The sequence below is a fragment of the Ambystoma mexicanum genome, chromosome 12 (genome assembly GCF_040938575.1).
Source record: "Ambystoma mexicanum isolate Mex_15411 chromosome 12, UKY_AmexF1_1, whole genome shotgun sequence".
In the NCBI taxonomy this organism is placed as follows: domain Eukaryota; kingdom Metazoa; phylum Chordata; class Amphibia; order Caudata; family Ambystomatidae; genus Ambystoma; species Ambystoma mexicanum.
Genome location: NC_090936.1, coordinates 388758970 through 388831058, shown reverse-complemented (window position 1 = coordinate 388831058; position 72089 = coordinate 388758970).

The window sequence follows — 72089 nt, the reverse complement described above, 5'->3', positions numbered from 1 at the left end:
CTCTATGATCACTTTCCCGGCCTGCAACGCACCATAAATATGTAGGGTATTTTGTGGAGATTTGGGGCCTGACGGTATTTTATTACCGCCGAAAATAACTTAGCAATAATCACTCTTTGTATTCAGATTTGGCCATGTGCAACAATAATACAATGGACATGCATTATTTCAGCACCCAGACCTGCATATTTGGTATACGTGGTTGGTGGTATTTTTGGTGAGCATAATTCCCTTGTTTTATTTGTGGCCCCAATGTCCAGAATCCCTTATCTTTGCTTAGATTTTTCGTGTGATCACTAGAGAGACCTCAGACCTGCATTCTAGGAATACCACATTTCCAGTGATAGTGTTGGTGTGCCACCATGGGCGAACTCACTGACTTATTTACGACAGAGAGCTATATGTGGTAGTCTTGTGGTAATTTCCACTACCTTATATACGGTAGGGAGCTATGTTCAGAGAGTCTCTCTTCCCGTTGGCTCATGTACCTCCAACAAGCTATGCTACAGTCACTCACAATTATTCATACTGATTCTGACATGCACACATCTGTCTTAAAATGACCATTGCACTGTTTAAAAATCTCCCCACATCATCGGCATTGTAATGGTAAATAGAAAATAAACCACCCGTCTGTTTTCAAATATTTTCTGTATTATAAAAGTTGCATTTAGACACGATCTCATTCTTTACAGAAATAAATAAAATGGTACAGTAAAAGCATTGTCTATGACACACTGCAAAGAGCGTGGCGGAGAACAGAACTCAAATTGCAACATTGGTATTTGATTAAGACACGCACAGGAATCCTACACTGACTGCATATTTTCGTGCACACACACGGCTCCCACGCTTATGTAATTACCTTATCTGAGTTTTCTTCAGCTGTTCTCTTTCTGAATGTAGCTCCCTTGAAGATTAACCCCAGTAAAAGGATCGCCTTTCCTTCTCAAACCGGGGTCATTGCCTGGAATTCTCAGCTTTTTCAGATAGGAATGCCTCAGCCAGTGGAAAGGTTTTTCTTTCAGCTCTCCCCAATCTCGACTGCAGCAGGACACAGGAATCTGCATTCAGTCAGGAGCCCCACAGCCAGGTCTTCTCCCCAGAAGTGCAGAAAAATGTCTGCCCTCAATTTTCCCCGTTACTGCCCACTAAAACTTTCCTCTCAGCCCTCTGTATGACGTGTCCCAATGAAATCCATCATCTCTCATCCTCCTACTCTTCAACAATAGCTTCGCTTATACATTTGCAATTGTTGCAAATCTGACTTCCTTCTTCCTGCAGTTACTGTGCACAAAAACACGGAGAATCAGGCAGAGAAGAGAAGAAAAAAAAAATCTGCACACACATTTAAATGGTTTTCAGAGTATGCCTAATTCTGCAGTGGAGAACACATTTTATTAGTGGGTTATATTAAATAAGGTTTTATTAGTCAGGTTAATGGTTAATAGGTTAGCTGTTAATTTTCAAATGTGTCTCTCGCACCATAGGCATTTCAGGTGAAAAATAGTGTGCATTTTTAAATGAGCACGTGTGCTTTTAACTGTAAAAATAGATTTGCATCTTATATGTTAAAATTGTTTTTGACTGAATAGCCTGTCTTTCCTTGTTAATCTGCTAACCCATATAGCAATGCACCGCACCCTTGTGGTGGTAATGCAAAAAAAATGTGCTACTTGTGCAGTAGTGCTGTACTCTGTGCTGTTTGCTACGCCAAATATCCTTACAGTCCCCAACGCTCTATAATGTATTTACGAAGCCCCTTTTCGATATCCTTGACTATCTGGGTGTCACGTATACTAATTATGCAGATCACACCCAGATACTCATTCCTATCTCTAGCGACTATGAAACTGATAGCAAAATCCTCAATGAAATATACGCAGTAATACAAGCGTGGATGGCACACCATGGACTTTGTCTCAATGACGAAAAAACTGAGTTGATTATCCTTGGTACTCACGCTAAACTAAACAAACGAAATACTGCTTTCAAATCGTTCACTATTGATGGTAACCCCATCCCTGTCTCTAATAATATTAAAAACCCTTGGTATCTACCTCGATGCCACATTATCCTTCACCAAACAAACCAATGCAGTAGCGTCTTCAGCCGCCTACACATGTAAACTTATTACCGCATGTAGGCCATTTATCTCCACTCCCAACTGCATTACTCTTGCTAGAACGTTAGTCTTGTCCAAAATAGATTATTGTAATGCCCTCTACTTAGGCACTAGCCGCAAAAATATTCACAAACTACAAGTAACTCAAAATAACGCCATTAGGGCAGCCCTCAACATCCTTAAGAAGTCGCATATGTCTGAGACTAGACGTAATCTGCATTGGCTCCCAATAGAGCACAGAATATCCCTCAAAGTTCTTGCCCTTACCCACAAAGCCAGGGCTAACCTCGCACAATATTACATCTCTAACCAACTTACCCAACACACATCTACAAGACCACTCAGAACAGCTCAGCTATGTCTATACTGAGATTCAAACTCCATAACTCGGGAGGAGTTAGTTTCCCTGTACAAGCCTCAAAGCTATGGAACACACTACCTGTTCCAATCAGGTCTGTAACCTCCTTCAACTTATTTAAACGCAACACCAAACGTTGGCTTCATGACCTGGACACTTTGACAGTTTAACATCATAGAGCTTAGATTTACTGCCTACCCACTGTACATATTGTAAATAATATTACTATCTGTCTCACCTTCGGCCCACCGCCTTAATTGCAACATGTATGCTTGTACCTGTAATACCAATGTATGTATTTATTTGTAACCGCAACTATTGTAACTGTTGCCTACTGCTTGCTAATGTAACTGTACTCTTATGTAACATGATCAAAAAACGTACGCGCTCGTACGCCCCCGGGCCTGGTTGCGCTTTATAAATAAACCAAATACAAATACAAATACCACCTATGAATCATCACGTTTTTCCGCTAAAGGGCCTCACATGAACAAAAAATAATTATAGTATTAAACAGAACCTATGTGCCGAAAATAATTGTGTGCCTATAGTACCGCCTATTAACCACTACTAATTGTGGTATAAAACTGCCATCTTTAGGTCAGAGCAAAGTGTGTCACTATTCGTGCTAGAAACTCAAATCAACGCACATTTTGGGAAAATCGACCAGGTTGAAATGGTTCAACTTAGTTTCACTGCTTAGTCTATACAGTGACACACGTGGTTGGAGAAAGTTTTCAATCTTATTCAGGAAGTCGCTATTGAAGGCAGGATTGTGCTATGGACAGCGGGAGCTGTCAAGTGAGGAAGGAGGCACAGCGGGAACTGGAGAGGTGACAAGACGTTCTCCCAGCCGATGAGCAAACTGCAGGGAGTATGGGGAGAGGCGAGGGACGCCAAAGCCATAGACGGAGACAGATTTGCCCAGAGAGAGAGATTGGGACAACAGGGTGCTTCATGGCAGATTATGTGTACTGTTGATGAACCTGGTAAACCCAAACAATGGAACTGGAATACCGGGGCAAGTGAGTGAATAGACCAAGACTATTGAAAAGGGGTTGGTCAGCCAATAAATTAACAGTATAATTAAAGAATCGTGGAACATTGTTAAAGAGAATGCGATTGCTGATTAGAATTGTGAGTCCAGCACTTGCACCCACATACTGAGCCAAATAAGGAAGTCCTGGCAGGAGAGTTAACCAGGCATCCAGCAAGTCTGGGACCTGCAGCCAAGTAATGAAATAAGAAAGCCCTGGCAGGAGAGTAAACCAAGCATGCAGTGAGTCTGCGACCAGCACCCAAGTAACAAAATGGGATAGCCCTGGCAGGAGAGTAAACCAGGCATTTTGAGAGTCTTGAACCCACACCCAATCAAGATTCTTGAGAAAAGGGGAGGCTGAAATCAAGGATGTTAGCACGGCTTCAGATGTAACTAATTTAGTTGTGAAATTATCAAATAGGTCATTAACAGAGCATGACGTGAGAACCCTGCAGAAAGGACTAATTTGTACCCAACCACGGTACAAACATATTTAGTACCAAGGTTGAATTACACAAACTAATTCGTAAATTAGAACTGAAATTGTTCTTTGCAGAATTGCCACCAGAGGATGAACCAGCTGAGAGTGGCAAGTACATAGAGTTTAAACTGACAAGCAAATTCACTCCTCCAATTAATGTTCCAGCGATTACCATTTTTTCAAAAATGGTACTGTCAGATTTAAAAAATAATTACATTTGGTACACCCAAAAAAAGCATCCTCAATAGAGAAGAACTGTCAAGAATAAAACATTGTATACAGATGAAACAATCAACATATGCCCGGCTGACAAGGGTCGAACTTTGGTAATCCTCAATAAGAGACATTTCATGACTGAATGCAATAGACAACTGAACGACCAAATGCAATCCTAGACCATGAATCTACAACAGAAATCAGCACTGATCTAGACAAAGTATTAGCAACTGCTGTAGAAATGGAATGGATGTCACATAAAACAAAGGCATTTAATTCCGCTCAGTATCCACAGACAACCACACTTTTATCTACTTCCAAAAATCATAAAAAGTATGCAAAATCCACCAGGACGACCCATCGTTGCAGCTACGGGAGGCATCCTGCAAACCCTAGGCGCCTACATTGACTTCGTCCTTCAACACATTATACAGAAAACACCTACCTACATTGAAGACAGTGCTCACTTCTTACTAACACAGGATAAGATCAACCTGACCGAAGAAGATATTTTTTTCACCATCGATGTAAGTAGCTTATACACAAGTATTCCACATGATCAAAGACATGAGGCTGTCAAATGGCTCTTACTACAAGAAGAGACTATCAGAAGAGACTATCAGAGCATCAAAATAATTAATTATGATATTACGGAACTTTATTTCAATCAATTCTTATTTCCAACACAATGAGCCTCATTACGAGGTGGGTGGTAAGGGATTACCGGCACCGGTAAGGACACTGGTGCCAGTAATCCCTTACCACCGTATTCCGAGGTCCCTTAGAGGGTCCCTTCCTCAAAGCCTGGTTTTACCAGGCGTTATGGAAGGGACCCGTTAAGGGACTTTAGAGCTAATAACGGACCTGCTAATAGCGGGCCCGTTATTAGCTCCATCCCCATTCCCATTGAGCTCTATGGGGGCTCGAATGGAATGGGGAATGGGCCCCGGAATGGCGACTTACCCAGTCCTCCAAAGTCGGAATGACCCGGTAAGTCCTATTCCGGGTACACTGACCCAGAATGCGGTAAGGGGGTAGCCATGGCGCTAATAGCGCCATGGCTACCTCCTACCTCGTAATGAGGCCCAATAACTAGTTTTATCTCCCAACATCATAGACAGTCATGCGAGCCATGATGGCACTAGCATATGCTAATTGCTTTATGTAAGCGTTTGAGAGCACACACATACTGAAGCAGCCAGTCTGGCAGAAATACATTAAAACGTGGGTGCGCTACACTGATGATATTTTTGGTGTCTGTCATGGAAGCAGGGAAACGTTGGATAACGTTCTCCTATACATCAATGCAATAGACCAAAGGATCCAGTTCACAGTGGAAATAGGCCCCCCGTAAGTACATTTCTTAGATGTGCAAATAAGAGTACACAAATGCAAGATCTCTACCACAGTGTATACAAATACAACCGGCAGGAACAATTTGATGCATAGACTGAGTTTCCATCCTCAGAATACTCTCAAAAATGTATCATACGGGCAAATGCTGAGAATTAAGAGGAATGTGACTGACCCTACAGAATGTGAAGCAGAGCTATCCAAACTTTATGAGAGCCAAGAGAAAGAAGATATCCCGAACGAGACTTAACAACAGCAGCCACAATGACAACGTTACACACACATGAAAAAACAGTTGCAAAAGAAGCGGGAATCACCATCAATGGTGTTTGTGTCTAAATACTGAACTCAAAGTCAACAGATTAAGCGTTGCATCTCAAAGCATTTGAATATCTTGACAAATGATAAACGCACTAAAGATCTTTTTCCCAACCTTCCTGCGATTGCCTATAAGAGGAGCAACAATTTAAGGAATCTACTAGTGAACACCAGAAGCGAATCCCGACAATCCACAAAGTATAAGAAATCAGGAAAATTCTCATGTCTCAACTGCGGAAATGGCAACAATGTGATCAAAGGAGCTTTGTTTTCCATCATAGAACAGGTGCAAAGATAAAATTGAACCACTTTGCAACCTGTTTAACTTAAAATGCAATATACTGCATACAATGCTCCAGTGGGATATATTACGTGGGTGAGACCACACAGAAAATTAGAATAAGAATGAACAAATATAAATCCTGCATTAGGAATCACATAATGAGCTTGGTAGTGGCAAGGCATTTTCGTAAAAAAAGCCACAGCATTGCCCAAATAAAGTTTCACATTCTTGAGATCATCAATACAAAAGGTCAAAAAGATGACACAAAATGGAGAAGATCACAACGTGAAGCCTATTGGATTGACCGGTTGGGTGTGCTTACGCCAAACGGGATGAATGAGAAATGGGATCTAAATTGTTTTCTATAACCCATAAGTCATGAATCAGGATGCAAGTTTGTCTATGTTCCTTGTGTTTGAAATGATGAGTGGTTATACATACCAAACCCACTGGTTGAGCATGACAAGGTACTAACTAGTGCCATGCTTAAAGATAAATAGATGTTTCACACCTTGTATTGTCTCCAGACATCGACCCTAATGGCGGTTTCATCCCCCACATATTGCAATTCAGGCTGTGTTGTACACAACACACATTCCCTTCATTTATGTAGAGGCACTGATCCATTCACACTGACGGTACATGAGGGTGTATGAGAGTGACACTTCACAGTGTTTATGATGGATTTATTTAGACTTACAATTTTTTACATTTATTATTTGCACTTTATTTTATTTTCTGATTTCACACACTGATCGATCAAAATTTCTCTTGTTCAATACGCATAACTCTCTTAGTAATGATTGCAGGTAGGAAAGACATGGGAAGTCTCTGTTTCAGTACTAATGACCTAAGCCTACATATACAGATAGATTACACCACTCGCTCCTTTCCAAGATGTCAGACATGGTTAGAACAATAGAGGCCTTGATCGCTATTCAGACTTGCTCGCTAGTCATATGACGTAAAGTTGCACGTTGACGTAGGTTTCCACGTAGGATAAACAGTTGGTGGCATCACTCGCGAATTGTACACTTATTGACCTTAGACCGCAGGAGAGACACGCCTGTTTGTAACCTTCCACAGAGATTACAACGTTACAGATAAGACTTGTGGACACAGTAGAGTCTTGATTGTTGCAATACTTCACTCATCATTGTGCATTTAACCATATGTGTTTTTCCATAGGACATGCGGTTTACATAAGAAAAATAGCATACTTGGGTTGGAAGTTCCACTTTTGCATTTGAGCATGGAAAACATATCACAAGTCACATTGCAGGTGCTGCCCGCTCAGAGGTTAACATGATTATCATGTTGGCAACACATCTTTTGCCCTACTCATTTGTGGAAAACCCTAGATTCCAGAATTTTACAGTAACAGCTGTTCACCACTGCACAGTTCCAAGCACCCATTGTTTTCTCTCACAAGGATCTACTGGAATTGAACAACAAGCTTATTGATTTGGTGGGGTGGGTCTACAGCAAAATCCACTTCACCATGGGCATGTGGGCCATTGCTGAATCTGTCTCCTGATCTGCACAGAGCAGGTTCAAAGGTCGTAGGTGTTCTGTTTTGACAACAATTACGATAGCAAATTCACTGCAGACCAGAGGTTGCCTTTAAATCTGCACCTCTGTTTCAAAACCATCATAATTATGATAAACTACCACTGATGGTAGGGTCACCTTGAAAAATAAGACATAGATTAGATTTGGTATGATGGGCTGGTAGTTCACATAATTATTGAAGCAACAACAGAACTGTATTATGCACATCTCAGCACTGCAAGTCCAGGCCAGCTGTGGAAGTGATGTGTGTATTTTAGTCAGACTGCCAGTCTCCGCTCAGTCAGCGGGACAAAGGACAGGAAGGCTGTGCCTCTCTTTAATCCTTTGTGAGGTCAGGTCACCCCTCTCTCGAGAACAGGAAACTCTCTGCAGGAGATTCCTGGTAAATAAACTTCAAAAGCACACCCTAACAAAAGGGCCAGCCTCACACCAGGGTGTTGAATACAAAGGGCTGTTGAAGTGTAGATTTAGGAAGAGAGGGTGATTACACAATCAGACAGAGCAGAACAGAAGAAGGAAGGATTCCTCCACTTTGGTTTTCTGTCGGCAAAACCTTCCTTCCTGTCTCCTACACTCCCTGTAAAGCAAAACACTTTCAGAACGGTGCAAGAAGGCAAAGGTCATGTGTTACCTTAACAGGAATTGCACCCCTCAACGCAGGCTTGCTTTTATCAATCCTGCGTGGAGATTTACCTTTATGAGGAAGGGGTCTCCCACTCTTTCATTGACCACTTTTCGGACCCTAAAGGATATTTGGAATAATTAGTCTGGACGCTGTTGGGAGAGCAGTCCTCTCAATAGCTCTCTGCCCAAGGTGATGGCAGGTATTCCAAGGTAGAGTCGAGCTCTGTTGTTTCCTACGCATTGCCCGGCCACATTGGGCTCTGCTGCTGGTGGAGCAAGTTCTGCCTCTCTGCTAGCTGTACCTGTACACATTCTCCTCTTTTTAGATGAAGGACTCCTGCATGTGCTGGTCTGACTCCCCAGCTGGGAGTGAAGGGAACAAGGGCCTATCTTTCCCCTGAACTTGTGGATTGAGTCTCACATCATCGAACCATGATTCGATCATGTTGAAATGCCTTTGAATTACCAGGACCTACGGTGCAGCTTTTGCCTATGTTTCCTTTGAACTTCTGCACACCGCTATTGCTTCATTCTTCGAACCAGCTCAATGCCACATTTTAGAAATCACAGTACATCACATATTCCACTTGAACAACCAGATTACTGCTGCAGATGACTTTGAAACACATTGGACCATCAAAGTCATTGCGTAAAAACACTGGTCCTCGACTCCATCCACTAGAAGTATTGCATCACTCGTTGACCAGACGCGGTTACCAATATCTCAACCCACTCGACCTTTGAACCAACCCTATGAGCAATCCCAAGTGCCAAGTACTGAGGAAAGTGCTGTTCCAAGTCCCCATCCCCCTTGATCCACTTGTGGGACCCTAGAGACTGCTAAACCAAGCATTCAAACCCTTTAAAACAAAGGTATAACCCTTTTGTTAACATTGTTGGTAATTTATTCCCTTCCACTCCTACAACTGCTCCTACCACTGCTCTCAAAATGCACCTAACACATTTCAAGTGTGATTCTGCCCTGAGTATACCTTCAGAGAGGACCTCGCAATCCCTACAAAGGAACAGAATCGTGGTAGGCTTTTTATAGAGCCTCAACATATCTTGAGGAGATTCTAGGCTTTGGATAGCCTGACCAAATTTGAGGGGTCAGCTTGACAGCAAACCAGAGAACCAAGACTCCCAGCTGGAGCAGGAATCAGTGAAAGAGACCTACAACCCTGCAACATATTAAACCTAGGATGATATGTCAACTATCCATTACTCCATTGCAAGATAGGATGAATTGTGCCAAAACGATTTGTGAGGTCCATGGTTCATATTGAATGAAATACTGCACATGACCACAACTATTTGTAAAGCTAACGAATTTCCTATGAGCCAAAACGAATTGCAGCACTAATGCCCATCTATGAGTCAAAAATAGGTATGGTGCCAGTATACCATCTATGGGCCAAAACTCCAGCATGAATTGTGTTGGCAAAGTCTTACCTATGAACTGAAACCTATTTGTGGGAATAAAGTAACACCTGTGGACCAAATCCAATGTAACCATCAAACTGACACCTATGAGGCAAAACTAATTGCGGAGTTAAATTGACAACCATAAATCAAAGCTAATTGTGGTGCGAAAGCAGCAAACATGTGCCAAACATAATTGTGTTACAATGTTTGAGGCAATAACTAATTGTGTCACTAAAGTTCCACCTATGAGTATAAACTATTTGTGTCACTAAATAAGTGAACCAAAATAGAAGGATTGCCCGATCAGGGTCTCAACCCCCTCATGTTCCCATTATTACTTTATCTATATCTTATAGTACTAAAAAATGCCCCTGGAATCCCAGTATGTTATGAACACAGCACATACCCTTCTGTATTGTCTCTATGAAGAGGGTAGTACATACATGATGAGCAAACATGCACCCATACTAATACAAGCATTTAGGCCTGCCTTACTCACTCCCTACGTCTGCAAACTCCTTTCCCACTTACCTTCCTTCCTTCTAACATCACTGATTTTCATGCTAATTTTACCAAAACACTAACGATTGTTGACCCTGGGGTATAATACTCTTTTGATAAGCTTTTAGCACTTTGAAACTACTATGGTGGTTATCTAGCATGGTTCAAAAGCAGAGTAATATAACATAACAAAAAGGATATACTCCGCGGTTTTGCCAGACTCCACAGCTCTAGCTGTTAACCACATCTTCCCTTTTCTCCCATTAATCATGCCATGCATCCTATTTCAAATTTGTCAGAGTACCAGGAGGCCATGCACATCTCATCAATGTGTGTAACAAATCCTAATAACACAACATAACAAAGCATAATATTTGCACCTTGCTAAAACACTTACACCAAAGAGTAATGACATAATGTTTGCACATTGCTAAAGCACTTAAACAGGGGAGTAATGTCTTGCATGCGCTGATCTCTATGCATCACAGAGATGACTTAAACACTACACATCTCAGATCCTTTTGGCATATTTTTTGCTCTGCACTCTCTCCACTCTGCCAGAAAGTGTGCTTTTTTGCGATATTTGCTGTTTATATCTCTTTGCCTATAAATATGACTTGCACTAATCCTTCTAGGATTTCCTATCTAGCCCACCACCTCAAGAATAACTATCATATGAAGTTCCTGTTCCAGGTGTTGAAGTTGCACGTGTAAGCGAGAAGCACGTCCTTAGAGTAACCTTTTCAGGCCATGCAGCACTTCACTTGTTGGTCCAAGGTGGTATGGTCATACAGCATTTACTGAATTAACATGTGGTTTCAAAGATAGGCTAATGCACATGGTTACATTACATTCTTTATCGATATAGACTGGCTACCTAAGTAGTTATGATGGATTCTACTTAGCTCACAGCTTAGGAACTCAATAATATTGGAATTAGGTTGTTTGTTTCTGCTCTTCCCCTCCCTTTCTGCTTACCTCATGTTTCCTTCCAACCCAAAGCATACGTCTATACATATCCAACTCTTGGCCTAGACACATCTGTCAGCTGGCTTGGCAAAATAAGTTCTCTTCCCGGACACAGGAAGTGCTTCTTACAAAGTATTCTTGTACTGGTGGCCTTGGCAAGTCCCAAGGCTACCGGAACACACAGGCCGCGCAGTCCCACACCCAGTAACAGAAATAGTCAAGGCAAATGGCAAAGGTTGTTTTTTATCAAGTATTCATATATAAAGCAGGGACAGCAGAAAGCACACAGATCTCTGAGTTCTACAATGCAACACAGTTTTTCAGACAAAAATATGTCCATGGATATATTATATAGGTGTATATTTCTTCATTGGCTTGTAAGAGGATTCAATCCAGCACTACAGCTAAGTCAATGCCTACTCTGGGATACTGAATGGAAACCCTTATTGATATATCTTTATGTCCAGTTCATGAGTTCTGGATGACTACCCCTATATAACACCCCTCTCTTAGAATCCCCCTGACCCCACTGAGCCAAGAAGTAGTTCTGTTTTGCAAGTTTAAAAGGTTTATTTGAGAATGTAAACAATATATATATATATATATATATATATATATTACACTTTATAATAAATAAATAATTGACTATCACACTTAATCTGAGCAGTAATCAATAATGGATAGTCTGGCACTAGCACACTTGTGAATAGGAACAGAAGAATAAGGTGGTAGAGAATGCTTTATAGAAGTTCAGATGGATGCAATGTTGAATGAAAATGCAATACAGAAAATACTCAATATGATTTCAACAAAACAATGTAATCACTTTTCTCTGGCAATTCACCCCCCCCCCTTTATGCAATGTAAGGAGATGAAGATGAAAGCACACAGTTCTTAGGAATGTAATCAAACAGAATTCAGTTCAATTCCCCCCCAGCAGCTTATACAACAGATAGGAGTTTTGAAACACAGGCAAAATGTTTTGAATATGGTGGCAATGCAGTGAGAAATATGCTGAAAATGCTTTTAATTCCCTTCAGGAGGTTCAGGGTGAGTGGTATCTAGTTAATATGAGTTCAGGCTCACTCTAGCAATGATTCAGGGATGGTTCTTAAGAGGCAAACGAAATTTGAGCAGTTCAGGCAAAAGCTACTGTCTTTTTCCAAGTAAAGAAATCGGGCCAAATCGCAAACCGCGGCAAAATTCGCGAATGCGTGAATCGTGATTGCGGAGAATAGTATAAGGAAGTCGGTTCTAGGCTTGTTGGAAAGGTAAGATTCTAAGCTTTCAGAGGAAAGTTAAACCAAGTTCCTAGCCCAAACGGTTACGGAGTCATGAACAATTTTGTGAAGGTTGTTTTTTGGATTTGAAATTTTAAAAGTTCAAAGCGACAGGTTACAGCTTGCAGCTAGAAAATGACAGGTGACAGCTTTACTTTACAAAATGACAAGTGACAACTTCTAGAAGGCAGTTCTGGTTAGATTAAAATAGTTTGGATTAGATTATTTTAACTAAGAGATTGGTTCTGCACAGTTCTGCTAGGTACTCACAATATATTTTTGCGATAGGCCTCGCCACGGATCTGGTCAGGTTTTGGACTGGACTCCGGTTCTGGTCTCGGCACTTCACAGTGATCTGGGTCAGCTCTCTGGTTCTGCGAACAACGGTCTGGGTCAGCTCTGCTCTGCTGGTCTAGCCTCTCTGGATTCTGGATACTGCTCTGCTTTCTGGGTACTGCTACAGGTTCTGGAGATTGATGGATTTGAAGTCTGGATCTCTGGATGTGAAGTCGTCGGTAGGCATGCTCCGCAGCAAGTGGAATTGAATGTCTCTACCTGTCCCAGCAGTCTCTTTTTATGTGTTTTGAAAGTGGATGGAGAGGCTAGCTTTCTAGGCCCATACCCCTTCAGAGTTCTGATAGGTTGGAGAATTCTTTGCGTTCTCACTGGAGAGCAGGATTGTGTGTCAGAATGATGTAATTTAATGGCTTGCAGAAAGGACACTCCCCTGTCAAATTACCCACAAATCTATATTTGACCTAAAGACATATTTCATAGATACACAGTGGTTTGAAATTACATGTACCCATCACGTATCACATGAGGTATACTCTGTTCAAACTCTGATGTTTCTAAGAGCTTGCATTCAGAAAGGCAACATTTTGCGTTTTTTAGCTGGTTTTGCAATATTGGTTTTTCATTAAAAATTATACACATATACACGGCCTGTCCATACATACTCCAGTAAATTCCCATGTCTCTAGCTTAAACACAGAGTCTGTAGTATCAATAAATGGCAGGGTTTTGCCCCAGAACATCACACAAATTGGAGTTTGGGCTTGAATCGAAGGTACATTTTTTAAATTAAGGCTCTCAAAGTTATACATTCCTGTCATTTGATTACAAAGAGTTATCAGTGTTTCTGTAAAATATATATTTTGCTTTCAATTCAGTTCTCAGAGTGTTGGAGTCCGCCTCCAAGACTTGAGAGGGTCAGTGACCATGCCTCTGCTGGCAGGCAGGCCTTTGTTGACAGGAAACAGTCAAAATCAACATATTCTATTCAAGTGCAAGAACCTGTGTGTGGTCTCCAGGAGTCTGAGGTCAGCAGACCAGGGGGTCACTTTGCATTTGGTTATTATGACCATGTGATATCCTGGGCTGTGTTGTGAATCTCTTGAGGTGAGAGGGTTTCCCAGGCTTCTGGCCTCTGGGAACCGCAGGTGGCTAATTTTTGATTACAATGCAGCCTTTGAAGTCAGCTGAGTCAAATTCCTTTGTCAGCAACTGCACTCAGTTCTCCTGTCAGAGTTTAGACCGCTAGCGCCGCCTTGAGGATTTTGTTGGTACTGCATCCATTTTTGGGATCTTTCTTGGATTAATGCATTCCAAACAGGAATGGTTCTTACATGGTAGTAAATAATCCTTGCTTAACATTGTTTTGATGGGGCTCCTTACAGTAAAATCAGTACTTATTCGTCTGCAGGCAACTCCCCTTACTTATCTCTATTAAACCCCCAACTCTCCTCTTTGCTTCATACCCTGGTGAGGTCACAATTAGCTACATCTTGGACAAGGTTCAGGCAATGTAAGAACACTAAGGTGGTGATGCACGCTATATTGAAAGTCAATAACATAGCATAAATGAAGCTCTGCCAATGTGTCGGCACTACCTGCTAAAACTAAAACTAAACTTGCTGATAATGCCCTATCTATGAGACAAAACGAATTAATTATGCATGAAAGTGCCATGATTGTTTCAAAACTAATGTTGGCATTAAAATGCCTATTTTGTGTGAAGATAATTATGGCTTAAATTGCCAACTATAAACACAAACTAATTGTGGAGCTAAAGCTCCACATATGAGTCAAAAGTAATAGTGGGACTAACTTCCTATACATAAGCTAAAGCCAAGTGTGGTTCTAAATTTCCAAATATGAGACACAATGGATTGTAGTGCTGAAGGACCAGCTACGAGTCAATACTTTTTACCCAACCGATCACTCACTGCATGGGATTCACCAGCTTGCCATAAATGTTACCTTTTTAGCAGTGGAGTTTCCTTAAGTAGGTTTAACGATTTCAATTAACCCATTGTCTCTTTGAGGGTGTTTCATTGTGTCTGAGCGCGTCTTTCTGATTCTTCTATCAAAATACATGGATCATGTAGAATTCATCTTTATTTTGTAGGCCTCACTTATCCCAAACGTCTCCTCCACTTGTTTTTTGTTGGCCCTCCACCCTCTAGAAATGTTCATAGAGATTGTATATTAAAGCATGGCAGCACCAACTCTGCTTTTCCCTTGGAAAGCGATGCAGCATTTCCTTCTATATTGATACCATACATACCTGCTTGAAGGTCTGTGGACTGATCAAGATCAAGCCTGGGATATTCCTGACCTGGTGGTGCCTCAACCAATATCACTGTATACCCTAGCAGCCCAAACCTCTACCATCCTGTACAACCTCAAACTAAGAGCTTGCAATGGCAGGTTTGACACTGATTAACCTGCCCAAAAAAACCTTTATTGGGCTAAAGGGTTGTACTTTAATTGATTATATATTAATCTCTGCATTGGCTTGGGCACTGGTAGGTTAGTTTAGAGTCATCGATAGGTCCGAAAGTGACCATCGCCTGCTCGCCATCCACATAATGTGGGCTATCCCAGGGATTGGATGGAAGAACCCAATGCAAGGTCCCGTTCGCTAGGGACTACGGGCCCTGTTCGAAGATCGCTGAAAGGGGCCAAGATTTCAACTCCTGAGATGAGGCAGAGAATGTATGCCTCGATTCTAGCTAACATCGAGGCAATCTGTAACCCAGACAATGGGCCTGCCTCGGTCTTGGCCGAATTAAAAAAATGTAAAGTTAACGTTCAGACGTATGTTTCAGTGCCTGGGGTCAAATTGAAACACAAATCCACCAAGAGGGTGGTATGGTTTGATGGTTTTTGTACAGCTGCAACAAGAACTCTTGAAAGGTGCATCTGAGACCCAATGAGGGTTGACAGATCAAAGCTTTGTTTCTTGAGATCTCAATTTAAAAGCTTAATTGTGCTAAAAAGACCAAACACCTAAAAGGGAACTGGGAGGACCTTTATAGAGCCTATCATCTAAGGCACAATGGGCCTCATTACGAGTCCTGCGGTAACGAAGCCGGAATAAATGGCAGGTTACCGCCGGACCTGTATTGCCATTCCGCCTCTGTGATTCCCGGAATCACTGGGGCATTACAATCCCGGTGTCCCGGGAATTCCAGAGGTGGAATTGTGTAAATCCCCATTCCCATGGAGCCCCTTAGGACTCCATGGGGATGGGGACAATGGAAACACAGGTTCCGTCTATGACAGAGCCGGTGTTTCCATGTCTGCCTGCAGGCGGGGGTGTTAAACCCGGCAGTTCGGACCTGGCAGGAGTGACACCTCCCACCTGCAGGACCCTTAATCAGCCAGTCTGGAAAGAATAGTGGCAGCGGTTTTACCACCACTGTTCTTTCCGGACCGTCAGGGTCGTAATGAAGCCCAATGTCTTGTTTTGGAAATTGGTTTCTCACAGTGTTCATAAGGAGTACCCCCAAGTGGCGTGCAGCACTGGTGAGGACAGATGTAGGGCACATGTTTGCCATCTGTATGCCGCAGACTCTTCTTTAACTTGTCCCTCCAGTATATATCTATATATCTATATATATATATCTATATATCTATATATATATATATATATATATATATATATATATATATATATATATATATATATATATATATTTATATACAGTAGAACAAGCTCTAACAATCTGTGCATTAGCCTTCAGGAATCAGAGGATGTGATAGCTTCTACACAAAATGGCAAGGTAGCAGGCCCAGACCTAATTCTGTCAGGACGAGGCTCTCATTTGGGCCCCTATATTGTACTGGGTTTTTAATGCAGTATTGCTTTTGAGCAGGATCCCAGACTCATGGCGTAAGGCGGTTATCATCACGGTATACAAGAAGGGTGGTAGGGAGAGTTCTGCAAACTTTAGACCAATCTCCCTGCTAGATTTGGCTTTGAAGTTGTTTGGAAAAACAATTCTGAATCACCTCCAAATATGGGTCGGTCAAAATAGGGGGATTAGTGTCCATCAGGCAGGGTTCCAAAAGGGTCATGGGACAGTGGATCAGTGTCTCATGCTATCTCTCATCTTCCTAAAATACTCAGTCCTACAGAAAACACGTCTGTATGTATTATGTTTGGATCTCAGGATAGAATTCAATTCTGTGCTCCGTGAGCAACTATGGCAGGTGCTGGTGAAGCGTAAAGTACCAGAGTATTTGTTTAGTATTATATCATCACTCTATTTGAATACCATGTCCTGCGTATGCTATAATATGGGGTGTGATCAAACATCATTCTTTGAGGTGGCTCGCAGTGTTCGTCAAGGCTGTGCACTGGCTCCCCTCTTATTTAACCTCTACATATAGGAGCTCATTGATGAGCTACTAAGTGGGGGGGCAGGACTGCCCTAAGCTGTCTGCAACCAAATATCTGGCATTATTCGATGCAGATTATGCTGTCCTAATAGCAACAACACTGCATGGTCTCAAGGAATCCCTTTTAATTTTTCTAAGGAAATCTAGGGAGCTGGATTTTCGAATCAATGCTGCAAAAACCAAGTCGATGGTAATTAAGCCGAAATTTGGAAAGAATGTCTTGCTCCAATTAAAGATCAATGATATTAATTGAACAAGTTGATCGCTTTGACTATTTAGGCGCGAGATTTCAGGCAAGTCCAGGATGGGCCCATCCAATAAATAGGGCTGCTATTGCGCTGAATACATTTTGCAGGTCTATTTTGACATGTTTTACCTGTCATTGGAGTCGTGCAATTTCACCCACATTAGAACTTTACCAAAGGAAGGCGCTCTCAGAAGCCCTTTATGGTTCAGAGTTATGGGGGTTTGAGGATGTAGAGTCGATTCTTAGAAGGGGAAACAACTTCTTGTAAAAATTGTTATTATTACCAACTAGAGCTCCAACCGCATTAGTTCAATTGGAAGACCCAGGCTGCAAATATTTCTCTCCTAGTGTCCTAACTGCTTTTGGGTATGGTAATGCCTACTTGTTATGATAATTGAGGCCCTGTGTTGTTATAACAACCCTTTTTAGTGCTATATTTTAATCTTTTATCTAAAGTTTTTTAGCTGTGTTATTTTAACTGTATGATTTGTTACGTATTTTACCCATTTTGCAATGTATTGCAACCGCATGATTGTATGTCGAATAAAGGTTTTGGAATTTGTAATTGACACCATACACCCAACTTCAGCATTTATGCTTTCCTCCCTATCAGTGGAAGAGTAAAACAATGAGACAATTTGTAGCTCATCTAAGTTGTGCCTGACATTCAGAGGGGCCACAACTGAGCACATCCTAATTTAAATTTGATTTCTTCCTATGCTCTTGAAGCCTGTGTTCTTTGCACTGCTAAATAGTTTGCTTCTCAAACGATTCACCTTACACATGGAAATCAGATTGGCATCTTTAAGGAACACCTAGATACAGGACCTCATTACGAGTCTGGAGGTAACCCTGCCAGTGCTTCCTGCGGGTTCCCACCAGACTTGTAACATTTTACTGGCACCTAGCTTTCTGGTGCCACCGGAACATTACAAGTTCTGTTGGACCGGAAGTTACGTTCCAGAAAATGTTAGTCGCCCTTCCTGGGGAGTCCTCACAGGAATGAGTTCACAGAAGCACCTGCACTGTTACTAACGTTGCCAATGGTTCTGTGATCAGTCTGCCTACCGGGGCCACTGTGCCCGGCAGGGTCAGACCTGTTGGGCACAGTGGCCTCGGCAGGCAGACTCGGAGTGTGGTGGCCCGGAAACCAGGGTGCCGGTAGTCTTAGTGTCACCCTTGTTTCCGGACCGCCACACTTGGAATGAGGCCCAGTAAGCTCACTATGAAGTGAATTTACAATTTTGGAAAATTAGGCCAAGCAGAATATTGTACTTAAGTCTAATGCTCCATCCGTTAAGTTCCACTGTGACAGACTTTAATGTACATCTTTCCAGAAGACCACTTTGAGCAATAATAATATATTGTGCTTCACTGATCATACAGATGTGTGAGATCTTTTTCCTTGTCTTCCTAAGTCTTCTCTCCTTGACACACGTCTCTCTTAAGTCCCTAGTTCCGTTCCCAATACCTCATATGGGTCAGCCAAATTGGTAAACTCTGGCAATTCTGACCTCACAGTCTGCGGTTCACACAGTACCTCATTTAGCAGGTTTTACAAAAAAGATATTGAGCCTCATTATGGGTATGGCAGTAAAGATGGTCCTAATTGTGCCAGTGAAAGTGAGAAGTCCCCAAAAAATGCACTTAATCCTCCCAATAAGAGTCAGACAGGACATATCCCTGGAGGGAATGAGACCAAGACCAAGTGCTGGTGATATCAAAATCGTTTATCTAAAATAGGGCAAGCAGAATCTACTCTGCTCACGCCAAGAGAGGTCTGCAGAAAACATGTTACAAGTCATTTTTATACTGCTTTTGCATCATTCAAAAGAGTGGAGGCCTAGGGGGCACATGAAGAGTTGGGATTGGTCACTAGGGATGAGCACCCATAGGTGCCAGAGGGTCAGTGTGCTGTGGTTGGACCAGGATCACGTGGCGCTGCGATGACGCTCCTTGGGTTAATCGGTCAGATGGGTTCATTGGATTGGCATGCAGTGTCAGTGACTTTTGCACTGTTACATATTCAATAAAACACTTGACATTTGCCCTTGTGGCCACACATTCCCATTCATCCAATATTACACTCTATCGTGTCCTTCATGTTTTAAAGCCTGTGAATCTTGACATCAAAGGAAAGACATTTCTCTAGTGCAGCTTAACTATCATTGGGAACAGGTCATAGTGCAGTTCTTAAGTTCAGTGTTAGATCTGTTACTGGGCGGTCCATAGTGTTAGTATAACACAAAATATATTGTTCAAGGGGTAAAACTTTGAGATCACAGTGTGGTCTGGAATGTCCATCTGGTAGAATAAAGAAGTCACTGGATTTAAGGCCTAACTTACACATTTAAAAAAATGGGTCAGAAGGGCACATACCACAGTAGTCATAATTCTTATTATTGTGGGGGTTAAAGGCAGGTTGTTTAAACATCATTAAATATTTGCTGATCTGTTTTGGTATTATGAAGGGTGGCAAAGAATCGAAACACCTTTACGGTGCAGTTCTGCTTTGCAAGGTGAGACGGGACCTCCTGAATGGCGTTTTATATAAAGGGGGTCATTCCGAGTATGGCGGTAGGGGGTTAACGACACCGGTAAGGATGCCGGTGCCGTTAACCCCCTACTGCCACATTCCGAGGTCCCTTATCAGGTCCCACCAGGACCGGCTGGTTTTACCAGCCGCCCTTAGCAGGACCGGTTAAGGGACCATGGAGCTAATAACGGGCCTGCTGTTTGCAGGCCCGTTATTGGCTCCTTCCCCATTCCCATTGAGCCCTATGGGGGCTGAAATGGGAATGGGGAATGGTATTCAAAATGGGGACTTACCGGGTCCGCATAGGTCGGAATGGCCCGGTGCGTCCCCATTCCGACTACCCGGATCCGGACCCGAGTTGGAGGCAGCCTCCAAACTCAGAATGACCCCCAAAGACTTTTTTACATATGGCTATTACTTTATGATTGTGATCGACTAGAGCACGTTGTCATTTCTCTTTGGCTGTGTGGTCTAGTTGTTATAAAGCTCATAATAATGGTTTGCGTATGCACAGGTTATCTTCCATGCTAAATTAAACAGTCCATTGCTGAATTCTCTACATGCAGGCACTAATGCATATTCTTGTACTAAAATTATACTGGTTACAACATTTGATTGCTAAATTGCTTTTACATGATATCATGCATATATTTACATTGAGCTTGGAAATGAGGTAGCTTTGTGCTGGCATGTACAGTGTTATGTTCTGTTATGCATTTTGTTATTGCAATCCATTTCTATTAAACTTCATACTACACGTTAGTACAAGTCACACTTATATAACTGAAACCTAACATTAGTGCTTCTGATTATGCATATATTATACAATGTACTGATATGCTTATTGTTCTACTATGAACCTTTCATCGTTTTGCGTACAAGGGAAACAGTTTATGAGCAGCTTACTTCGATTATTTGTATTTGTATTTTATTAATTTGTGGTACGTAGCAGGCCCAAAGGCATCAGGGCGTGAAAACTTAAAGGCGGTTACATAAATTTACATTAGTCGTGAGATTGGGTCACGCTATAAAAGTTACAAGTACATACAATAATGTGTGAATTAGGATCAGAGTGTTACAGAGTTAAAATGAACAAAAGCAAGTTATCATGGCAGCAACATAAGTTAAGCAAGGCATAATTTACAATAAGTTGGTAGAGCCAAAGAGCTAAGCAGGCGACAGAGTAACTTTGGGACGCTTACTGAGATCAAGGACTAAGGGCCTCATTACACGGATGGCGGAGAACCATGGCGCTATTAGCACCATGGTTCATGCCGGTAAAATATCGGCACTGCCTTGGCGGAAAGGGGAATAACCGCCCCATTCCAAGGTTGGCGGGGCGGTAATTCCCCCTTCCACCATTGCCCTTCCCCATTCCCATTTTTGCCCCATAGGGCATAATGGGAATGGGGAAGGTGCTAATTGCGGTACCGCAAATTGCGGTACCGTAATTAGCTCCCTGGATCCCTTTGCGGGTTGGTTTTTAACGCCTGCAAAAAGCAGGCGTTAAATCCCCCAACCCGCAAAGGGACCTCGTAGTAAATCCTTACCGCCATCCGTGTAATGAGGCACTATAAGTCAGATATGAGCAAAGAGCCATGATTTCGTTTTCTGTTTGAAGGAATTAAATGAAACCTCGGATCTGATGGTAGTGGGATGATTACTTGCAGAAAAGACACTTTAGTTTTTCTCATATTAAGGCGCATACAACATGATATACTCAAGGGCCGTTATTAGTTATTTAACCATTTTCAAAGGATATGGGGTAATATTCTTTATGGCCTGGGTCTGCTTGTTAGGGGCAGGTTTATAGAGATGAACGACATTCGGCTGCTAGGCCTTGCGCTGGGCCACGGCAGAGTCAATGAGGTAAGACGGAAGACAGAAGATACAGTGAAAAGTTTGTTGCATTCGAGCGGCCAGTCTTCCCATGAGAACCGGGCGGCTGCAGAGATGACAGAAGGGAGGAAGTTGGGGGAATAGCTTGTTCGCTCTGCGCGTCTTGTGGTGAGAGCTGCAGGGCTGCGTTCTAATTTCATGGCTGGCCTGCCTTTATGTGAAACAAAATGGAGTCGGTGGCACAGAAAATGGAGCCTAGTCGGACTCTAATCTCGACTATTCTCAGGGTTTACAGTTCCTAGGGGTATTCCTGCGCGGGTGCTCCGGGCCTGGGCCCTGAACCTAGAGCAGCTGCAGCTGGGCCTACCCAGGAAGTGTGCGAATGGAGGGTGGGGGGTTTCCAAGACCCCCTCCTCCCACACACCAGATGGAATTAACGTTACTGCAATTGCATCCAGTAGAATTAGTGGCAAGTTACGAGGCCAGGTGTGCATGCCCCAAACAGTGGCAGTAACAGTAAATGCGTTTGGCAGAATAAGCGCCAAAATCTAACACAGCCCAGTAATTCCTCCAATTTTGGCATTAGTGCAGAGCTGAAATAATGGCATTGCAAAACCAGTAACCTCAGAGGTTCTAATTTTAGAAAGCACAATCTATCCTGAATGCACCACTTCCTATAGCCAACGGACAAGCACACTTTCAGAATCATTCCAGGAGACGAGGGCAAGTCAAAGGTTTCACAATCGAGGGTCCACACACCCAAATGTATTGAGGCAGAGCTGCAGGTCCTAGCAGATGAGGTGTTGGACGATGCAGAAGAGTTTTTTGGAAGCCAGTAGCGCAAGACATCCATCCACCACAAGATCACCATATGGAATGAAATAAGGGGCAAGGTTGTTGCAGTGGCCACTCTGCAGCAGGACAAAGAAGCCTGCCAGAAGAGGTGGAATAACCTTCAGGCGTGTGTTTGCAGTCTCCTTGACACTCGCCACTACAAGACATCTGCCAATGGAGGAGGCACACTGAATCCACTGCAACCCACCCTCTGGAAGGCAAAACTGGCAAGCATCCTGAACACTGCAGCGGAGAGAGTGGGCAGCTAAGCCGAAGCAGGGGAGCAAACAATTACACTATGGGTCCAAGCAGTATGAAGGCAGTGCCTCAGTTCCAAGCCATCATTAGGCAGCCAATCAGGTGACATTATTGATGGTAATCCCCTTACATACTCACTTTTAACAATGCCACAGGAACTCCAATTACCACCCATTCCATGCACATACATGGAAGTTACACCATGTGGAAATGAATGGAAAGACATGTGATCACTGAAAACATCAACATGCTTGCCACTTCATGTAACCTTGAGAGCCAATGATGCACAAAACCATGACCAGATACCCCTAGTCATGCCATATGCACCATGACAGATGAAATGTGCAACTCCCAGGTTCCCACTCATGAACCTACACATGCACCACATGTACAAAGGGCCACATTGCACACAGATGTACAAGGAATATGGACTTATCTTTACAGTGAGCAACATGCACCACCAAAAAAGTTATCCAGCCAAGTAGTCAGAGAACCATAACAAGCAAGTCAAGTCACATAGATCCAGATAGACACTCTTCATTGAAAGTAGACCTAGAAGTGCAGTCACCTGCATCAATAATCCAGGGAACAAACACTAGCTGTCACATCAAGAAACTGAAACACATGTACAGTGTATCATTCATAGACCAGCTAAGTCACATGGACGTGGCAGTGCTAATGTTTCAGCCTCTGTGAACTGTATAAAAGACAAAAATGCCTTCCACATACAGAGTTGTACCCATGTCACTGACCATTCTCTGTGTGACCTGTATCTACTTGCACTTGTAAACATGAAACCTAATTCTATGTCCTTCATCTCTTTACAGGCAGCCATGGTGAAGGTATCAGTGCCAGTGCAGCAGCACCTCCATTCTCATACCCGTCAATCCTCTGTCACTAGTGGCATGCAGTGTCATCCAAATCATGATACAGCACTACACAATGATGATGATTCAGATCGTGGAGCAATTGGGCACAGAGATGACATACGCACATACCCTCTCCTGTTTGCTAACCTGGTGGACTTTCCAGTGATGCATTGCCTGCCATCTGAGAGAGGCTCACAAAAATGGATCAATGACAGAAGTGGATAGCAAAACTCACAGAGCTGCACTTGCAGGCTGCAGTGGGATGCTGTTTATGGCCCACAAAGACAACAGTCAGTGAAATGGTTGTGCTGCCCCCATATTGAGGAGACAGCAATAAATAGCGTGGTGGGCCAGATGATGCAGGAGATTGAAGGGGCACTGTCAGCTGGCTAGGCGAATATGCAGAAAGACCTTCTCCTTACATTGCAACACACATGTGGTCTGGGGTCAGTCAGCACTGCCTCTGTTACTCCCACGGAACGTCACAAGCAGAAAGTCCCGATTGACAGTCTTTGAGCACCAACACTCACCCACCAAAGGCAGCCTCTGACCAAGTAAAAAACAAAAAGGAATAATTGTAAGACTCTAAGATGACATTTAGATGAGGCCTGATGGTGGAGGAATTGCATGGGTGCTGGAAATTGAGGTTGGAGAGTGTTTCACATTGAATGCATATAAATTGCATAATACATTACAATCCTGTAGACTTTTGGGTGATATCATAGATTTTACCACCTCTATTTGCAGTGTGCATATGAGTGTTCACAAAAAGAATATTGTCTATCAGTTCCTGACACCTGAACCAAACAACCCTTCCTTCAGCAAAGTCATGCTTTACTGGCCTGAAAACCCATGCTTCATCACCTTCCTCCTCCTCCGAGTCAGGTCATGCCATTTCTTCCACAGCAGCAGTGGAACATTCCTACTGATGCACATATTATGCACTCTCGTGCGCACAAGGACCCTCTTAAAACCTCTGTCTGCTTTGTACCTGAGTGCCTCTCCCTCCCCTTTGTCAATTGGAAGCGCCAGAGTATTTGTTTCAAGAGTCGCAATATGCACTCTATGGACATTTTGGTTCTTCTGTGTGCTTCATTGTAAGCAATCTCCTGTGGCATATCAAGGTTCCCTACCAAGGTCATGACCCATAGCAGTTGCAGGTAGACATCGTCATTTTCAAATGTAATAACTTTGGGTCCTTTGCCTATAGGTAATGGTCTTACTCATCCACCTTAACTAAATGGTGATGGCATTCGACTTCTATAAAGTTAAGTGGGTTTACTGAAGGGCTATTGGGGTTTGTTCCCATTTCAGTTGATAATGCACAATGAGTTGTGCCCATTCTGCTCTGCAGCATAATTGTTCATCCCCATTTTCTGCATCCTGTGGCAAGCTGGAGTAAGGAGTTGGACAAAGGGTGGCATTTTAAGGACAATCTTTATTCAAATAATAAATAAATGGCCCATATTTCCGTATCCCTCAAGGGTGGAGTAAGCAAGGCATGGTATCAAAGTAAGACAGACACAAGTGACAAAAGTGATCACAGTTCAAGGGTGTTTATTGAACTCTTTTCAAGGGGGTGATAAACACCTATCTAAACCTAATTCTAAGATGGGAGAAGCTACGACCATCCAAATCATAATAATAGACTCCGAGTGGAGTCTTCTTAAAAATAAAAGGGCCTCTACTAAAAGAAAAACTATTGCCAATCCTTACCGCTAAGTTTACAAATAATGTGGGGAAATGTTCCTGAAAAAGAAAGAAGTGTTCACAAAATGATAAATCTGTCTTATAGGGTCCCTCAAGCACAGCACGCTCCTGGGCATCATCTCTACAAGGACACTGTTCTAATACATGCAACCAGGGCCTTCTATGCCCAAGTCTCTCAGGTTATACAAAAAGCCTCTTGCTTCAGAGGGCTTGATGAATCAGTTCCTTCTCAAATATTCACATAGGGGGATTTACTCTTCACCCGGGATCCCCCTCAGTCGGGCTTTGATCCCCTTTCCACAATTCCTTCTTGAGTAACTCATGGTTCACCCCAGATCTCCCTCAGTCATGCTCAGATCCCCTTTCCACTATTCCTTCTTGGGTGACTCACAGTTCACCCCGAATCTCCCTCAGTCAGAATCAGTTCCCCTTTCCGCAATTAGCCTCCCTCAGCGGCCTCGGTCCAATTACAGTTTGTATTTAGCAATTGAAGACTTTAAAATATGTACAGGACTTGACTTAACCCGTTGCAGGACCACTTCGACTTTACAGTACCCAATTTTTCACTCTCAGTTGGATGCCTAACAGAGTCCTTTGAATGTGAACCCACATGGTGCCGCATCACTCTGTATGTGGCATCTAACTTGGTTTCAAAAGTTCAATAATTCCTAGGATATTCCATTACACTCGCATCACTCATCACATATGCCTTGCACTCAGTTACTTGCAGCTTTCTTCATGCAATGTTGCCACTTGCAACCTTGATTCTAACACAGACTGGTCTGCTATCAGTCTCCCCGACTGACCGGCTGTGCTGACTTTACTAGTATGGCTTTGATGTGGGAGCCAAGGACAGCAACACAGCGGCAATCGCTCCTCCCCGCCTCGGGTGTTGATGCGGGAGAGTCCTGTGTACTTTCCACACACAATGCACCTTTTTGCAGATTCAATTCCCGGTCCTATGTTTCTCATCCTTGAGGGTTTGTGAAAGTAGCAGTCTTCTTCCTCGGAAAAGGCAAATGGCAATTCCATCCTTGAAACCCTTTCTGGTCTTGCCGCCTTTCTCTTCGTGTTAGACCGCCATCTCTGAACTGCGGCTTCCTCTGTGTTTTGTCTTGCTCAGAGTGTGCTTTTCTGCTCCACCTTTTATCCCTGTGTGGAAGTGTGATGTAAGTCAGGTGTGTACAATTATCAGTAATTGCCTGACTCTGCCTGACCCTTGCGTTGGGACATGTCATGTATATGGCTTGATGTTAGTCTTTTGTCACCCACAAAGAACTTTCTGTGAGAAAATGTTTGTGTCGGAAAAGGGGGTTGGGGGCTTGAGTTTCTAGGTATCCTACCTTATAGGATGGGGAAAAGGTGTTATAAGGAAGGGGATAATGCGTCTCACCCTTCAGTGTCCCACTTCCACTCCCCAAAGACCCCTCCATCCAGGTGATCCTCCCACAATGATCCACCCCCAGGAGCTGGATCCACTAGCGATGGCTGTGTCTTGGCCACCTGGATGACAAATCCCTGGGGACTAGCGGGTGAGACACATTCAGGTTTCTTACAGTGTCCTCTCCCTAAATAAAAACATAGGTGATCGTTATCCAGGTGGTTGTCAAACTCAAAGTGTCCATCCTCTGTGGAAACTAGCCTACTCTAGCCCTACCACTAACAAAAGAAATTAACATAAATAGTTTCAGGAGAATGACTCCCTTCTCCTGGTTCAGTCGGGTCAGCCATTGGCTATCTTTGGATAACTTGCTGCAACAGTTTTTATCAACCATTGCAATTCTTCCCAGGCTTCTCTTGTGGCTTGCCTAAAGGTCATACACTCCTTTTGTTTCCAATACACAGTTATTCCTTGACTTTCTTTATCTTCCTCCTGTCTGTGAGAACAGGGGGAACTGTTCCCATAGTCTCCTTGGTTCATTCTAACCCTCTGATAAAGGAGACTGTTCTCGTGGCTCTCTAACCTTCGTGTCCTTCTTGAGGATAGACTGTTGAGGGAATCTACTCCCGATATGTTCTTCTCTTTTAGTCTCTTTGACACAACAACTGAGATAACTTGTAATGTAATCGCCACAGTTGGTACTTTGATCACAACTCTGGAGAGGAGGGAATTTATTCCAGAGTATTTCTTTCCATTTGATACTCTTACTAATGAGATGAGGGCGATTACTCCTGATGCCTTCTTTACATTTGAAACGTTTGGCACAAAGACTGAGAAGAGCAAGATTACTCCTGACGCATTCTTTTCATTTGATAATTTTGGCACAAAGAATGAGACAAGGGGATTACTCTCAATGCCTTATTTACAGTCGGCACCATTCTCCAATCCCCTACTGGGTCTCCTGTGACTCCTGTTACTTCTTCTCTGATGGTAATATGTCACTGATTCTTTCTGGGGTGTTGGGTCGCTGCATTAGTAGTAGTATACAATTATACCTTTCCTCATCAAACGAGCCTTGACAGCTTTCCACGCCCCTTTAGGGCAGGATATCCGGTCCCTATGACCTCATATCCTGGGCGTGGCCCCCTGGGGCTTCCCCCGGAAGTTCTGCCTGGGCAAAATCCTGTCCCGGAAGTGATGTAGATGTGTTTAACAGGCCCCGGGTCCTTAGCGGGGGTGTCCCACCGGATGTGACATCATGGGGGCTATCAGGAAGGTCCCCCCAAGGGTTGGGGCCCCAAGGGGACTTCCTCCGGATGCCCCCCAAAGAACCGGAAGTGTGGAGCGGGGTTTTGAAGGGTGGGGTGTGGCGTGCATGGTGTATATATACAGATACGTATTGGGGGATGTACAAGCTGTTCCTGAAGCCTTGGAAAAAAAAAAAACGAAAACTCCAAAGACCTCAATACCAGGAATTATGAAGCGCTACAGCTACTACTCTAAGGACAATAAAGCTGCTGAGGATTTGAAAACCCTTCAAAAATATTACAGCCCTGAAAGTCCGCCGGCACGGGCGCTAACCGTCGATGGGGGTCCTGATGACGCAGCGGCTATGGGTACATTATGTGAGCATTTTGATATGTTGAATCTTGGAAGTGGGAAACAGCCGGGTGTCATTGACTCAGGTGTGGATGACGCCTACACCGATGCAGACTATGTGGATATGGATGAGGCTGTTAAGGCTCTGGAGGAGACCCAGTATGAAGATCTGAATGTTTTAGAGAAACTGTTTCCAGAGGCCGCAATAACCTCGACGGTAGACACAGCATCCGATGAAGACAAGCTGTTTATGGACGTTACTAGCTCCTCTATGCTGGAAGATGTTGGTTCTGAAACATTGGCTATGGTAAGTAATGAAGTATGACGATGTGGGTGTTTGTGTGTGTGAAAAAAAAAAAACCTGTGAAAACACATGCTCAAGAGCTAAACTTCTTTCTTTTTTAATTGCAGAAAACGCCCGATAACCATAACGGAACTGTGGGCCTGAACAACTCGTTTAACGCCGTCAATTATTATTGCGTGTGCTGTTCAAAAAGGATCGAAAGTTCAGCATTCCCAGTCGGTGATAAGTGTAAGAAATGCGATACTTTGAAACGTTTTGAAAGTTCTGATGAGGAAGAAGATGATAATATAACCCTTTTGGAGACTGTAACGGCTCAAGCGTTTGCGGCGGCTGTTGTGAAAACGTGTTTGAAGCGGGACTATTACCGTTGGTGTGAAGGGCATAAATACGGATACCCGCAACAGGATGCTCATGATTGTTTACTCCCGAATTATCAATCTGTAGCAATACGGGCGATATGTCAAATGTTGAAGGCATATAACGTTTATCAGATGCTTAAAAGGGTTTATAAAACCATGGGTATGCGTGTACATGCGAGTGTGGGGGGCCTGCTAACAAAAACAATCTTGGAAATTCAAAGGTGTCGCAAGCCTGAGAAAAAAATGAAATCTTTACGCCTGGCAGGCCCCGTGATTTTTAGAAAACATATAACCCGTTTAATACAGAGAGACTTTTCTAACCTGTACAGGCTGAGGAGTAACCCGCAGAGGTGTCCGGTTCCGCAAAAGCTTGTTTTTTAAAAAGATGAAAACACAATAATACTGCTCCTTAAATGTATACTGTTGTTTCTAGGGTAACGTTTCTGGAGGAAAAACCAGACGTGTGGAGAGCTATCTGATGCCTGTACGGCTGTGTGGGGAAAAACTTTTATACGCTATGCGGAAGGCGAGAATAGCGATAAACACCCCACCCCGGCTGTGGCGTTTTGATGTACCGAGATTTCAAGATGCACGGATGTGTCAAAGTGTAATTTCTAGCACCATCAAGATGTCGGCGTGTGATGAATACGGTTCTGTATTCCGATACAACTGGGGTTCTTTATACATGGGCCCTAGAACTGTTTTGAGGCACCACATGGCTGAAATGTATGCAAGATTCCTACGCCTTAAAGGTCTTGTTTTACAGGCCTCTGAACTATCTGAACTATTAAATGCTACAAGTGTCAGGTGTCTACAGAGTTACAGGCGGGGTAACCACGTTGATGTGTATAGCCTGTTATATGATGCGTCCAATAAAATATCAGGGGTGGTAACTGTTCGACACCCCGTACATGTATACCAAACAGTAAAAAGAAAAATTAAATAAAACGCCATACACCAACCCTGCGTCTGCTTATTTTTTTGTAGTGCATCAATGGCTAACAACACACGTTCAAGATTGCATGAATGCTATTATTATAAATCTGGTGTTGGGAGTTATGGGGGTGTTGATGCGCTTTATCGAAAATGACAGCGTGATAAACACCCCATCACGCGTGGAGCTATTAAGACATGGCTATCCGGCCAGGAGACGTATACCCTTCATAAAAATGCTAGAAAACGTTTTAAAAGAAGAATGACCATTGTCGCATTGGAAGGTATGCAGTGGCAGGCAGACCTGGCGGATGTTTCTAACCTTGAAAAGCAGAATGATGGTGCGCGGTATATTCTGACGGTGATAGATGTTTTATCAAAATATGCATTTGCAGAGGCCTTGCGGGATAAGACTGGTTCAAGAGTGGCGGCGGCCTTCAAACATATCTTCAGCAAGGGTCGCGTACCTGTAAAATTACAAACTGATGCTGGTAAGGAATTTCTGAATAGGCCCCTGCAAAACCTTCTAAAGCACCATGGCGTGCATCATTTTATAACCCATACGGAAGTTAAAGCGGTGGTTGTTGAACGTTTTAATAGAACCCTAAAATCTAAACTATGGAGATATTTCACAGCCTATAATACACAACGCTATGTGGATATATTACAGACTTTTATCGATGTGTATAATGACAGCTACCACCGGTCTATTAAAATGCCTCCCCGGGCTGTAACCTCTGAAAACTCATTATCAGCGTGGCGAAACCTGTATGCTGGACGGCTATCGGAGAAGATCAAGAAAGCATCCTTTCGCGTAGGGGACCACGTCCGAGTATCCAAGTTAAAAGGTGTCTTTACAAAAGGCTACCAACAGTCCTTTACTGACAAAATTTTCATAGTGGCAAAAGCATCTGTGAAAGAGGGGGTATACATATATCAGCTGAATGATTATGCTGGTGAAGTTGTAAGCGGTAATTTCTACACAGAGGAGTTACAAAAGGTGATCGACGATCCCCAGCGTCTTTATAGGGTTGAGAATATTATTCAGAGTAAAGGTAAGGGGTCTAAGAAACAGCACCTGGTAAAATGGCACGGATGGCCTGAGAAATTCAACAGTTGGGTCAACGCGGCCTCTCTAGAGGATCTAAAAAGCAGAGACGATCCCTGAGAAGAAGAAGAAGATGGAAAACACCAGCTTTTATATCACCTTGGCCAGTAACGCCTCTTTTGATATATTCCCCAAAAACGAAATATCGGATTATTCTGTTAAACTGGCTAAACCCGTTAATTTACAAAATCCGTGGAAAGCGGGGTTGATGGAGATTCAGTACCCCCATACCTGGGACACCCTGGACAAAAGAGATTCCTGGTATACCATCAGATGTGGAGAACCTGCTGAATTGATAAATGTGGGTTTTCCTCACGGCTTGTACCCCACAATACAGGCGCTGCTAGATACAAACAACAAATCAATCGCGAGCCTCGAGCGCTATGCAGATATACACCTGTTTCTAAATAACTCACGCCGTAAAGTATCTGTAAGATCACCCAATCTTACCATGGAGTTTATATGTAGCGGGAAACTCTCGATGGTGTTGGGGAACGTTCAGCATATAAAAAATAATACTAAAAATACGGACAAAACACATGCAGATATTGATGGTGGATTTTACAGCCTCATGATCTACAGTGATATAGTAGAATACCAAAGGGTTGGTGATTCATACGCCCCCCTGATGCGGACCGCACAAGTCAAGGGCGAAAATAACGGCATTGTTAATATACAATACATGAAGCCTGATTATATTCCTGTTTCTAAGTGTCATTTTGATACCATTAACATCCAGATAAGGGACGATCAGGGAGATCTGGTCTCATTTAAATACGGGAAGGTCCTGGTGAAACTACACCTGCGCCCTAGACGCGAGAGAGACAATTAGAACATGGTAATCATGAAGAATTACAGGGAGCCACACGCTTATAGGGATTATTACCGCAGACAGGCCGGTTATGGAAATCAGCCCTACTTCCAAGGTGCGCCTGTGATGTACGGTGAGGGGCTAGGAAGTATTTTTAGAAGTCTTTTTCGGAGAGCCATGCCCTTCCTGCGCAAAGGGTTTGAATTAGCCAAGCCGCATATGAAAACAGTTGCTACAAACATTGCTAAGGATGTGGTGTCTACTGCAACAACCTCCATCGCAAATCGTTTCAACCAACCAGCACAAGAGGGCTCTGGTCTGGTTTACGTGGGTAAAAGCCCTGCAAAAAGAAAAAGGTGAGCTTTGCGCCGGCGGGGGCCTCCGAAGCCGCATAAAAAATGAAGAACAACAACCAAAGCCGCTCAGAAGAGAAAACGCACGTCAAAGAACAGACGGGTCAAGCGAAATAAAAACAGACCCGGCATCCGATTTCACACATTCCCCCGAGATGGCCTCGGGGGAATGTGTGAAATCGGAACTAGATCTGTTTGTCGTGCCCCCGACACAGACAAGCATCGAAAACAGTTTTTTCATGGAAGTTGCGCCCCTCGCGGCACTATCCCCATTAGCCCCCATCGAGTTTTACATATCGGGCTCAACAGAGACGTACCTGGATTTGAATGACACCTTGCTCTACCTAACCTGCAGAATAACAAAAGAGGATGGGACGGCTATCGGTGCAGCGGCGAAGGTGGCCACGATTGCCTATCCGGTGGCCACCCTTTTCAACCAGGTGGACATCACTCTAGCTGATCGCATTATTACACAGAGCGACAATATGTATGCCTATCGAGCGTATATTGAAAGCGTTCTGAACTACAGCAATGACACTTTGGACACCCAGCTGACTGCAGGGCTTTTTTATAAGGACACGGCGGGGCATATGGAGGATTATGCTCTAAATGGAAACAACAAGGGCTTTATAAAGAGATCAGCGTATGCGACAAGTTGCAGAAACTTTGATTTACTAGGGCGTCTACAGTTGGATCTGTTTTTCCAGGAGAAACTGATGGTGAATGGTGTTGATCTGAAAATTAAACTCTCGCGAAATAAAGATGCTTTCTGTTTGAACAGTGATGATGCCGAAGCCTACAAACTGGTAATAGTATCAGCGAGTTTATTCATTAAAAGGGTCAACGTGTCACCGGCGGTCAGACTCGCGCATGCTGATGCTCTACAAGTATCTAACTTGAAATACCCTGTGGAGAGGACCTCCTTGAAAATCTTCAGTGTACCAGCGGGCAGCCGTGTCGCCAGTCAAGATAACTTATTCTTGGGACAGCTACCTAAAATAATCGCTGTTGGCTTTGTAGATAACACCGCTTTTTCAGGGGATTACGCAAGCAATCCTTTTAATTTTAAACATTACAACATTAACTACGCCGCCCTTTTTAAGGATGGGGTCGTCATCCCCCCAAAGCCTACAGCCCTAGTTTTCAACAGAAAAATACAATTAGGGAGTATCTGGGACTAGTCTCCATCAGCGGCAAGCACATGCGCGATAAAGGATTTGTGATACCACGTGACGACTATGATGGTGGCTACACCTTGCTGGCTTTTGATTTGAGACCCGATAATGCATCATCAGGACATTATAATCTGATTAGGAATGGTAATTTACGACTTGAGGTCCGGTTTGCTGCAAATTTACCACGTACTGTGAATCTCATTATTATGGCCCTGTTTGACTCTGTCATAGAACTCAACAACCAGCGAGAGGTGCTGTACGATATGTAATGGATACCTACCAGATCATGCGTTTCCTGCGAAAAGACAAACATGCTGTGAAAACATTTCGAGGCGTGTATTCGTGTGATAACATTCCCCGGGGTATACCGGGGGAGCTGCCCATCAGCTTTGTTGTGAACACCGACCCCCAGCATCAAGAAGGAACACATTGCATAGCTATGTTTATATATACTGTTGCAATAACTGTTTTTGATAGTCTGGGGTGTTTCCCAAGCCACCCTATATATGACGGCGATCTACTGGACTATGTTAAACATATAGCACCCATAGTACATTATAATAGAGCCCAGGTGCAGCATTCTGAAGCCGTGACATGTGGGCAGCATGCTTGCTACTTTGTATCTAAAATGTCTGAGAAACAGGCACTGCGGGCTGTTATGCAAACCTACTCTCTTGATCTCAGGCAGAATGATCGGATGGTGATGGCTTTTGTGAACAAACGTAAATATCGCCGGCCACCTGTAAATGTATATAGTTTTTGCCAGAAATGTAAGTGTGTTAATAATCAGTAGATATGTGTACAGGGCCAAATAAAAACATCTTGTACTTTTAAACAACCGTCTCCTTCTTACTTGTGTCATGTTTAATATTTTTTTTTTTTAAACAAACAAAATGTTGTACTAGCCATGCTTGAAATAATTAGACACAAAACGTATGGTTGGTATAAATAATAGTGTTCTTTTATTACAAACAGAACCTTTGTTTATACAGGCTGCAGTGGGTATAGATATAAAGACATTTACATAAACAAGTATTTTATTACAAACAGCGCATTTGTTTAATCAACAGGTGTGCGTATACTTATAAAAACAGATACATAAACCATATACATATACATATGACAACTGTTCTTAAAATTAAGAGAAAACACAGTTACACACTAAACCAGGCCTCGCGTTTGCGTTTATTTTTCTTTCTTCTTCTCTTTACGGAAATATCTAGGGACTCAACATCCTCGGACGTGGTTTTAACACCAGTGTCTTTCAATGTCTCAAGCATTTCGCGATGCCCCATGTTTCCCACTAAAGTGGCAGGAATGTTTAAGTCCACAGCAGATCGCATGAACAGATCCCAGCCTCTAGGCTTTTTGTGTCTTCCAAAGGCCTGTGGGTTGGTAATGCTGCGAACTAAATCATGGACATTTGAACCTTTGACAGGTGTACCTTTCTATACAAACTCCCCTTTTGCGTTCCCGGGTACCAGCCCCTGCTCACCGGTCATCTTGTTCAACAATTATTCCGCATTCTTACGATAACGTGGGTTAATGGTATTCAGGATTTCAGAGACCAGGGGATCAGAAACGGGGTGTCCGGGACTTGTGTTGCCGAGACTCGTAGGCTCTTCAGGGGGCATGTACAATGTTAGCTTGTTCTTCTCATTGGCGGCTTGTCTAAAATGTGTTAAGTATTTCTGGAAAATCGCGGAATAGAGGGTAACCTTGTCGTAGTCTGATAAATCATGCCGACGTAGGACATCTTGCATTTCAGAATCGATCCGGAGGGTTGCTGATTTTCGAATATCAGGCTCTTCCAAGTTATGGGTGCTCAGACCATCCAGCTGACGCTTGTCAACCAGATACAGCTTCTGACTGTGCTCCATTAACCGCCCCCTAGAAGCCTGGTGATCAGAGGCAATGCAAGGCCTAGGAGTGCTCCTATGAAACCTCCGGATTGTTTTAAAAGCTTTCTTTTAACTTTTATGGAGGCCCGCTTGTTACCCAGCTTCTTGAGGATTAGCTTCTTCTTTTTTAAGACACCTAGTTGACTGCCGGATAGCGGTACGTTCCCCCTGACGGTATTGAAGGCAATCTCGGCTTTAGCCGATACTAGATCATCAGAAGCCGAGCACAGAATGGCCCTGCGTTGCTGGGGCGGTGCCGTTACTAGCATTTTAAGGAGAGCATAGTTCCGGCGTATACGTGCCGTCATGATGGTCGGTCGCTGGTAATAATGAGGTCTGTTTTGCACCTCACCGGGTTTTTCTAGAGGGCTTCTGTATGTAGACGACCGGTAAATCCGGATGGAAAATACCCGTGCGCAGTCGGTAGTCCTCTAAGGTGTTTGTCTTTAAATCCACCAATAAGTAGCCATAAGGTTTACGGGTAGCGTCTTCAAAGGCCTCCATGAAAAATCGGCTGTTACCCGGATACATCTGGCGTGCTAGAACCGAGAGTTGTTGTTTATCTCTGGGGTTCTTAAACAGAATGATATAACTGGCGTTTAGAGTTATCAAGCGGTTGCCCTTGCCCTTGTAGAATAAATTCTGTACAATGTAGCAGATACTAAGGCTCCTATGATGTGAGTATTGAGTAAAAGCCTTTTCCATTTCGGGGCTCTGACCGCCCTCCATCATGAGATCATCTACGATAATCATGTTAATAAGGTTTGGTGGTAGCAACCGATCATCATTCAGAGTCTCTGGTAACCCCTCCACAAACTTCAGATGCGGTATTTTAGAGGCCAGTTCGTTATACAAGTTCTGCCAGCACGAATAAAACCAGATGACATTATCAGGTGGGGCCGACATGGTGGTGCGGGCATTTTCTAGGAGCTGTTTGATAAAATAACTTTTACCGCAGCTGGAAGGACCCGCTAGCACGCATGAAAAAGGGTGTTGAAGGCGCGTGTCCATCATACACGATGCTTCCTTTTCAGTAACCGTAGGGTAATGTTTTGTAGTCGTTTGTGAGCACCCTTTTATCAAACACCACCCTCAAAGTCTTCTGCAGTGTCTGGGTGCTTATCTACCAGCGTTTTTTCTCCCGCACTATGGATGGCTGCTGCACCACAATAGATTTGATGGTGTTTTCTAAAGTGTACTCACGCACCAGCTCTTTCAAACTGTCAAAATTGATCTTCAAGCTGTTGCTGACGTTCAAAGTGATGCCTTTTACTTTCATACAGACCGCCCCTGAGGATGTGTGATAGGAATATGTTTTGGGCCCTGCAGAAACAAATTCTATAATGTGCTCACCAGGAGCTAATTCACTTGTTAGATTACCCAGATAATCACCCAGTGGGGGATTCTCCTGGCCGGGGGCGCTAACAAAAATGACCGAATCGGTGTTGTGGTACAGACACCTCTCCTGTAGAGCATCCATGACTGTATAAAGTTCCAGACGGGCATGAGCGGTTGTGAAACAGGCGATGAATATGTTTATATTGTTGGAACACGTAGGGTACTCCTCAGCGTATTTCCAACAGAGGCATGCCGTTTCCTCATTTATAAACTGCAGGCTTGAAATGTCATAACCTGCGTCAAAAAGATAGGCTGTCAACTTATCAGGGTCGGTTATAATAGATGTGTTTGGTAAATTTGTTCTCTGAGCAAATTTACCCCATGAGGAATTTAAGCACAGCTTGGCTAGCTGCCGTCTGGAAGGGTTATTCTCGATGAATTCTGGTCTTAAACGGATACCCTGATGTGTGTAATAGTCATCTATGTACTTCTGGCGGGCTTCTGGGTCATCGCAGCCCTCGGGGTATCCTGAAGCTTCTTGTTTGCTCCGCAGGAACATACAAATGTACTCGCAAAAGAGTTCTACCGTAATGTTCTCAAAGTGCCACATTTCATGAATTTTCCACAGATGGTACCCTTTCTGCAAGGCTACTTCTAACTCAACGGTACACCAGGTACCCGTGATCGAGCGTTCCTCATCGCTATGTGTGCATTTTTCAGTCTGTTTTGACTCTGCACAAGCCATGCACAATGGGAACATGAGCTTACCAGAAATCCTCTGAGGGAGGACCAGAAAATAATGCTTCTTGGGGGGGTACATCTTGCATTTGATCAGTCCAAAATACTGCTTAATAGCCCCAAAATTTTCATAGATGATCTGTGGGTGTCCTAAAGGATAGGGTTTTGAATGATTCATAAAGGGGTAGAGGCTGGTGAAGTCTAAGTAGTGTATCTTCTCACCAGGGGCTGTTTCGTGGTAGAGCTTGATGGCATTAGTCCTACCTCCAAAAAGAGCGTCACACGGTTCTAGGGGTTCTGGTAAATTCTTATGCTTGAGAAAAATCTTTAAATCAGAATCTTTTTTCAACATTTCGGTCCACTCATGCTCCCAAAGCGTAATAACGCGCAGACCCCTGGTCTCAAGAAAATTCTTTTTTAAAAGAGTTCTCTTGTAAAGATGATCATACGTACACGCCGTCAGGTTGTTATAGTCATCTTTCTTATAACATTGTGGACACCTGTGATAAAAAAACCCATTAAACTCATAGGCCATCTTCACACCGTTTAAAGACGCATAGCCGTCTAGAAAATAGGGTCCGATCTTTTTCTCTCCTTCGCGCAGGGCATGTTGTATAGGTGTCTTGATCTGTTCAGACATATACATTAGCCACTGGATGGAGGGTGTGGAAAATCGTTTCTAGCGTCCATGATACATGTCTGGGAGTATGAGGGCTATTGTTTCAGACTTTAGAAACAGTTACTTGTATATATGCATACACATGCTAGCCAGAGTGATGAATGTAAAGGGATCTACATATGTAACAAAATGTATCTTCATCTCAGGGTTTTCAGGATCATCCATAGTGTGGACCTGTCGGGTCATGTCTATGATGTCGTCTCGAAAACTGTTGCAGGCTGTTCTCAAAATATTGACGTCTTCACGACAATAGGTTTTTAGTTCTCTCTTAAAATCAAAAACCTGTGTTCGGGCCTCCGTATACCATTTAAGAAACGCCTCCTTGTCATCAGGCATCATGTATTCCGACCCATATCACTCCATAGGGGGGATGGCTCCCACATAGTTCTGATTCTGTACCGTATTAAAGAAATGGGGGAAATACCCTTTGGACCCAGGGAAGCCAAAAGCCTTAGGCAGTTTGCTTAATTTCATGGGTAGAAAATTCAAACTGTCGATAAAGCGGATTTTAAGGTCTGGCACAGCGAGGAGTTTCAACTTTGCACCCTGAGTTATCAGCTTGACGTCAACTCTCTCTTTAATCAGTTATTGTTTTATGAAGAAGCCATCGTAGCCTTGACTGTTGTGTGCCAAAAAGCTATACCCGTGGTATTTTTTTGTCAGAAATGTTGTAATGAAGCGGCTGACGCAGTCAATTCCAGCGAATGACCAACTGTCGTCACGAGTCAGATGCCTGGCATAGATATAGTTGGGTATGTGTATGCCGGTCTCCTGCATGCACTCCATATCAAAGATTATGTAATTCTCGGTTTTGGCTATTTCTTTCGGGTGTGTCATATAACACTGGTGTTCATCCACGGAGACCACTTCTACATCACAGCGGGGACATATCCGACCCTTACATTCATGATTGGCCTTTATAAAACGGCAACAGGAACTGCAGTCTGTTTTAAGATGACATACGACTGTACCTTGAGCCGCCTTTTCAACGTGTTGTTGAAGACAGTCTTTGGATCGGGCAAATGTTTTACACCGGGGACATTTAAAGCCTGATTCACTGGTCACCATGCAACCGTCTCTCTGACACATGTTACAGTGTAAGTGGCACCTGTGAGCGGTTTTATTGCTGTATATGTGACAACAATGCGGGCATAAATTGCGAGCCCCTAGGAAACTCTGAAGGTTTAAGATTCCATAATAGTGCTGCTCGTGGTGTAAAATATATATAGTGTTCTTATTCACATTGTCACCTGCTGGGAAGTATTTCCAAACCCTGTCCTCATTATACAGGATTTTGATAGGCACACCAAAGTGATCCTCAAATAAACGCAGATCATTAAAACCAACCATAACATCAGGCGGTATACCCAATACGCTGTGAACCTCCATAGCTCTTGCCTAAATGTATCCATCCGTAACGGTTCTAGGCTCTAGCAGGCCTATAATGCTTGCAGCCATACATATGTTCAGGTCCCCGTAATTAAAATCCAAGAGCCAGCGTTTCTTCTTGGAAACCACCATACTGTAAAGGGTTTTCTTCAGGGGTCTGTACACACCACCCTCTCTAGCCCTGACAACCACCGACACGAGTCTCAAGGGCTCGGTTACGACCAGTTCCACCTTACTTTGTAGCAGTTTTCCAATGTTTTCTAGAAACTGCAAAACATCAAAGGTCTGCCGAAACGATCGCCTGGTGAAAAGAGGCCTGTTTAAAACAGTGCTGTCTAGGCGTATCTGGACAAAATTGTTAGGCCTAACCGTTTCAAGAATCTGAGAGATGAGCCTTTCAGTAGTTTCTGTGATCACTAAGAGACCTTGACCGGTTGATCTTAACCTATCCAGATTTATAAAGCGGAACACTTCATAGTGTTCAATGCTTCGAAACTTTGGTAGATCTCGCTGGTATGTGCCCATACTCTGCAAGAAAACCGTGTCAGTTTCATCCGGAGGGGGTGTGTTTTGGGGTTGAGCCTCTAAATCTTTAAGGGCTCGCTGCATGATTATCATTTTAGCTTTTCTCAGGCGTTTGAGGAACATTTTCCTCTGCCTGAGGGTTTGAAGCCATTTTAAACGGCGTGCCGGTAAATCTTTGAAAGAGAGACCTCGTTTTTTAACAGGGTTTGGGGGGGTGTTTGTGTTTTCCAACACTGGCCGCAGTGTTTCGGGCGCAGCATTTAAGCAGGACTCGGATGTACCCATCCCAGGGTCCACCCCTTTGCTTAAAGGCTCTGGGGGTTCTGCAAAACCAGGCCAGGGCGGTATATGCTTTTGTAGTGCCCATTTCTTTTCAAGTTTGTTTTTAAGAGTTGGTGGTGTGTTCTTTTTCATCCTTTTTTTAGCTTTGGTGTTCACCCTGTTTTTAGAATCCCTAGCGAAATGGGCTTGTTTGGCCTTAGACACGTGCTTACGCATGTCTACTAGATGTTTTTTACCAAACAGATGTCTCAAGCGCCAGGCCTGGTGTCATAATCTAGAGCTGTTATGCGGGCCTGATAAGTGTTTTTCCTTTCGCAGTTTTTTTAAACCGGGGGCCCGAAATAACTCTTTTACAATGTGTCCCTTTTTAGAAGCACGTATATTTACAAAACTGTTGGCTGTGTTGAGATTCACAGGCGCTGGGATATTTAAGGGTTGTATATTCAAATCTGTATAATAAATGACGGGTATGCGTCTTTGTTGGTTTATACCGTTGGGCCCCCTGTAGGACAGATCAAGGGGTTTCAGGGAATATCCTGTTTCACGGATGACAGATGCATATCCGCAGTTTTGAGACCCTATTTTTATGGGGGAATCTGAAATTATTATAATAGGCGTCGCCTCTAGGACGACCCTGGTGTTAGGTTGAACACCCCCACCTTCTAGAGCTTCAGAAGTCCTAATAGATCTCTCTGTGTTAGGGACCGTAGGTGTGTATGCCTGGGGTGGTGTTATATCTTTACAGCCCGGGGGCCACAAGAGCTGATGACCAGAGCCTATGCGGATGGGGATTGCTGGAGAGTACACAGGAGGCGGGGTGATCTCACCCCAAGCCGGAGACCCCTGTGGCGGACTATCATAGACTATGCGGTTGGGGATCGTTGGGGAGTACAAATGAGGGGGTGGGCTCTCACCACAGCCGGGGGTCCACGAACGTGGGCTAACCGTCCCTCTGTCTAAAAGGTTTTCGGAGCCCACTACCGGGAGCCCCGGGCCCGGTATAAGCGCACCCCCTGTCTGTGTCTCCTGGGGAGATACAGCATTCACATGTGCTACAGGTATGAGTGATTCAATAGGCAGTGGTATATGATTGTTGGGAACAATAATACACTGGGGGTTAAGGGGTACTACAACGTTTGCAACCCCTTGAGACACCCGCCCCCTTTTAAGCGACAAGCCCGTTTTTATTTAAAATGAACTTGTTTGCAGACCCTTGAGACACCCGCCCCCTTTCAAGCGATAAGCCCCTGTTTTTATTTAAAATAAACTTGTTTGCAGACCCTTGAGACACCTGCCCCCTTTTAAGCGCTAAGCCCTGCTTTTCATTTAAAAGGAGCTTTACTGCCCCATCTAACACATCATTACAAACAGCGGCTTTATACAACAGCGGTGTAGGCGGCTGACCTGCAACTGGAGGGGTTCGAGCTGTCGGGGTCACAGTGGACGACTGCGCTATAACTTCTTTCTCAACAGCAGCACACGCCCCTAAAATAAAAGAAAAAAAACAGTTTTAGTTTTATATTAAAGACCAAGTAATACATTACGGCACATTGTTCAGGTAAAACTCAAGGTATACGAACCCCTTTAAAATATTAAAAGAAACCGGTTGATAAAAATTAGGCCTGTGCAGCACTCTGTAAAACCCCATAACGGACCGATCATGTTCTTCTAAAGACACGCTGAAATATTAACTACACCTGCTATGGAAAAAAAAGAGTAGCTCTCAGTGATCCTTTAAGCATACTTACATTCTGTACCCCAGCCAGGGTGCTTCCTTTTTAATGACGGGTTTGCCGCAGGTGTTGTTTGTTTGTTTGTTTGTTTGTTTGTTTATTTATTTATATAGCGCTCTTGACCCGGGGGTATATATGCGCTTTGAACATCAGGTTACAGGTAAAAGACAATAGTACAGTATTGATAGGGCATAGATAATAGTATTCAAACAATATACATAAAATTGGACAATCGGAGTGCATACATATGTGGTAGGACAGTTATTTGTTGGTTAACCAGGAAATGACCTTAGTTCTGAAGGGTTGGAAAGTAGGTGTAGATTTAATATCCAGTGGGATGGAATTCCAGAGTTGTGATGCCAAAGTTGGGAAGCTGGATCCTCCAGCTCTTTTGAGGGAGTATTTGGGAACTGTTAGTTGTAATGAGTTGGACGATCTGGTGGTTCTAGTGTTCTGTCTTAGTGTAAATTTGTTCGAGAGGTAGGGTGGGGCAAGATGATTGAGGGCTTTGTAAGTAAGGCATAAGGTTTTCAAGTCAATTTTCTGTTGGATGGACAACCATTTGCAGGCAGTTCTGGTGGCGGAGATGTGTTCCCTTCTAGGAATATTGAGGGCGGCACGGAGTGCGTTATTTTGTAAAACTTGCAATTTATTGATTACTGTTTTGTTGGCACCTACATAGAGGCTATTACAGTAATCCAGTTTAGATTGAATGAGTGCTCTGGCTAGGATGAGACAGTTGCTAGGGGAGATCAGTGGTCTGCAGGCCCTGATTAGTTTACCGGTGTAGGCAGTGGCTGAGGCGGTCATGTTGATTTGTTTAGCTAGGTTGATGTTCGTGTCTAGGTAGAAACCGAGGGTTTTTACGCTCTTGGCAGTGGGTATGGTGTTACCGTCAATAGTGAAGCTAGTGTAGCCGGGACAGAGTTTACTGATAGTGTTCGGTGAGCCGACAAGAAGCAATTCAGTCTTGTCATCATTCAGGCATAGGCCATGTGTGGCCATCCATGCCTGAATGATGGAAAAGACTTCATTGATCCATTTGGCGTCCTTGTTGTAGTTGCCTGATAGGGTGAGGAGTATCTGGGTGTCATCTGCGTAGTTAGTATAGGTGACACCCAGATTGTCTAGCTTGTCGAATAAGGGCTTGGTGAAAATATTGTAAAGGGTAGGTGAGACACAGGATCCTTGTGGGACACCGCAGGTGATGGGGATGGGTTCAGCCGCTGCTAGGGGGGAGAAGACCCGCATGGTTCTGTTGTCCAGGAAAGATTGGATCCATGTGACTGCAGAGTGGGAGAAGTGTGCTGCCAGAGACAAATGGTTGCACAGGATGTTGGGTATCTGGCATGGGTCCTGGGGGTGGCATCAGATGGTGATGGTCCAGTGGTCTGGGGATCTGAGGAGGGTCGTGATGCCGTTGGTCCTACAATGGGTGTATCTGCAATAAAAACCAAAGAAAACATGTACCACCAGGTTCTACATAAAATCGTCACATGGCAGACCTATGCTTCAAATACATAATCATGGTTTACACGAAAGACTCAATTTGTGGAAAGCATCAGGACTCCTATAAAAAAAAAAAGCATACTTGCTTTACAGGGTTCACCTATAATAATTACCTGCTACAAGAGCCGATGCCTCTCGCAAATCTGCAGAAGCGGCGCCCGCATGGATCACCGCTAGAAAATAAGGAAACAACATATGTTATTGTAAATACCCATTATTAAATAACTATAATAATCTTATGCTCATGCCATAAAACTACATTATGTATATTAATAACAGTTACTAATAACATCTGTATTAAAAGTACACACCGGCGGTATCGATACTAGGAATTCTGTATTCTGCCAAGAGGTCGATAAGTGCTTCGGAATTTATACATGCGTCTTCCAAGGAGGCATCCCATGCAGCATAGTCATCTGCTGGAAGCAATAAATAAAATAAATAGATAAATAAATAAGCCTCGGGTCTCCCATACTGCAAATGCCCAAACCTTGGGGGTAACAGACACCCGCACGCACAAGAAGCACAACACCCCCTCCTTGGGGCCCTTATTAACTGTGGACCCTTGGGGATCAACTCGATGGGGACCTGGACGGGGAGGCTAATAGTTCTGCCCAGCCTTGATGCATAACATTCTTTAAAATGTACAATATACCACACATTTTATAAAAAAAAAACCTTATCCCTAGTGTGCGGGTCAAACCGTGTCACAAAAGAAATGAATGGCCATTTTGCAAATGTGGAATACTTTTTTCGTTGGTGCCTGAGACACTCTTATGGCCCAGGCATACCCCAGCCAACCCATGGTTCTGGGTTGGGGCTAGTCGCTTTGACCGGGGTTGATGAATAAATATTATTTAAAAACACAAAGTGCCCCATTGTGGTGTCTGCTTGTGCTAGCTTTTTCAAACAATAACATCAAACATAGTGCAAATGCCTTCCAGAGTTATTTCAAAACAGCTTTCTGAAAGTTAATGGCTTAATTGGAGCAGTAAATATGCGACTGTTATAAAATAAAATGCCTAAACCAGGTGTGCCATCATCCCTTTGATTTATAAAGAACAGGGTGTATACTTCAATGAATGCCTGTAACCCGCGGGTGCTTTAACGCTTCTGTAAACCTTTATTTATTTATTTATTTATTTTTGTCTTAAAAGAACATGCATGTCTTTTAAAATTTCCCATTTTTGATATAATTACAAATGTATTTTCGATTTTTTTAATTCTTTTTTTATTTTTTATTTTTCTAATTCTTACCTGTCTTATTATAAGTGTAGACACCCTGCCACCCTATACTCAAGACCCTCTTTAACACAGCCACCCCTGGTCAACGCCCAAAGCTTCAATCTTATGTATACCTTACCGCACCTGCCCGGTCGCGTTGATGCTGTTTAATCAGAATTTCAACCCGGTCCTCAGGATTGGCTTGGACCTACAGCCAAAACACTGCTATATATATACACCCTGCACGCCAAGCCCCACCCTTCAAAATCCCCCTCCACACTTCCGGTTCTTTGGGGGGCATCCGGAGGAAGTCCCTTTGGGGCCCCAACCCTTGGGGGGACCTTCCTGATAGCCCCCATGATGTCACATCCAGTGGGACACCCCCGCTAAGGAACCGGGGCCTGTAAAACACATCTACATCACTTCCGGGAAAGGATCTTGCCCAGGCAGAACTTCCGGGGGAAGCCCCAGGGGGCCACGCCCAGGATATGACGTCATAGGGACCGGATATCCCGCCCTAAAGGGGCGTGGAAAGCTGTCAAGGCTCGTTTGATGAGGAAAGGTATCATTGTATACTACTTGCATTCCCCTCTGAATGCTCTTCTTGCTTCTCTTTCTGCTCCCCTCTGCCATACTTTGAGTCTGCAGGGTCTCTGACCTAGCAGTGTCAGCGAAGTTAATTGACCGCTCAATCCACCTCCTCGAGGTCACACCACCTTCTGTTGGTTCCCAGCTTCCAATCAGGGCTTCTCTGGGTCGGGCTGCAAAGGACTCGTTCAACCTGCTGTCGATGTCCTCCCGCTGGGAGGTTTGCTTCCCCAAAGTAAATTCCTGCTTCCAGGTTCGTAACTTACTGGGTCTGCCAGGCTACCCGCCTGCTTCGCTCGCCACTGAGTCCATTCTCCATTTGTATGTTATACAGCTGGGTCCTCCCCAATGGAGTGTCATAGTCCTTTCTCTGTGTTCATCGTGTACTCTTCATGCTTCCTCTGGGCCACCTCTTCCCTGTAGCTTCTGTACTTGACAAAGGAGTAGTCTGTATAACTCCATCAGTCTTCTTCTTCACAGTGCTCTTGGAAGATGACTTGCGATCACACTGTATGTCTATTTTAGTCTTCCCGGTCTTGATGGTATCAATACATACAGGAACAAAGAAAGGAATATTCCAATAACATACAGTAGTGCTTTTAGGAACAGGAGTCCTTGTCCCCATGAGGGGAGTCTCTCCCTGTGAGGTCATGCTTTCTGCCACCCATAGGCGGAATGATGCGTAGTGGGCTACCCTCCCTAGCCTCATAGGGAAGGGCTCCACGCTGGGGAGAAGTGGCATGGTCCCATGAATCGTCACAGTGCCCAATCCGCGATGAAGATCCCACATGGTACTTTGTATATTCCAGCCTGTGACAGATTGCTATCTGGCAAAGCTGTAGAAACACTGACTTTAAAATAAATGTTATTAAACAAATGAAATAATACAGGTAATTCCATCTCTGGAAGGTAAATCTGCTAATCAGATTCCCCTTCCATAAGCTCCAAGCCAAAAGCATTGTGTATCGCCTGCCTTCTAGTGGCACAGAGCAAGGTCGAAGGTCACAGGTGCCCATTTGACAGCTGCAGTGACAGCCAAGACCCTGCAGAGCAGGGGATACATTTAAGATATGCACCTCTGTTCCATAACCCCATAATAATGAGCCTGTGTTAAAGTATGGTGGATGGTATTTCTCATAATTATTCCAACCACATCAAATTGGTAGCACACATGTATCAGCCGTGTGAGCCCAGCTCAGCTGTCGGAGGATTATGTCTATTCCCCCTGGCAAAACTCTCTTGGCTCTCCCAGCAAGATTGTAGCTTGGAGCATTGCCTCTTTTTTATTTCTTTGTGAGGGTAGGTAACACCCTCCCCAGAGATTCAGCCTCCCCACAGGAAGCTGACCCAATTAAAAGCAATTAAAGGGCACATCGATTCACAAAAGGAGTAGCTGCACACCAAAAGGGCCTTTTATTGTATTCAAAAGGGGGGGTGGGTTGGTTTAGATAGAAAGAGCTCCTTCCAACTGGCAGAAGATTCCACCATCTTGTTTCTCTCCGCCTCTGCCTTTCCTTCCTGTCCCCTTCACTTCCTGTAGCACTAGGCACTTTGGTGTGATATCAGAAGGTAAATTCCACTGATTTCAAGGACAAGGATTGGACGCCTAATGCAGGCTTGCTGTAGTTCAATCACCTGTTTAGTTTCACATTTCAAAGAAGTGTCTCCCACTTCTTCTTGAATTCCCTTTTGAACAAAAACCTAAGGAAGAATTCACTGAATCGCTATTGGGGAAGCAGTCCTTTCCAATGCCCTCTGTTGGAGGTGAAGATTGATCTTCCAAGGCAGCGGAAAGCCCCCCCCCCCTAACCATCCCCAGTGCACATTGGGGGTGACCTGCTGCAAGAAGAAGACCTGACTCTGTGCCACCAGCGACAATGGTACCCTGTACCTCACTGTGTTGAAGGACACCTGTAATTGTTTGCCAGGCTCCCCCAAGTTTGGGAGCCTGAGAACAGGGACCCATATTGTTTCTGAGACCCTGGAGTGGGACTGACAGCACCTGATAGCCAGGACTAACAGGACCCCTTTATTTTAACTGTCAAACTGTCCCGATCAGTGTTTCAAGCTAATTCGACACAATCAAACCAACAGGACCCTCTGATGCTGTCTTTGGCACTTGCCTGATCGATGAACTGCTTTGTTTCACTTTTTGACCCAGCTCACCCACCTTACTGCACTAGCTAAGCACGCCATTGTCTAAGATCAAATAAGAAACCATTGCTGCACTTGCAACATTCGAACTGTGATTCGAACTGCCAGCATCTTATTTGCCGATCTTCATCAACAGTTGACTAGACCCTGGGGGACCCGTCGAACTGTGCTCTTCGAACACCACATCAAACCACCCAACTCGATCTTTGCATCCAGTCACCAGCATCTTTGCTGTCACACTGGTTCTCTAACTGACTCTGGTTGCCCTCACGATCCAAACTTCATTGAACATTTCTTCTAACTGGTGCAAGTCGCAGTTTGATGCTATTGTATCCCAAACAGACCCCTTCCCCTGTCTGACTCGAACCATCTGCTTATCACCTGACCATGCTTCAAACCACTGGAAGCATTGCATCACATCTCGACCTGATCCAGTGATTCGGACAGATTCAACATTGATTTGCAACTTTGTCGAATCACACCTCAGATCATCAGGTTAACAGTTTTGAACTATCACTGTACATTGTCTCAAACAGCTGGCGTGTCACATGACAACCCCAACCTGACTCGAACCAGACTCATATTTCAAACCGACCCTGGTGAGCCATCCGAGCTGCATCACTCAATCACTGCACATCCATTTCAAACCAGCTCAGTGCCACTTGATATTACATGAACCGCTGCACCCCAACAAGGGCGATACATGTTTGGGGATGCTTGTAGTCCCGTGCAGGAGGGATGTGACCTAGCAGTTCTGGCTGGACTGCCCCTTTTGGGGTGGGGCCAAGCCTGATTTGCATATGGTCTTGCCCCTTCTGTAATAGCTTGGCAGGCGAAGAACGGTGGTCTGGAGGGTAGGCCAGAGCAATGCCAGTGGTTAAGATTCATTCTAAACCTTCCAGCCATCACCTCTTTGTTTTTTCTTTCCCCAGCTCAAAGAGCATACAGAAGCCTGGTTCAATGCTGTAGAACCGTCAAGAACTGCAGAAAGAAATGATTGACCAATAACTGCCCCTTTGGTCCAGTCTTGGGCCATAGAGACTGATTAGGTCTCTTTCAATCCTTGTCTGCACTAAAACATATCCTTTTTTTTTAGAAACTTTGTGGCTATTACTTGCCTTTCACCCTTGATTTACCACCCAGAGTGCTGTATCTTACTATCTTTTCATATTCTGTGTTCCTTCCTCAGAGACATGTTTTGTGTAGCGTTTCACTATTTAGTTCTTTTTTGCAGGCGGTGTGTTTAATTAAAGTATATGTATCTTAATCGAACCATGATTGGACCTTCACTTTATTTTGGACTGTTGTACTATTGCCCTTTGAGTTGCTACTGGATCACATTCATACACCTTGAGTATAGGTGTCCCTCGGCCCGCGTTACCATTAAAGCATGGGGAGGTATATATCTTAAATGTGCCTGTTTTACCTTTGTGATTGGGATCACTATTGTTTTGTAGCGGTTTGAGGGCTGGGTAGGTTCTTTAGCCACTACTCACCCTTGTACTCCTTGTGGGCAGAAGTCATTTCGCCACACGCCCATGATGGATTTTCCTTGTTTTGTGTGGTGTATTGGGTGTGTGTCTGTTGCAGTGCGCTTGGTGTGTTATCTGTCTCCATATGGTTTTGTACTACTAGGACTAGTGGGCTGATTGATTTTTACCTCCTGCAGTGTTCATCATGTCTGAGTGATGGTGGAGGGTCACTCTAGCAATAGAATGCAAATTCAGTTTTGCCTTCCTCTGCAGTATCTCCTGCTTGCTATGTCCTCTCGTAGCTTATCAAATGGTTAATGAACACACTTCTGAGTGCCCCAATCTAGCAGACTCGGACCAGTGCTTCTCTGCATGGGCATTCGGGACCCTTTACAGAAAGGGAAACCTCTTGCTGAGTTCCGTGCACTACATTGCGTTATACCAAGTTAATTATGAATCGAAGCTATGGCAATGACACTTTCCAGACGCTTTTTAAAACAAATGCCTGAATATTACTTTATCCTTCATATGCTAATGTTTACTAAATCATGGATCAATTAGCAAATTCAAAAAGTAATTACTACTGATGTATGAGCTGATAACATATCACTTAACACAATTCTGTCACCGTGGGCAGGTGCTAATAGACTGCCTCTTTTAAAAACAGAAGTGACTCATCGTCTCATTTCCTTCCAAAGCTAACAAAACAGTAAATGCAGTGCCAAACGTCGCTCTTATTTTGGAAATAAGGACTAGCAAACTAGTTTGGGCAAAACTCGACCTGCACGAACTTTGGGTGGTTAAACTCTCATAAACTGTGAGGACTTTTCCGGGTATTTGTCTGGAAAAGTTCAATTTCACTCCGGGTTTTAAAAATAGTGTTTTGGGAGGGAGGGAAAGCTATGCCCATGCCCACATGGCGTTGCAACATTTTCAACTACCCTACGCATTCGGGCATGGCAACATTGTTTTTAATTCCAGCGGTGCTGTACTGGAAATAGAAGAAATGTGCAAGAAATGTTATCACTTTTTACAAATGTATTTTGTTGCTGGGGTGTGAGGGAAGAGAAGAGGGAAGAGTGTCCGTTCACTGTTACTGGTTTCCACTCCCACATGTGATCCACGACATTTCATAGGTGAGCAACATCAACATTTTGTCCCATTGACCCATTATATTTTGAGGCTCATTAAGCTAGTTTGCACGCCCCTTTGTAGTGTAACTGTTTACAGCCAAGCCAAATCGGCATCCAGCACACATTCTTCTCAAAGGGGATCAGATAGCACCAAAACTGTTACATTGTAAAAACCAAACACACATTGGCAAACCCAATATTTTTGGCTTGTATGTGTGTGGTTAAATTGCTTTATGTTTTGCAAGTATTACCATCATATGTCCCAATATATCAAGCAATGAGCATTGCAGAGTATTGCAATTCATTTTCTCAAGTGCATACATTATCTATCCATAGTGTACTCAAATGCCAGGTAATGCAACATTATGCCCAGGTAACTGACCAGGTATCCATTCCATTTAAATATAATGTATGCCAATTCCAGATACATCAAATCACCCCATAGATCTGGAGTAGTTGTCCCATGTTATGGGTGAGGGCTGCAGAAGCAGTCTCCTTTAATATGTCCTTGCCCAATTGGTTGACAAATGTAATGTACAATCACTGGATTGGTTTTCCAATATTTATGCGAGATAGTGAGTGGTTGGATTTAAGCATGGGTGGGACAGTTCAAGCAACACTTGGACCCATATAATTTTCAGCAGATTCGACCCAATCGAACTTTGCAGGGTTTTCTCAAACTTCGCCATAAGAGGTTCAACCTTGCAGTTATATACATTTAGAAGAGTGAAACACAGGACAGGCAATAGCAGAGTCAGGAGCTGCCCAGGCTGGTTAGAGAAGTGATTTGTAGGATAGTTAGTATAGAGTAGATATAAATCGATAAAAGGGTGTATGTACAATTAGGGAATTAGACTGAGATTTTGGGGGATTTCAGTTATCTGATTTGTGGGTAGAGGTGTGAATTGTGGGAGGAGGGGCTGGATAACCAATAAACATTCTGTAGTTAAATGCAAAAGCACTGAGAAACAAAGATGCTTTTACTGGGTGTACAAGAAGGCCAATGTGCTGGGTGCATGAGGTGCATTTAACAGGTGGAGGAGTAGGCCATACCACTAAGACCCCGATGTGCATTTATAAGGTGTAGTAGAAGGACACAGTACCTAGAAACCTATATGCATTCACTGGGCATAAGAGAAGACCAAACAAATGCTAACCCCATGTGCCGTTACTAGGCATTTGAGAAGGCCAAATCACTGAGAACCCCATGTGTATTTATTAGGCAGAGGAGAAGGCCAAAGCACTGATAACCCCAAATGCAATCGATAGGCGTAGACAAGACCAACGCACCAAGAACCCCATGTTTGTTCAGTAGGAGAAGGAGAAGGCCAAACCACTGAAAACACAACATGCTTTTAGTAGGCAGAGAAGAAGGCTATACCACTGAGAATTCCACGGGCATTAGGTAGGCACAGAAGAAGACCAAACGGCAGAAGAACCCATGTATATTGACCATTGACTAGGTATTGAAAAGGCCAAAGCACAAAACACCACATGTGCATTTACTAGATTTAGGTGAACACCAAAACACTGAGAGTCACACATGCATTTACTAGGTATACATAAAGGCCAGAACAGTGATAACCCCATGTGCATTTATTGAGGGAAGTGCTGAATTAGATAATCATTTCTGACTTCACTGCATACTGAAATGTGGAATGGGGTAAATGTGGGGTGAGGAATGTATCTGTTGTGTGTTTTTACCTGCTACAGTAGCAGCTGCTTACATTGGAGAAGCCCAGATAGGATGTGGATTTCTGCAGCAGCCAGGCAATACAGAACCATTTAGAATGTATGTCGAAGTTCAAGGACAAATGGTTCTATGACAGGAGGATGCCATTACTTTGTCTCTGAAATATTAATGGCTGCCAATCTCTTCCCCATCAAAAAACCGGAACATCTGTCTCAAAATAATCTAATGCATTAGCAATAACTGTGATTATGCAAGTAGTACCATTGCACATGCATCATATGCCAGGGATTAAAGTGAAGGAGGAGAAGGAAGCAGTTTTGCCTACACTATCCAAGGCACATGAGGGAGAAGTTATGACACCAGGTGAGCAACAAAGAAATACATTCACAGATGGGAAAGAAGAGGTGATTCATAACAATTCCCCACCCCCGATTTCCTTGGAAACAGATAACAATGAAAAACATGACAAAGATTATGCTTCATTCCCTGATTCAAGATTGAAACTCAGACACCTACTCTTTGACCAAACATAAGAAAAGCTTCAGGCATTGAGAAACCTATGCAATTGTCAAATGCAAGCCCTCTACACAAGCAGCAAGCTTCAGACACTCCTCATGCATCAGTGTACCATCTTTTCAAAATAAGGCCCAGTAAAACGCATGATAGAGGTAGTCATTCACTTCAGCAGCACCATGGCTTCAATCGGGAGCACTGTGAGAAACCACAAGGTGTCTCAGCCGCTAGTCCCCGGGGATCTGTCATCCAGGTGGCCAGGACACAGCCATCGCTTTTGGATCCAGTTCCTGGGAGTGTACCAGTGATGGAGGATCACCTGGATGAGGGGTCTTTGGGGAGTGGAAGTGGGACACCAGACGGTGAGATGTGGAATCCCCTCCCCTTGAACACTGTTTCCCCGTCCTACCAGGTAGGATATATAGGAACCTAACCCACCCCCCTTTCCTGACACAAACACTTTCTCACAGACAGCTCACTGTGAGAAAGTGATTACACACACCTGACTTCCATCACTCTTCCCCACACAAATAAAAGATGGAGCATTAAAGCACACAATGAGCAAGGCAAAACACACAAGGAAGTGTGAGGCGTATGTGATGAGCGACACAAATATAATTGAATATCCAAGGAGTGACTGAACTTTTGAAACCAAGATAGATACCATATAAAGAGTCGAGTAGCATGACATGGATGCTCATTCAAAGGTCTCTGTTAGGTATCCAACTGAGAGTGTAAAAACGGGGAACTTTGAAATCAAAGTGGTCCTGCAATGGGTCAAGCAAAACCCAGCGCACCTTCTAAAGTTTTTGATAGCTAAAACAAACTGAAATTGGTCCAAGACAGCTGAGGGAGACTAATTGTGTAAAAGGGATCTGAGCCCGGTTGAGGGGGATTCAGACAGAACCGCGAGTCATTCAAGAAAAGATATTCTATAAGCATTGGCGAAGAGGATATGAGCCCGGCTGAGGGGGCTCCAAACTAAAGACTATGGTATAAATAGAATCTGAGCCTGGCTGAGGGGGATCTATGGCGAACAGTGACTCACCTGACTTGAGTATTTGTAAAATAACTTTTCATGTGTTTTGGTACATCAGGCCCTCTGAATCAAGAGACGTTTGATAATTTAAGAGACTTGGGCACATACGGCCCCGATGTTGGTAATGGAACTGTGTCCTTGTGCTGAAGAAACCAGAGAGTGTGCTATGCTCGAGTGAACCACCTTGTCCTGTGCTGAAAACATGGGCAAGGGAGGCCACCGGGCTGAACATCCTGACTTAACATTTTGTGAACACTTCTTTATTTTTCATGAACATTATCGCACACTATTTGTAAATTAGCGGTAAGGATTGTCAATATTTTTTTTTGTATAGGCCCTTTTATTTTGACAAGACTCCATTAGGAATGGATTATTATTATTAAATGTTCGTAGCTTGCTCCGATCTGTAGATTTAGGTTGAGATAGGCGTTCATAACACCCTTTATAAAGTTCAATAAACATGCTTGAACTGTGGTCACTTGTGTCTGTCTTACTTTGATATCATGCCTCCCTTAGAGCACCCACATAGCATCCGCTGCAAAGGTCACTTATCAAACCCTAAGAAAGAGGAGAGATAAGGGGCCATCTCAGTCCTTCCAAGAAATCAGGAATGTGGAGTTATTTTATGTTGGAAAAGCATCAAACATGTCTTTCCACCTGCCATGTGGTCAAGAAAAGTGTTTTGTAAGGGCATCTGTTTACCAGTTTGGGCACTTTCCTGGAGGTCCACGTGAGATATCATGATCTGCATATTTGCAAAAGGAAAGGGGGACAGGGTAGTCAACCAGCACCCCTCAACTTCAGGAAATAGGTGCATTAGAGCACTATACTGCACCACTACATCTGAAAATCCTGCTGATTTACATATTTTCAAAAGCCTTGTCAAAACACTATCTTTGCATGCTGATCCTACAGGACGCAAATACCTTTTTTCTCCCTCAGTACACACGCCCACCATTGCCCAGTCATTTCAGCATGTCAATAAATATCACAAAAGACATAAATACTGTGTCTGTTTAACAAGAGCCAATCAATAAATCATTCAATCAGACAATCAATCAATACAAGCTTTATTTTGGCTGAGGCCATACAACCAATACATAACTATAGATAACATAATAGATAGATGCATAGATATATGCTGGCATCTTAAGATATTATAAATAGACATGAGAAATTAAATATCATACACCTACAAAACAAAACATAATATTCAGAAAAAAGTAATCCATGAAGGGCATTCAGAATAATTCCAGATAGAAAATCAATTGATGGTGGATGAAAATGTCTTTCTGATTGACCATGCTTGTGCTAGGAAAGATAAAATAGAATGTCATATGCACACTGATTCTATTATTATTAAAAGAAGCTTAGCATCCCTCATGTATCTTATGCCTAATGATTTACAACACCAGTTTAAGCAAAATCCTACTTCGGCTTTGAAACAAAAACATATACTTGACCTCATTCCACAAGGGACAAAGGGACATTTAGGGGATCTACGTGATCCAACCGCAGCTGATTTTGCCGCGGCAAAATGTTTGCATGTGAAATGTACGAACCACAAAAGGTTTGTACATTTCCCATGCAAACACACGTTCAAAACCCCTACATACTCACACCCCCACCCGCACCCATGACACATCCCCATCCACACCCCCAACATAACCACATCCCACTTATCTGTCATTGTGTCGCGCTGTGTCCCTGTGGCGCCAGTTCACTTTCACTTCTGTGATCGGGAACCTGCGCCGCAGGGTCCTTTTCTTTTTCTTTTTTTTTCGGCTGCTTCAGAGGTTTCTCCCACAACTGCCAAGTATAGAGAGCAGGGTGTTGAGGGGGACACTGCCACAGGCCTAGTTTTATTTATTTTTTGGGTGTGTTGCGGCGGTGTCCCCTGCAACACCCACTCACTATACCACACAGTATAGTGAGCGGGGTGTTGCGGGGGACACCATCACAGCCCCCGCAGTCTTATTTCTTTTATACTTACCTACAATGCTACCACCAAAGGTTCGAACTTTTGGTGTTCGAACCTTTGATGGTAGCATTTTGTGGACTTTTTGTACGGTCGGGCCTTTTGTTTTCGGTCCGATCGTACAATTCCCATTTAGGGCTGGCCCTACCCCAGCAGACAATAAATGTAGAGAGAGGAAAAATATCAACACGTAAATTGGTGAACAGAATTTTAGAATATTTCCCCCGGTGGAACATCTAGGTTTCTTTAACGCCCAATTTGAGTTGAACTGAAGAGAAGGTTTGTTGGACACATGAGTCCAAATGGACCCTTGGACTCAGTGATTTAATGCAGGGAACAAGACGCATTCATATTTAGTTCCATATTTGCATTGGTCGTCCCACAGGGTGGATAATCCCACCATCATTATCACTTTTTTAACATGTTGGAACCACTTGAATTTCATAATGGTTTGAGTCTTAGAACATCTCACGCAGTTTCACGATACCATTTTAGTTCAATCACATAATGAATGCCTGTGATACATAGCTCCAACTTTATTGGGTTGATGGGGCACTGATTGATGAGCTCAGAAGACGTTTTAGGATCATACTCTCTCTTATCTATATTATTGTACAATCAGCCTCAAATCTCTGCCCCCAATTTGGCTGCAGGCAAAGCCTGTGCTACATACATTTCTAAGGCATGTGAGTGGGCCTTCCCTTCAAAGCGTTTCAAGAAGTTAATAACCACTTTGCAGCTCCTTGCATTTGACATGACTCTTCTCAATTTGGGATTGTCAGACATTTTGTGAAAACGTGTGTCTGAGTAGTCAAGTATTTCTACGCACTGAAATACAGAACATTTAGAATGTATGTCGAAGTTCAAGGACAAATTGTTATAGGGCGGGAACAAGTGATTACTTTTGTCTTTGAATTATTAATGGCAAGGCCTTTCTAGTGGCATTTGGCAGCTAAAACATCAAGTTGATGCTGCAGGTGACAACAACAGCATCATCCGCAAATAGGAGGAGTCTCATTTGCACTTGCCTAAACTTGAGGCATCTACCTTCAGTTGGATTAATTTTATTTATTTATTTTTTGGACATTTGCATGGCGCCTGTACACAAGTGTTTCCAGGCACCACAAGATAAGAAGGGGGGAGGAGCAGCATGGGATATCAGAAGTTAAACACCAATAAGAAAAAGAGACGAAAAAGAGACAGCTATATTGGCATTGTGACAATCCTACTGTGCAAGTGCTTAAGGCGATAAGTGCAAGAGGGAGGAGGTAGAGGGAGAAGTGCAATAGTGGGGGGACCCCACAGGGGGAGGCCAAGTGCTGTACAGGCCAAGGCGGTAAATTCCAGGGGAAAGAGGGGGCAGGGAGGCAAAGTGCAGTGGGCAGGAGGACTGGAGAGGGATAGTCCGGGAAAGGGAGCCCAAGGCCAAGTGCTGGTAAAAGATGCTGGGAGGGACTGGTAATGGGGTGGTCTGGTCCCTGCATGACTCAGAAGGGACCAGGCCCCAGACACAACAGCAGGTGGAGAGATTAGCACCGGAGAGGGTGATGGAAGGCTGAGGAGAAAAGGAAGGTCTTGAGAAGTTTCCAGAACTTTACAAGATCCGGCTAATGTCTGATTGGGAGTGGGAGGCTGTTCCAGAGGGCGCCGCCAGCCGAGGAGAGGGATCTACCTCTAACTCTCTGCTTGGAGAAACGTTTGACCTGCAGAGAGTTGGAGCCTGAGGAACGCAGGGTTCTGGCTGGGCGGTATTTAGGGATGGAAAGCTGGATTAATGAAGTAGCAAGGCAATTTATAATCAATGGGAATAATAAAGGTACAATAACACATCCCTGCCTAACACCTTTGCTGATTGCCACTGATTTGGTACACTCACCTTTTACCAACAAACTATATCATAATTGTTATCAAATTGAGAATGTAGAAATGTGTAGATTTAGATAGCTCCTTGACCTTATTGATCAACGCTGAGAAAAACTGAATTCAGTCGAACCTCTATGACCATGCTGTCTAAGCAGTGAGAATGTCACTGAAACCCTGTGAGGGCAAGACATCCTAGCCAACAATCAAAATGAGGAGTAGTGCTCAAGGCAGACATTTTTTCACCATCACTGGGAACGGAGTCATCTCCGCACATACCTCTTCTCTGCACATCCCAAGAGATTAATCTAAAAATATAATTCGGCTGCAGGCCACCTTGTGCATGGGAGGGGTTGAGATCAGGCGAGTTCATCTCTGTGAGAAAGAAAAAGAAGGTTGTGACACGTTGGCTCACTTCTTGTGGTTTACATGTCTGCTTTGTAGAAGCTGATAATGGATCTAATGTAAGTACCCTGCGTTTAGGCAAAACCATACACATACCCTGCTTTTCCAATGTCCTCAATCTTGTAGTAACTCACCTCAAAAGCCAGGACCCACCTCTAGGTAAGATGGTAAGTGGAACCCAGAAGATCTGAGCCCACTTTAGCTGTTCCTACGGTGCCCCTAACATTCTATGAAAGCTGCACTCACATCACCAGATCCTTTACAGCCAGCTGAAAACTACAATTCCGACTCTGTGGAATTCAAGCCCCCATATCTGGAGCATTCCCATGAACAGTGCAACGTAGTAACAGACTACTAAAGCTTGCAACTGGATAATGACGACTTAACACAGACACAGAGCCTCATTATGAGGTTGGCGGTAACCCGCCAGTGCTGCCATTGGGTTGCCGCCAAACTCGTAACACAGGTTCTGCCACCTGAAATCCCGGTGCTATTGGGATATCGCAAGTGCCGTCGGAATGGTAAATCCCCATTCCCATGGAGTCTCATAGCACTTCATGGGAATGGGGACACTGAAGCACTGGCACTGTTGCCAATGGTGTCAGAGCTTCAGTGAGAGACATGCCGGTAGGGGCCTAAAAACCTGGCAGGTCAGGCTTGCCGGGGGATCTGTGACCCTACCAGCATTCTCGTAGTATGGCAGTCCGGAAAGGGTGCCGGTACTTTGCTACTGGCACCCTTATTTCCGGACCACCATACCTGGAATGAGGCCCACAGTGTCAAATGTTGGAAAATATTTCCTTTTTATTACAACCATTTCAAAAGGCCACCAAATGGCTTAGCCTGTATACTTCATCATTAAGGTAAATGCTGACACTGGTGTATGTGTAGGAATTAGAACAATACAACAGAGTGTATGTACATGAACTGTTTGGTGATACAGGCCAACTGGCTATGAATCTATGCTAAACCTTCAAAGAGGCTCCATACATTGTTCAAATGAAGGGCATCATGAAGTGCATCCTGTCTTCTTTTCTCGACCCACGGTTTAAAGTTAAGGTAGAAACCTTTAAAACGCATGTACGTTATGATGGGGAAAATACTGCGGGTTGTTATTTAGAAGATGTTTTAGTCATGTGTAAGGATACACTAAAGAGATGCTTAAAATCCTGCTTGTAACTAGAAAAGAGACACAACGGTTGGAAATTAACCCAGTGCAGGACTCAACTACTGTAAAGAAGTTTATCTAACAGTCCGCATTCATTCTCTACTACTCCTGGCAATAGTTTATGCCACACCAAGACAAGATCTCAGAGTAGAAAACCATAAGAGGTTGTGGGGTGCGCATAGCAAGTGTTGGGAAGGGGGGACAATCGTCCCTAGCCCCTGAGCCCTTTTGGATAAGGCAGAGGCCTATAAGTGTGCAGTAGGGATGATGGGAGGGGAGAGGGGGCGAGGGCAGTGTTGGCAAGTGCCCTTGTGGTGGGGAGAATGGGGGATATTTTTGTTCTAGCGTACATGGGAAATCAAACGCCATGATAGTAGCAGCCACATTGCAATCGAGGCCTAGGCTTTAGCTGCAGCCAGGACTGCAGGCAAGAGACACACAGATAAAAATAAGTGTATGTATGAAAGAAGAGGTTGTAGCCTGGGCACTGGTGAGACAGGCCAGAGCTGCAGAGATTCATAAATCTTTCCATTGTTGCATGTTGCCAACATTTCATATCCCAAAAGGAATGAGCTCTGCAAGACCATGAAGGGGATGAGAGGTCTCTGTGAAAAGCGATCGTACAAGAAGGAGGGTACGAGCCTCCGTCCTTCCCTGTTCCATCTCTAATAGCACCCAAAATCCCCCATCCCAAGACCCCCAGCATTCCCAGGTACCAGTCAGTCCCAGACCACCAACCATACAACTATTAAACCCCCAATCGATCAGGAAAGATCAGAAAGCAGGGACCAGTTGCCTGAACCATAGGTCAAATGATTTGTGCTGTGAAGTGCCGGGAGGGGTAAAACAACATAGCTAAAATGAGGGTGGACAGTTTTGGATGGGTGCCAATGTGTCTGGAATCTAGTTAGTGTGTGTGATGCGATGACCTTGAGTATCCTCCTAACCCTTGTCTGTAATACCAGGTGGAAGACGATGGACAGACTTGGCTGGAACAAATGACCTGGCATCCCCTATGGAACAGCTAGTCTATGTGTAGGGTCACACCAACCAGCCACTTGGATTTGCACATTATGTAATTTATATAACTGATGAAACTGTGTTACTTCATAAAGTTTTGCTCATACTGATTTGGCCAGGACATTCTGTGGCAGTAGAATACTTTGCTGCACATTTCTTTGTGGAAATTAAACTTTGTTCTCTGCTAGGCCTTTTTCCCTAGTGGGTTGTATGTTTTCTGGTGTGAGGGTTGAGGGGCTTCTGTACATTTTTGGTAACCCCAACAAGATCCCTGCAACCCCCATGAATACAAAGGCTTCCATGCCGCATATCTGGAGGGGCTTTGCCCACCTGCAGTGACCAGTCTAAAGTGTGCAACCCACAGTGGTGCACAGGAGCTGTTTTTACAGAATTCCCGTTTGCTCTTTGAAATGGGGCTCGGCCCCTAGGAGGGAGCAGTCTGTTGTTGGAACCCTGTGACGGAGGAGCTCGGGTGAACGCACAGATGTAAGTACACCTCTTGCGAGCAACATCAACGGGGTGAGAGTGAGTGGGGAAGCAAAGTTTGTGTATGTGAAAGGCAAGTGTTTGCATCATTATTATCATTATTAAGGAGATAACAAAGAGGAAAACAGGAGTGTGGGGTCCTTTCCGAGCAAGGAGAGAAGGTAGCGCCATTTTTATTGTGACAAGACACAAAAGTAGGAGTTCCATATAATTAGAAAGCTTGGATTCCTGTGCCCAATATAGGGCACAGTAGTGATTGTTGTTTTAGCTTATTATTTTAATTTACAGTTTTAGTTTATGGAATGATTATTGGGAATTTAGTGGTGGCTGAGGGATAGCCTATGGAGGTGTTGTGAGTGTGACGAGTGAGAAGTGTCTAAGTGTGCGCGGAGGCAGGGAGGGAACATGAGGCAAATGGGGGATGGGGATAGAAGACTGGTAGCGACTGCTATGTTAACATTGTGTGTGATGCATAACTAGAAGCTTCTTTTGAATATATAATTGCCAATATGGGGTGACTTCAGAGAAGTACCACAATCATTGGATTTTAGAGACCCAAAAGGGAATGTCCCACCCCTAGCCAGAGCATGGTACTAATAACAGAGAGATATTAGAGCACCTGAACACGTTCCTAACTGCTAAGTATAAACATAAACAACTGCAGAAGCGAAAAGAGATTTTAGACTTGACAAAAATGGTAGAGAATGTAGAGGATACTGCCGGGTGTATGCCCCGTCGCAAAGATAGTCCCACCTCAAATATAGCAAAGACAACAGCACCAGAAGAAGCAACACAGCATGTGCCTAGGGAGTGGCTTTATCGATGTACCGCCCGCCCAGCCACAGGATTCACTGACCCAACTTATGTGCCCCAGCCTGCCACCACCCGACACCCATATTGACCAACCCCAAACAGCATTACACAGTGGAAGACCAAATCACAGAACGAGTTGGAAGTGGCATGAGAGCCAACACAACAGGAGTTGGCCTGTTTGAGGGCAATAAAAGAAGGAGAGAGCAAACCGGGTGTGGGTTGGACAAGTGGAGGGCTGGGGACATTTTGTTTAGATTGGATAGCACTTCTATTAAGGATATTCGTGTTGAGAAGCACAGTAGTAAATATCGAGGGGCAGAAAGCACAAGTTATGGGATAGTGAGGCTGGACAGGGAGGCACATCAAGAGGTGCAGGAAGGAGATTGAGACAGTGTGGAAAAATTCAAGGATGAGGAAGGTGAGGCACAAGGGGCCCCCGAAATTACGCCACGGGTAGAAAACTCATGGGGTGAGCAATTGAGAAGCAGGTATGGGGTTAGCAATAGCTAGGAAAAAGGGAAGTGATGGATGGAAAGTGAGGTGGGGAGAGGGCACACACTGCCATTATTGCATAAGGGACATGGAAGGGTGCATTATGTGCTGTGGGCACATATGGATAAGAATAATTTTATCAAAATTCTCTTGCCCCTTACTGCTGGGACTGGGAAGTGGAAAGATGCATTTGAGATGCAGACCACAGGAATAGCTTTGGCGGTGGGAGGCATGAAGAGTTTACTTGTTGCAATTTTGGGGCACCATGCTCGGGAAGTGTGGAGAAAGGCAGGGTATCCATGAGTGAAGTTACATGATGACGTGCACAGTGGTGCCCCGTTTAACAATGTTAGAGCACAGGTGTGGGGCACACTGTCGCAGGCATACCCTGACACCGGATTTTCCATCCATAATGCAGTACACCATGGGGAATGATAAAGATGCCGCTCAGTACATTTAAAAAGTGCAGGGAATGTGTTGAGCGGAGATGAGTGACCAGTGGGACCGATCAGTTCCTCTTTTCTATTTTGTTATCAAGAGGGGATTGCCCAAGGAAGTTCAGAAAGCACTTAACAAGATAGTGGGCATAGAGGCGAAGGCATGGGCCAAGATTCAAACTATAATAATACACCATTGCAAAAGGATTAAAGAATGAGAAAAAGAAACAACTCAAAGGTTGCAGGCGTAGGAAGTGAAACTAGTGCAGAAGAAGTTAGCTAAAATAGCAGTGTAAGGGACAGTGCTGGCGAACATTGATACTAATTCAGCGGAGCAGGCTGCAGCTCGCGCATATAAGGATGGAGTCATTTTGACCAGGTGGAGGACAGATGCAATGAGGTGATGGACCACTGCATCTTTATCCTGAGTGGCACCAAATAACTCAGCAGCAGGGAAGAGGAGGGTTTCAAGGGAGCAGAGGGGGCTGAGGTGGGTTCAGCAGAATGGGACCCAGAGGTGGTATAGGACCGTCCCAGTGTTGGAGCTGCTGGAAGTGGGGACATTTTGCAAGAGAATGTAGGGCAGGCAGGGGTGGATTATAACGCATACAATCAACCTGCCCAGCACTACCAGAGCCACCCAGGTTCACCTCCATTACATATGAAATACATCAGTCCTACACCCAGCTGCCACCAACCCATCCACACATGCAGGCCCAAGCACCGCCTAATGTGCAACCACAAGTGACCCAGCCTTGTACGGAGGCAAATGCCCACACCCAAAGCAGTGCTGAATGAAATGGTAGCACCTTACCGATGGATCAGTGTCATGGGAGGAAACCCCTTTATGTTCCCAGGTACTAATACGTATTGTTATTAGGACAGCCCACAGAAAGCTCTTGTGTGCCCAATCCTGTCCATGACTACCCACCCTGACAAGGAACCCTTGGTAGGCGCTGAGATTGGTAATAAGCTATTCAGCTTTATGGTCGACACAGGTGCCACTAAATCATGCATCAGTGAGGGAGACTTATAATTATTAGGTGAAGCTGTTGACATACAGAGATTCTCTGGGGCTGTCGCAACAGTTCCCTACACAGAAGAGGAACTGTTTTTCCTCAAATTAGGAGGGAAAGTGGTGCGTGCACCCTTACTGTATTCTGAGTCTTCCCCGATAAATTTGTTGGGACAAGATTTGTTGAGCAAACGGAACATGAGAATTTCCTTCACGGACCGTGGGGTGGTATGTGCCACCCCAGGCTTGTGTGCATTAAGGGCAATGGTCATCATACAGGCCAGAGACAGGATAGCTCAGGGGCAACATACTCGCCTTGGAAGCAAGACAAAACAGAACAACACAGGTTTGATCCCCGGGTCCGTGCTTAAAAACCTCTGGGTATTAAGCACGTTATAAATAACCTATCATATCATATCAGAAGAGGGGAGGTGGTGGTATGTGGCCTTCCTGTTGACCGAGACACATCTGGTATATGGGATTACAGTATTGCTTGATGTGGTGCCCCAGATTGGGAAGGAGTGTTGGCAGGTACCATCAGATTTCATCTTCTGACCCGTGGTAACCCCAGAGCTTGTGGCAGGTGCAATATTTTCCCTAGATTTACAGTGTCTGGTTGCGCTGGCTATAGACTCTGATGGGTGCAAGTGGCGTACTATATTGTGCATTAATACAACGGTGCCCCTCAAAGTAGTGACAGATGCAAAATTGTTTGAATATCGGTTTGACGATGGGAAGATTGTGTTAGCAATTTGCATCCCATGTGACACTATGTCGCAATATCAAAAGGTGCAGTGTTCTTTGATGGCCCTTGTCACCCCACCCCCTTCACTGACAGTGACTTGGAGCAGGTCCCAGGAATATTATGGACAACTAATGCTCACAATGTAGGGTTCTTGCAGGGGGTGGCACTGGTCTGAATGACACTCAAGCCAGGCACGGTGTTACCCCAGGCTAAACAGTACCCATTGTCCATAGAGGCGGAAGAGGGCATAAAGGACACCATTGTGGCACTTCTGAATCAGAGAATAATAGTTCCATCCACCTACCCATGCAACTCAGCTATCTATCTGATTCAAAATACAAAAGGATGAGGTTGAAGGATGATACAAGACCTTTGCCCTGTAAATTACATTGTCCAGGCAGACTTCTATGTAGTTCCAAATCCTGCAACAATACTATGCAGCATCCCCAAGAAGGCAACCCACTTCACTGTGGTAGATCTTAAAAACACCTTTTTCTCAATACCCCTGCACCCTGATTTTCTGTACATCACTGTGCTCACACATGGGGGAATGCATTTCAAGCACACAGGATTGCTCCAAGGGTAACGCAAGTGCCTCAGTATCTTCAACTGAATAAATTCATGCAGACTTAGGGAACATTCAAGTGCCCGGTACCATCATTACGTATGTTGATGATTTGCTGGTGTATAGTGATAGTGAGCAGCAGTGTCAAAATGAAAAGGACTCTATCAGCCTCCTGCAGCTGCTGGCCTACAAGGGGTACAGAGTAGGCAAGGTGAAGTTGCAATATTGCCTCCAAGTACTGTATTTGGGCAAGCTGGTATCTGTCCATGGGAAGAAAATTATACCTGATTGCGCCGCCTCAGTGTGCAGCATTTCCAAGCTCAAGACTGTCAAAGAGATGCAGACATTACTAGGGTTGTGTAATTACTACAGAGCATGGATCCTAGATTACGCTGCATATACAAGGCCCCTGCTGCAGGGCCTCAAGGAGGCTCAGAAAACAGACCAAACAGGTTCTGAGTGTTTCTGAGTACCCAGTGGTAGCACAGAGCAGACAACATCTGCCAGACTCCTACAATTCCTTACTGATCGCACAACTAATTGAATTGCAGCAACATGCCCCACAGGAGGAAAAAGATTTATGGTAGACAAGTGGATGTAAGCAGTCCCCCACAGATCCCCCACAGATCTATTGTGGTGACAGGAAACATTGGGTAAAGCAGTTCTGCCACACAAGTTACTGCTGGTCGCCTCAAACCACCTGCACCACTCTTCCCATGTGTCAAAACAAACATATTGCTGCAGATATACTGGAGGACTGGTTTGTCCCCAATTTGCAGAAGTCAATTACTAAAATGATCATCAACTGTACTACTTGTCAAACATACAGTACTGGTCTCATGTTGTGAACAATTCAAGGTACACTGCCCCGCCCTACTGGGCCATTCCGCGAGTTACATATTGATTATGCAGATATGGGAGGAAGGTGCAGTGGGTCACACTACTTGATAGTTGTTATATGTCCTTTCTCACAGAGGGTGGATGTTGGACCTTGATGCAAAATGTGCAGCCAAGATTTTGGTCAGAGAGATTTTGTCTCGATGGGAGTGTGCAAAGTTTTAAGGTCCGACAACAGCATGCACTTGTTCAATGAACTCTTCAAAGAGATCACAGCATTATTGGGCATTAACCATCAGATGTGTACAATTTACCACCCCCAGGCTAACTGGGGTGTACAGATGATAACTGGTCTTCTAAAGAGCTAGATGTCTAAGTTTTGCACCACCTTAAAGAAAAAGTGAGTGCACTGCATACCTCTCGCTCTATTTAGCATGTGTATACAGCTTTGTAAGGATCATCACTTATCACCCCATGAGGTGGCAACGAGGCGACACATGCACACGCTCCTCTGTCCAACCAGGAGAGCATCTGATGCTCACAGGGCTGAATCTGTTTTAGGGGACACATTTTGTAGCTACATGTGTGCCCTAACCAAAGCCATAAAATGTATCTCTAAACAGATCGCGCCACCAAGGACTGAAGAGATGACCAGAGCTGCATCTGATACTCCAACCACGTCGCCTCCTCCCCAGATTTTCCCTGGTGACCATGTCTTTGTAAAGAGCTTTGTCACCCGGTGGAGCGAGACTAGATATAACGACCCCTTTGCGGTCTTCTATGCTACTCCTCTTGCAGTAAAGGATTATGAATTCTGGTATTGGTACATTTATCTGAGGTAAGCAAAGCACCCCAGGCCACACTCCCCTCCCAATTTCAGTGAAGTACTAAACAGTACATGTTAAGTGCCTGCCAGTAAAAAATCTTCTCCTGGTAAAAATCATCCTGGCGTGTTTTTGACTTTCTTTTTTCAAAGTTCTACAACAAGCCTACATCTGTGATAAATAAAATCACTGTAGAACATTGTTTGCAATGAGAGAGATCTCTCTCGCTCTCTCTTTCTCTCTTTCTCTTAATTGTTTCCCTCTCTATTGTCTCTCTCTCATCTATTTACCTCAGAATGGATGTAAATGGGTCCAACAACTCCATCTATAAAAAGCAACATTCTTGTTTTCAGAAAGATTCTCTTATAACTATGTTTTTCCCCCAATATACATATGTGTAATGCATTGGGTAGCTGGTATATTTGCTATTTTTATGTTTGGATTACAAATATATTTAAGGTGTTCATTTATAAGGGGTGTTCGTATAAAAAGGGGGGTAAGAAATGCAACTATTACTAATGGGCCTTTTACTAATGGCTCTTTAGGTTGTTTAATACATGACAATTTTGCAAATGTGGCTGAAATGAATAATATCATGGCCGTGGTCCATGATACACAACGTAATGCATCTGCTAATGCACATGTGTCACCCAGGAACCTATGGGGAATTTTGCAAATGTACTCATGTTATCGCTATTTCCTAATGTGTTTTCTAGAATAATAGCAAATTATACATTCTTTTCTAGTGTTTCACATTCTAGAGGCCCAAAATGTTTTAAAAGAAAAGTTAGAAGGGCAAAGTATGACCAGTATCAAAGACTTGGGTTGGATACAATAGAAGATGTGCACCATCCAGAGTTAATTATAAGCTGGTATGCAGGCATGATCTCAGTGGGGAAAACAAAAGTAAATGAAAGTTGTTATGTTTGTCCATTGATTCCACATGCGCCGGGGGCCCCCAACGTATTATTGCCGCAGGAAATTTGGATTTTGGAGGCTCAATGTTTACTCCATGTGACCTAATGCAGGTTGTGAAGCACTTTCCAGGCATGAAGCGTACAGCTCGAAGTAATGGACTCTGATCAACAGCAATGTGCCCAAAGTATTCAGTGCCTGTGAAGACCGTATCTAAAATTGGAAGGCATGAGGTTCATGGCAAGCAGATGGCAAGAAACTACAATGAGCTGTATAGCAGGTGGACTGGTAGGATTTGGAGAAGAATTGATCGAAAAAGTGAACATGGTATGCAGAGAGTATTGGAATGAGAAATTAGCAAAACTCACCTGGATCGAGGCAATGGAAAAGCCAGTGAAAGTGCAAAAGCAGGATGAATACGAACTGTGTTTTTACAATGAAGGAAGCATCTTCATGGGGACCAACAGTAGGTGCAACAAAACATAATGCATCCCAAATCTCAAGAAAGGGATTGCAGCTGTGATGGGCAAATAATGGGTGTGTTGCCAGCAGGCATTCCTGCACCTCCAGCCATCATGGAGGGGCACCTTCTCACTGGCCTTGCTGCACTCAGCACTCCTGGTGGTCCCTGAAGAACATTTGATAGTGGGACCAGGTAGCTTGTCGGCCCCAACATCTGCACCAGCGTCCGACATCCCCACTATAGTTCCATGGCAGAATCCCATATTCCTTATCCTGCCAGAAAAGGAGAACAAAGATCAATTGTGGCGAGGGAGAAGGTCAGACTACCTATTGTAAGACTCTTCTAAATTTCTTAAAGAAATGCCAGCTCATTATTGACTCTACAGCAAAGAAGAAACATTTTTTACTCCTTTCTGTTACCAGGAGTGAAGACCACCACAAATGCCAAATGGCTAGTGTGAATAGATCCAGCTGGCCAATGACACTGAACATGAGCTCAATGTGAACACAATGGAAATGCGCGCAATCCAGCTGATGATGTTGCAGAATCGTTATGTGTTGGATCTCCCCAAGGTCATGGAGGGAGGGGTCCGCAAGAAGATTGGGGCTTCATGTTGCACCTACAAACCTTCTAATGATGCAGAGAATGGTCACTTATCAACATAATAGGGGCCCTGCATGTTCTCGGCACTCACATGCAAACAGAAGCTGTAATACAAGAGACTGATTGGTTAAACAACCTTTTGTCGTGGGCACCATCCTGGATGGGGGCTACCGTGAAGATGCTGGCTCCTTAGATCGTGTTCATGTTGGTGATCTTCTGCACCTGCCAGCTTGGACTTCGATGCTGTGCTTGAGCAGAGCCTAGCAGCGCAATGGTGATGGTTTCAAATGGGGTACAGGAGGCACCTAGTAATGCAAAAGACAGCAGTGCTCAGACTGACAACCCAAACAAGCCGGTTGCGATAAGGCGATATCTTCACCCCCCAGGTACCACCACAGTTCCCCATCTGACACAGAGAACCTCACAGAACACTGGGTAGATTTAGCAGGGGATGATCTACGTAAGGCATGGGTACTAAAGGAAGGGTCACCTACATACTTGGGAGCTGAAAGATTGGAAAGGGAAAGAAGGGGTGAGAGGTACGAGGGGCCCACATGGGAGTTTGTTAATGTAGAATTTAGGAAAGAGGGAATGTTGGGAAGGGGGGGCGATCTTCCCAGTCCCCCCAGCACTTTTGGATGAGGCAGAGGCCTAGAAGTGTGCAGTAAGGACTTAGGGAGGGGAAATAGGGCGTGGCTGGTGGTGGCAAGGGCCATATTGCGGGAAGAATAGGGAATTATTTTCTTCTAGGTTACATGGGAAATCAAACACCATTTTTTTTTATAGTAGCAGCCAAATTGGAATCAAGGCCTGGGCTTGCACTTCAGCCAGGGCTGCATGCTAGAGACAGACACATAAAAATAAGCGTATGAGTGTGAGAAGAGGTTGTAGCCTAGGCACCAGTGAGACAGGCCAGAGCTGCAGATATTCATAGAACCTTTGTTGTTTCATATAATGCTACGTCCATGCCTCAGAGCCTTTAAGAACGAGGATCGGACCCTTTGCAGCAAAGCCTTTGCAGGACAAGGCCACAGTGTTGCGCGGTGCAAGTGACCAGGAGACGCTGGCTGCCAATACAAAGCATGCAATGCTACATTCACACCTCTGAGTCTTTAGGAACTGTGGATCAGACCCTCTGCAGCAAAGCCCTCGCAGGACAAGGCCGCAGTGTTGAGCCACGCAGGTGCACAGGAGACGATGCCCGATGATACGCAGCAGGCAATGATACATAAACATCTCAGAACCTTTAAGAACAGAGGATCAGACCATCTGCAGCAAAGCCCTCGCAGGACAAGGTGTCGGTGCTGAGTGGTGCAGGTGTGCAGGAGACACTGCCCGACGATACATAGCATGCACTGCTACGTCAACACCTCAGAGCCTTTAAGAACAGAGGATTGAACCCTCTGCAGCAAAGCCCTTTCAGGACAAGGCTGTAGTGTTGAGCGGCGCAGGTAAGCAGGAGACGCTACCCGACGATACGTAGCATGCAACGCTATGTCCACACGTCTGAGCCCTTAAGAAACGAGGATCAGACCCTCTGCAGAAAGCCCTCACTGGCCATGGCCATGGTGTTGAGCGACACAGGTGCGCAGGAGATGCTGCCCGATGATACATAGCATACAATGCTACATCCACGCATCTGAGCCTATCAGAACCGAGGATCGGACCCTCTGCAGCAAAGCCCTCGCAGGACAAGGCCACTCTGTTGAGCGATGCAGGTGTGCAGGAGACGCTGCCTGATGATACGTAGCATGCAATGCTACATCCATGCCTCCAAGCCTTTAAGAACTGAGGATCAGACCCTCTGAGGCAAAGCCCTCCCAGGACAAGGCCAAAGTGTTGAGAGATACAGGTATGCAGGAGATGCTGCCCGACAATACATAGCATGCAATCCTACGTCCATGCCTCTGAGCCTATAAGAACTGAGGATTGGACTCTCTGCAGCAGAGCCCTTGCAGGACAAGGCCAAAGTGTTGAGTGACACAGGCGCACAGGAGATGCTGCCCGGTGACACATAGCATGCAATGTTATGTCCACGCCTCTGAGCCTATAAGAACCAAGGATCTGACCCTCTGCAGCAAAGCCCTCGCAGGACAAGGCCACTGTAATGAGTGATGGAGGTGTTCAGTAGACGCTGCCTGATGATACATAGTATGCAATGCTATGTTTTAGCCTCTGAGCCTTTAAGAACAGAAGATCAGACCATCTGCAGCAAAGCCCTTTCAGGACAAGGCCGTGGTGTTGGGCGACGCAGGTGTTTGGTGGCAATGGGGTTACGGCGCAGATTCTGAGTGTGGTTGACTTCATCCTCCATCTGTGGCTGCAAGGTAAGAAGTTACGTGGAAGTTGAGTAGCATTACTATACTGCACGCAACCCCCTGATCTTGCACGTCTGTCCCATTCTCCCTCTTGCACACCCTTTGTTCCCCCTTGCTTTGTTCCATCCTTCTCCCCTTCCCACACGCCTCCCTTTGCAACCAAGGCCCTGCTCTGCCTTCCTTCCATGCCTTGTGCGTTCCCTCGCAATTTAGTCTCAGTCTCCCGTATTCATGCCTGCATCCCCACATAACCTGTCCCTGCTCCCCTGGCCTGTGCATCCTGCTCTGCATTGCTCCCCATGCATTAACTCTCTGCCTTGCTTCCCACGTAAATTGTCCCCGCTCCTCTGGTCTTGCACAACCTTCTGAGCGTTTCTCCCCACGCTACCCATACCCTTTCCCTCCTCTCCTTCCTCTTCAGGCTCCCCTGAGCCTCATCCAGTGCATTTCCCTGCCTGTGCTTCAAATTCCAGGTTTCTTGGACTACCAGTGTTTTGCTTTGTTTGGTTACTATTGTACTGTTTACATGCATTGCTTGCATTTCTCTTCTGCCCCTCTAGGGCCCCTTTTGCCCACCAGCTGTGCATTCTGTACTGAACCTGCATCCTCACGCCTTGAGTTCCATTGTATATATTTATGCTGCCTGCACTGTTCTCCCCTCTCATGCTAGGACCTCTCAAAGCCCTAGTTTCTTTTTCTGTGTTGTACTTCTTGCTGCCCCCCTTTGTGTCATCCTCCCTGTGTACCTTGCTCCGGTTTGCCCCTAATGTGTGACTCCCCCCTCCTGCTTGTGCTGCCCCCCTACTCTCCTCCCCACACCCTCTATGATGCTCTCTGTCTCCCCTATCTTCTCTGACTGCTATTCTATCGACTATCCTATCCCTCTCACAAACTCTGGTAGGAGAAGCTCAAAAGGGACAACCTGGTTTTCAACCGAGGCCTCCCTATCGCTGACACCTACACTAGTGCTTCCTCCAGGCAGACCCTCACCGACATCCTCTTTCTCGTTCCCTCCCCAGTCGTATGGACTCTACATATGGTTTCTGTTCTTTCTCCTTTTTCCTCCTCTCCCATTAATGGTAGTACCAGATGGTAGGCCCTCCTGGCCCCCTTCCTCTCCTCCAAGACAATCATGTCTACTTAAATAGTACTGTCTTGGTCCAGGGCCCTCAGTCCAATCTCCTCCTTTTCGATAGATGCTTCCCTTGTCTTATCAACTTCCTTTCTTCTCCTGCTACTCCTAACTGCACATCTCTGGCTCCTCTGCCACCCTCCACTGCTTCTTTGGCCACTCAGACGCTTCCTTCCTCCCCCACTTCTCTGGCACCCTCCACTACTTCTCTGACCACTCTGCCTTCTCCCCCTCTGCCACCTCTCTGGTACCCTACGCTGCTTCTCATACCTGTACCCCTCCAAGGAAGTCTTTCAAAGGTGGCAATCTGTTCCACGTCGCTACTCTCTCGCTCTGCTGTCAAACACTCTATGGACATCTACCATCTTCTGGAAGAGCTTGATTTGGATGTACTCGGTCTGACCGAGACTTGGTTCATCGCCAGCTCTGTCACACATTTTGACACTCTCCTACCTGATGGCTACAAAATCCTCTCTGAACTCAGAACCAAGCGTTCTGGAGGCAGAGTAGCCCTGATCTTCCCAGAATGGATCCCTGCTTCCGTCATTCCTACG